This window comes from Eubalaena glacialis, chromosome 8 (genome assembly GCF_028564815.1).
Source record: "Eubalaena glacialis isolate mEubGla1 chromosome 8, mEubGla1.1.hap2.+ XY, whole genome shotgun sequence".
Lineage (NCBI taxonomy): Eukaryota > Metazoa > Chordata > Mammalia > Artiodactyla > Balaenidae > Eubalaena > Eubalaena glacialis.
The window spans coordinates 5,113,543-5,185,631 of record NC_083723.1 but is presented as its reverse complement, the minus strand read 5'-3'; the positions used below and the strand labels follow the sequence as shown (position 1 = coordinate 5,185,631).

The window sequence follows — 72,089 nt, the reverse complement described above, 5'->3', positions numbered from 1 at the left end:
GTTGAGTCTGTTTTGTGGAAATAACAACATGGATGCATTGAAGATCTTTGTATTTTTTTCTAGGCATATTTCTGATAATGTTTCTGTAAGATTAATTTCCAGAAATACATTGCTATGCAATGGATATAGATGCTATTTCCATTCCAACAAGCAAAAAACAAAGATCCTTTCCTTGGTATGTGCATTCAAAGTGTAGAACAATTTAAATTTCTTGGTGCACCATTTTGTGTCTCTCTTTGAAAAATTATTGTCAAAAATACACTACAGTCTACTTTATTTTTTCTATGTTGGAAAAGTTGAGACAAACAAAATTGGTGAAAACATGCTAGTTGGCACTGTAATTTGAAATTCTATGCTTAAATTATGTTTTTGCCTTAGTTACCTCAAGAGCTAAAGAGAAGAGCAGTTGCATACAAATAGTAGAACCTCCTACTCTATCCCATGACTGCACTTAGATCCATGAGGAAGTGTATCATCTAGAAAGAGCAGAGAAGAGAGGTAGGTATTGCTGCATCTTGCAATATAAAAATGCATGCAACCACATGCTTTGATGTGTTATCACCATATTTATACTGCTGGGAACAGGACATTTTTGTGTATTTTTATTCTAATTGTCATCCTTGCTGTTAAAAGATAAGATTTTCATAAACATATATGGAATTTTTTTTTGTCCCTTCAGAAATAAGATTTTCTTGTTTTGGACTTGGGATCATATGAGATGAAACTTACCTAAACATCATGCAGTTCATAATATTATGTGCATATAAATCCTTACAGTAAAAGAAAGTAGAACCAAGTGGAATGATTTTTCAATTATTTGAACCATAAATATGCATAAAATAATCAGTATTTTGTATAATAAAGTGGTTTTGATATAACAGATTCTCAAATATTTGATAAAATGGGCATATATATTAATTTTATAAGCATATATATATATAGCATTGCATGTGAAAGTAAATTACAGACTTTAAAAGTGCAACTCAACTGAATCTTGATCAAAATGAGAGTCTACAGTAAAATTTATTTTTCTAAGATTTAGCACAATTTTATTATGATGAAAAAGGTGATTATAAAATTAATTTTGAAATTCATCCACCTTGACATTTGTAATATTCTCACACTTGCTGTTGAAACCTATTGATTGTTCTAGAATTTAGATAAAAATATTTCAGAAAGTTTGAAGAGAATAATTTTAGCCAATTTTGAGTTGTTCAACATGAAGAAATGGCATTTCATTGACATTTAAAAAAGATTCTCCTTATGAATTCAAGTGTTTGAAAATACTTTATTCTAAAACAGTAAAGTAGGAATAGACTATAAAGGGCTGGTTTTAAGTAATATGATACAATTTTCTGAAAGCATAGGCTTATAATAATAGCAGCTCTTACAGAATATCCAGCCAGGTTCCACTGAATTGCAGTGTCTTGATTTCGTAGGTGTTTAATCATTGATGTTGAATTAAAATTTTAACCTTTTCTAGACATAGGGACTTATTGAAGAATTATATAGAAACTTTGCAAGTATTGAGAATCTGCAGTGATAAAAATTATGCTGATTTCACATAATATATTTTATATTAAAGATAAAGGAATTTTCTATATACAGTTTGAAATAAATAGCTGAAGTTATTAATTCAACGTTAAGGTTTGGAAAATAAATTGTTTGAAATACTCTAATATTTTTTGAAAACACTTGTGTGTGTGTGTGTGCGCACAGTTGTTATTTGTTTTGCTGGTTTTCAATGTGATGGTAACTGCTTAGGAAACTAAAGGAAACATGAAGACATTGTTTTCCTAATTGTATAAGGAAAAGAATGTCATTAACTTGGGGGACAGGTAGATATGGGCTTGAATTTAGCTCTTCATTTTCTAACTATGTTGTTATAATTTTTATACTACAAATATTATATATATATAATACATATACATATATCTTTCTTCTTTATTCATTCATCCACTGATGGACTTTTAGGATGTATTCTATAACTTGACCATTGTGAATAATACTGTAATGAACACAAGAGTGCAGATACCTCTTTGAGATAGTGATTTCATTTTCTTTGGATATATACCCAGAAGTGAGATTGTTGGATCATACAGTAGTCTGTTTCTAATTTGGGGGGGAACTGCCACACTGTTTTCCATAATAGCTGCACCAGTTTCCATTCCCACTATTAGTGTCCAGGATTCCTTTTTCTCCAGACCCTCACCAACATTGCTTATCTCTAGTCCTTTTATAATAAACATCCTAATGGGAGTGAGGTGCTATGACATAGTTTTGACTTGCATTTCCCTGATGAATAGTGATATTGAGCACCTTTTCATATTCCCATTGCTGTTGTATGTCTTTTTGGAAAAATGTGTATTCAGGTCATTTGCCTATTTTTTAATCAGTTTATTTGCTTTTTGTTATGTTTTGTTTTGTTACTTGTTGAGTTCCTTATATATAAAGTTTTTTATTTTTACTGTTGTTGACTGACAATATTATTCTAGTTTCAGGTGTACAGCATAGTGATTCAAAATTTTCATAAATTATATTCCATTTAAATTTATAAAATGTTGGCTATATTCCCTGTGCTGTGCAACATATCCTTTAGCTTATTTATTTGGACCTCTTAATTCCATAACCCTATCTTGCCTCTCCCCCTTCTCTCTCCCCGCTGGTAACCACTAGTTTCCTTTCAATACTGTGAGTCTGTTTCTGTTTTCTTATATTCATTTGATTGTTTCATTTTTTAGATTCCACATGTAAGTGATAACATAGAGCATTTGTCTTTCTCTGTGTGACTTATTTTACTAAGCATAATACCCTCTAGGTCCATCCATGTTGTTGCAAATGGAAGAATTTCTTTTCTTTTTTTTTTTTTTTCTTCTGTTTTTTGTTTTTTTAATGGCTGAGTAGTATTCATTATGTTTATATACCACATCTTTATCCATCCATCTGTTGATGGACACTTAAGTTGCTTCCATATCTAGGCAATTGTAAATAATGTTCCTATGAACATTGGGGTGCATACATTTTCAAATTAGTGCTTTTGTTTTTTTCAGATATATAACCAGGAGTGGATTTGTTGAGTCATATGATAGTTCTATTTTTTTTTTTTTTTTTTTTTGAGAACTCTCCATACTGTTTTCCACAGTGGCTGTACAAATTTACATTCCCACCAACAGTGTAGGAGAGTTCCCTTTTCTTCACATCCTCACCAACATTTGTCTGTTAGCCATCTGTATGTTTTCTTTGGAAAAATATCTGTTCAGATCCTCTACCCATTTTCTAATCAGATTGCTTAGTTTTTTGCTGTTGGTTGTATGAGCTCTTGATATATTTTGGATATTAACCACTTATTAGACATATCATTTGCAAATATTTTATCCTATTTCATAGGTTGCCTTTTCACTTTATTGATGGTTCCCTTTGCTGTGCTGTTTAATATAGTTCCATTTGTTTATCATTGCCTTTGTGCCTTTGCTTTTTGGTGGCATATCCAAAAAAATCATTGCCAAGTCTGGTGTTGTACTACCTACATTTTCTCTTAGTAGTTTTATGGCTTCAGGTATTATGTTCAAGTCTCTAATCCATTTTGCACTGACAATGTAAGATAGGGGTCCAATTTCTTTCTTTTGCTTGAGGGTGTCCTTTTTTCCCAACACCATTTATTGAAGAGACTGCTCTTTCCACTTTGTATATCCTTGCCTCCTTTGTTGCAAACTAATTGATCATATATGTGTGGGTTTATTTCTGGGAAGACTAATTTTTATGCTCTCCACTAGAGTTTCATTCAATCTATAGACAATCATTAGTTACAAAATTTTTAAAAAATAAATAAAACATGCAATTATTTATCATAAAAAAGATAGAGGGACATACCAGTATAAGAGAAATTAAACTTCCAAAAAATATATGTAAACAAAGTAGACAGGTGATTAAAACAGTTAATTCATCAATAAGACAGGTAGTTTTTCAATAATATATAACACATCTTTAATGCATATATACCAAATAATAGATTTTCTAAATATATTAACAGAAAATGAGATAAATGTTCAAAAAGAAAAAAAAGAAATACCAATTATTGCTGGAGATTTGAACACTGTACTCAGTGATAGAGTAAATATATAATATAAAATTACAGAAAATTTGAACAGTGTAATCATCCAAATTAGTCTATAGAACATTTATAAAGCACAATAGCAAAAACTATAAAATTCAAAGCTTTTCAAGCACACAGAAAACACTTACCATTTAGGTCGTATTCTGGGCTCTAAAACAAATCCTAATAAATGTAAATGGTCATTAAAAAACTGCCAGCAAATTTCCCAAATATTTGGGAATTAATTAACATTTTGTAAATAGTCTAAGGATACAAGAAGTAAGAAAGGACATTGAAAAATATTTGGGAGTAAATAGTAATGGGACCACAATATTTCAATATTTTTCATGATGATATTAAAACAGTACTTCAGGAAAACATGTAGAACATTACATATATTTATTAGACGTAAAAAGTTTAGTGTTATTATCTAAGCTTTCACCTTCAGAAACTGGAAAATGAAGAAAATAATCAAACCCAAATTAAGTAGAAGGAAGAAAATACAGTAGCCTCCCCTTTATCTGTGGTTTTACTTTCTGTGGTTTTAGTTACCTGTGGTCAACTGTGGGCTAAAAATATTAAATGGAAAATTCCAGAAATAAATAAATCATAAGTTTTAAACTGCATGCCATTTATGAGTTTTATGAGTAGCATAATGAAATCTCTCCATGTCCCATTCCCTCCTGCCTAGGATGTGACTCATCCCTTGGTCCAGCATCCTATGCCCTTTAGTCCCTTAGCTGTTTTGGTTATAAGCTAGGCAGTTGTGGCAACAGGGTGCTTGTGTTCAAGTAACCCTTGTTTTACTTAATAATGGCCCCAAGGCACAAGAGTAGTGATGCTGGCAATTCAGACATTTTCTTACTGTGCCTAATTTATAGATTAAACTTGATCATAGGTATGTATGCATAGGAAAAAAATATTGATAAATTCAAGAACTTTACACATGTGGTGTGTGATTATTGCTGTGATGGACTAACTGGTAACAGGTTTGAGATTTCTTTATAAAGAACTAGAAAATGGTAAAAAATATGAGACACATATTTTAGGAAATTGAAGGGTAAGTGGTGCAAGACGGTGATGACTGAGAGGAAATAAGTAAGGTGAGCCCTAAGGTCACCCGGAATTGCTTCCTGCAGCACATTTCAGACTGCGTGAAGAGTGGGGAGGGGTAACACAAGCAGACACACACTGATTCTAAAATGGAAATTCAAAGGACCTAACAGAGCCAAAATGATTTTAACATAGAAGAACAGGAATGCTTACATGATCTGAATTCAACATTTACTCCAAAGTTATTCAAATCAGTATGGAGAGTTTAGAGAAACAGACTAATGAAATTGACTACAGAGTCCACATAAATCATCAGTCCACACATATACCACCAACTAGTGTCCAAAACCAACAACCACAATTCAATTAGGAGAGAAAAGATTTCAAGAATTAGAGGAAAATAGCTTTATTTCTTACTATACAGAAAAAACAAATTTAAGTTTATGATAGATCATTGAAAAATGTAAACCTAAAATGATAAAACTTTAAGACCAAAATATACACATGCAATCTGAGGATAGACAAAACGACATGAGACACATCTCAGAAGTAATTAAGAAAAAATGCTAAATTGTATTTGTACAAATGAAAAATTTGAATCTTCAGATGATAATGTTAAGAAAATGAATGAGACAGACACAGAATAGAATAAAATATGGCAAAACATATATCTGATAAATGACTCATGTCCAGAATATATAAAGAACACTTTCAAGTCAAAAAATTAAAAACTATAAACAACACAAACATAAATAGAAAACATTTTGAATAAACTCCTTACAAAGATGTACTAAGGGTCAATATTTCCAAGAAAAAATTTCTCAACATAACTGGTCATTGGAGAAATAAAAATTAAAAGCACACAAATATTACTACATAGACTAGAAGAGCTAAAACTAAAAAGACTGATCATAGCAAAGGTTGGTGAGATACAAAATAAGTGAGGAGGAACAACTTAAGATCTATGAGAAGAAAAGCATGAACCAAAAACTGTGCGTTCACCTACCTTATACATGGAGATGCACCATGTGATTCTCTTTCAAGGAAAAACTTTCTGCACAGGTGAAGAGCATAGTCAGCAGGCGCTTCCTGTTGTCACCTTCTTCAGCTAATGCAGTCACCAAGTGCAAGGTCATACCTTTCCTGGTGCCACCTACACCCAGAGACTGACAAGGTAGGTTAAAAGAATCTGGCATTAGGACAACCCTGATGAGTCATGCACACGATAGGATCATGCTCTGTTTTCTGAGGACTTGTGGGTTTATATCTCATTCCTTCCTCTTCCTCTTCTTAATCCTGCTTCCCTATTTCTTTTCACAGGTATTGATCCCAGATAAACATCTTGTATCTTGAACTGTGTTTGAACACAACCTGCAGGGCAAGCTACATTTCAAGCACTAGGGCTAAAAAATGTAGTTTTAAACATGCAAGTATTTGAAGCATTCTCTACTCATTTGATTTTCCTAAAAGGTCTATTAGAAGTTCCTCAAGCAACATGTGAGTAGGGAAATTTTGGCAAAGTAATGGATTGTAGTACTGAATATATTTAACAGCGGATCTAAGATTAACTGGTGAACTGAGGGTGGGAAGAGTATGTAATGTTACATGGGTGGCAAAGGGAATGTAGCACCTCAAGTCCTGCTTGCTTTGTTACCCTCCTCTGCCTGCAGTCATTTTATTTACTCTGTTCAGGTTTTATAGTTGGTTTCATCAAGAGGGTTGGCCTAATATATGTAATTTTATGACTGCCAGAATGGAAGGGCTTTATTATTGCTTAATGTCTAACACATAGTTTTACAACACTTTTGTTTTCTGGGAGAGTTATTCTAATATATGCTACTCCATCATGGAAGGACTGAAAGTCATTATCGTTAATGTGTATAGCCGCTTGTGGTTGCTCTCTGTTTCTATTCCAGATAATGGATATGTAGTCTCTTTATTTTTCTTCATCAGTCTCCCTACAGGTTTGTTTTATTATTCTTCTCAAAGAACCAATTTTTGGATTTTTAAATATATTTGTCTCTAATTTCTGCCCTATTCTAGATTATTTCCTTCATTCTTTGCGTTTATTTTACCAGTTTTCTCTCTCTTGCTCTCATTAATTCATTTTATATTTTAGCTTCATTAAACAATTGTTTGTTTCATTTTTCATATATTAATTATTCACCTTAAAATATAATATTTATTATCAAAATTGTAATATTTATTATCAAACCTTTTGACCCATATTATTTAGACTTGTGCTTTCTAGCTTTCCTTTTTATTATTGATTTCTGGCTGATTGCTATTTGTTCAGGAAACATACTCTGTATTACTTTGTTTCTTTGAAAATTATTGTGATTTACCATATGATCTAGAAAAATAATCATTTTTGTAAGTATTCCTTATGAACATGAGAATAACATGAATCACACCATACCATTCATGTTCTCTATATGATACTTAATTAATTTTGTTAATTAAATAGCTTCTTTTAGTACTTGCTGTCTTAATTTTTTCTTCTATTACTGAAAGAAGCATGTTTGAAACTTCTACAATTATTTGAAGGCTTATCCCTTTCCCATTGCAGTTCTGAAACTTTCCTTCATATATATAAGTCAGACTAATGCACATCTTCCTAATAAACTTTTCTCATACAGAGTAGACTTCCTTCTTTCAATAAATGTTTTCAACTTTAAGTCTGTTTTATTATTGCTATAAGAAAATCAGCTTTTTACAAAATTGTATTTCTATAGTATGTCTTCTATCGCATGAACGTCAAGCTTTCTGTATTCCTGTATTTTAATTGTGTCACTTGTGACCATCATAGAGACAGATTAAAAACACACACACACATACTCTCTTCTGCCAATCTTTGTATTTTAATGAAAACTAATTGCCTATAGTTAAAATAATCTTTGATAGTAAATGTTTATACTTAAATTTTTTTTCATTTTTCTATTTCTTGCATCTATTATGTCTTATTTTATCTCATTTCTACATATTATTTCCTCTCTTCTTGTTTTTAAATTATTACTTTTATTTTTTTCCTACCTTTTTCATGGATACAGTAGAAAAATATACAATGTGTAACTTACCAAAGTTCCAAAGTCCTACATAATGTTATCTTCTCCTCAGATAATGAAGGGATCTTTAAACATTTTACCTCTATTAATTCTCCTCCAAACTTACATAGTGTAGTGCTTATCTATTTTAAATGTTTTAGTTTTAACACCAAAATAATTTTTATTAAGATTTATCCATATATTATAACATATTTTGATCTTTATTCATTCTTTTATTTCAGAACTTCCACCTCTTTGAAGTGTATTTTTTTCAGTTTCTTTGAAATTTCTTTAGTGAGCTTCTGCTGGAGCCATTTGGTTTGTCTATAAATGTTTTTATTTGGTCCTAGGTTGATGTATATTTTGCTTAGTTGAGAATTCTAGAATGGCATTTGTGTCTTTTACCTTCCATTCTTTCAGTTAGAAAGTCAAGTTTCAATATATTAAAGGTAATTTGATTTTTTACTAGCCCTAATAAAAATATCTTCTTTCTTCCTGGTCACTTTCAGTTTCACTATGAAATATTTAGATGTAGGTTTATCTTCATATATCTTGCTTGCAGTTGAATGGATTTTTGAATATGTGAATTAGTGTTTTTCAAAAGTCTGGAGAACTTTCAGTCAGAATATCTGACTGTCCTTTCACATTTTTTTCCGGTCCTATTAGAACATCCATTAAATGCATGCTATATTTTTCACTTCATCCGCTATATCTCTTATGATTTTATCCACATTTTGCATCTTTGAAAATTGTCTGTAATGCGTTCTGAAATATTTATATTGGTTTTCATTGCAATTTATTAATTCTCACCTTGGCTATGCCTAATCTGCTAAACCATCATTGACTTTTTAACTTAAAATACTATCTTTTATACAAGTTATTTTTCAAATTTGCTAGGTCATTTTTTAGTCTCCTAAAGATATATTTATGTTTTTCTTTTCCTTTTTAAAGCAGACTTACTTTACAATCTAATAATGCTATTTTTAGTAACTGAAGTCTTTGTGGATCTTTTTATGCTTTTTTATTTGCTCTTTTTCTTAATGGTGGAACATTATTTCCTTGTGTATTTAGATACTTTTGAATGGCAAATGCTCATTTTCCTTAGAAAAATTTTTGTGTGCATTTTGAGGATTAGTGTGAAGACAATTGACCAAAAAAGATTTGAATTTGCTTATGAGAGTCTCCTAAAGAAACTAGCAGTCTGGGACCACATTGTATTAATTCTTGGCCTGTGAGTGTTTTGGACTTCCCAGTGGTATAGATTTGGGCTAAGCATTTAAACAATGCTAAATTGCTGCTGTTAATTCTTAATGATTGGTTTTTCTTTTAATCTGATCAGTCTCAAATCAACTTATTCACAATTTCTGGCTGTGTGGGATAGAGTAGATTTACTCTGATTCGTCATTACCCTGAGGGTATCAGCTTTATGGGGCAAGATATCTTATATAACCCCTATCTTGGGAAAGGCCTGGTGTTTGTTTACTATCCTATGTGCTGAGGCACTAAATAAACCCAAGACTGTACATTTCAGTATATTTAGTTCTTACAGCAAAACCAGTTACAGTGTAAGACATTTTTCTCTGCATCCTTGCATTTGCATAGTTTTGGTCTAAAATTCTTGGGAGAATATCAGTGTTTTTTAAAAATGTGTGTGTGTGTGTGTGTGTGTGTGTGTGTTTTCAGCTATAGGGTCAACTATATTATCAGAATTAGAAAGATAGAGACATTTTGATAAAACACAAAATCCCATATTTCCTTACCCTAATTGGCTTTTAGATATAAAATTTCTTTGCGTTTTTTGGCTACTTCTGCCCCTCTGTTTTTGTTAGTTTATTCTTCTCCACAGATATACACTTAAGGAGTTTTGTACACACTTATGTTTCAAGCTTTGATGTTAACACAATTTATTCTGTGAACTTCCAGGTATAGAACTCAAATTTAAAAATCTGTCCCCTCACTTTTGCTATATTCCTAGTCTCAACCAACATTATCATTGCCTGTGCAGAAGCACAAAGCATTACTTTAATTATTCACAAGCTTCTCACCCATCAGAACGAATATTCAATTTTCTAGATCTACTTAAATACTCTAATTTCTCACTGCTTTTATTTTCCAAGCTAACTCAGTTCCAAATTTTTCTATGATACTAGTATATTGCAAAAGTTTCCTAATTTTGCTTCTTTGTCCCAGTTTAATTTCTTTGTAGTCTCTTTCTCACCCTGCTAAGCATAAATATTAGATATGCTGTGTAAATAAGACATAGTTTATGTGTTAATAGATCATGTGATTATTGTTTTTGGTTGACATAGCTAATATTTTTGTTCATTTTCTATGTTCTAATTTCCCTTTATTTAGCATATACTATATCTGTCATAAAAAATAAACCTTTATAAACTAAAGCAAAAAAATCACCTAAGAATAAAATACACAAATAAAATGTGTACAACATACTTATCCAATTTTTTTAGACCTCTAGTTTTAGTACGTTTTCAATTAAAAACTATGCACTATCCATTATTCCTTCTTAGTGATCTATTTCTTTTTCATAATTTTTTTACATCCAAAAGTCTTCATGTCATTGTAAACTATCTTGGCAGGAGTTGAACTCTGGAGAATTATTCCTGTCCCAAACTGTGTCAATCAGAATATTTCACCATACCATAATTATTTTGATCCCTCTCAGAGGAATAATAAATTTCAAAATTGTTTAACGTACTCATTTTTAGTTCGAGCACAATTTGATAGATGTAAAAACTGTAACAGATTATAAAAACATTTTAATTGACTCAAAAGTATATGGATTTTTAAAAAATCTGCATATATCTTGTCAACTTTTACATGTGTCCCTTGTGAAATAATTATTTTTTATTCTTTAAATAGAACAGTCGGCTTAAACTTCAATCCTTCAGTTTTCTGTTATAAATAAAACAGTGTTATATAAAGAGATGCTTATAAAATGAGTCCATGATGAGTTTTTCAATTCAGGGATATATGTGTAAAAATCTTCAAATATGCAGTATTTTCTCTGGAAACTGTATTAATAATTTATTCTGTATGTTACAATTTTTCCTAGAGGCAAAGCTTTATTTGAAATAATCATGGGTGTTCAAGAACTCATGTTAACTTAAAGGAAAACAATGACTGGCTTTGTTTTGAAAAACTTTAAATTTGAATATACATTTTTTAATTTATCTTAATTAATTTGACATCATGGATTCACCGCCTTCGTACATTACAACATCCAAGGTAGGTATGGTAGAAGATTATGGTTTTCAAGTGTCGTATATTTGTACGGGGAGTTCAAAAAAAGAAATGAACGCGTTTGTTTGGAATGTGATCTCAAAAGCAGAGAGAGCATCGTGAAAGTAGCACAAGGAAGAGAGAAAAAACAAAACAGGGAAGGTACAAAAGCTAATAACGCATATGTTAGTGAGTAAGTTCTTGTAGTAGAGACCTGGACTCAATCCAGTTGGAACTGTCCCACCAAAGGGCAGGGGGCTGGGCTAGTTACCCCTCCTTAGTTGTGAGGTGCCCTTCAGATGTCAGCTCACCCATTCTCCCCTCCCCGTGCCCAGCAGCAAGCTCTGCCTCCGCTGCAGAGAGTTACTGGGTAGAACTGGAAGTGCAAATGCTGGAGGTGATGCTACCAGGGTGTCGGGAATCCTTTTCTCCCCAGCAGCTGCAGGTGAGCAGATCCAGGGCAGGCCATTGGAACATCTGCTACAAATACATCTGTACCCTTATCCTCTTTGTGGTGATTCACATTGCATTTTAGAATTCAGAAGACCTAGAAATGCTGCAGAAAATAAACAAACAAAAAAACCATTTGGTTTCTTTTTATTTATTCCATCAATTTGAGGAAACTGTTTTGGGAGTTGCTGGCATAGAGAATGTAGCAAAGACGTGTTTTAAGCAGGGGTGATTTCACCAGGGGAGGGCAGAACCTGGAAAAAGCAGAAGTAGCTGCTGGGAATGATGTCAGTGGTTTCCCCATCTTTTCCTGTACGTGACTCTGCCATCAGGCTGGAGATTTGTTTTAAAGGACTACCTCCCCTTCCTCCTATAAATTAAAAGAACACAAATTGAGAAATTGAGTTTAGGAGAGAGGAGTAAATTACACTGCTCTCAGGTGTCACCTCAGTTTCGGAAAGCACTCTTTCAAATTAACTGATCCCATATCATCTGCAGAGAAGTGTGATGCTTAATGTTTGCTTTTGTCAGCATGGGTGAGGCTGTGTGGTAGGGAGCACCAAATAGTCTCTCACAGCCTAGTTTTTGGAATTAACTAAATCTAATAGATTTTTAATTTTATCTTTGACTTAGGTCATTGAAATTTTACAAACAATGCTGGATTAAAATAGATTCTACATTTCTGCCCCCATCTTTTTTATTATTATTATTGTTATTATTATTATTATATTGCTGTATAAAATAACAAAACTGCAGAACCAAGAATATCTGGGCTCTAGGAATTGAATTTCATATTAGGTTTGTTTTTTTTTTTAAACACTTCCTCAAACAAGGGACATAGTTTTCCTCATTAAAAAGAAGAATCAGAATTTAATTAAACTAAATTTTACTGAAATTGATACACACCGCTCCAGCACAATAATAATTAAAATTAATGAGTAATCAAAGTTACTGAGTAGAGACACTTGAGATGTCACCTATATTAACAAATATATAGCAAGTCTATAAACAGTAATGATTAAATACTAGTATTATATAAATATTTTATAGCACTTTGAAATAAATTGGAGTACCTGGGGAACTCTTAAATAGTGCAGATATTCAATTAAAGACTTACACAAATAGCTATTTTTTGTCTCATTTTGGATATAATTTAAAAGTAATCTTCAGTTAAATGTGCCCTTGTTATATAAAACATTACAAATTAGTGAATATTCAATGATATTTTTATGTGCCTGTAAAATCTTCAAAAGATTTGCATTTTATTAGCAATCAATGTATGTTTTGTCAACAACAACAAATACCATATGCATCATTTAAATTGAAAATAAAGAAATAATGTACTTATTAATTAATTTTATCTAAAATCATATCCAAAAGTGCAGATAGATTATGATATTTTGAACATGTAAAATATATATACTATGGGTACTTCATATATTGGCCTATATAATGAAAGAATATAATTAAGCATTCTAAAACCTATTACTATAAATCATAAATTAGTTAACTTTTTGTAGTCATTTGTGAAGATACTGTATATTTTAATTTGGATGATTATTAATAAAATAAATATTAAAGAACAGGACAAGAAAACTATTTATAAAGTGTTTATGATTTTTATTTCTGTTTTATTATCTTATACCCACTATTTCACTTTAGGGTGACCTGACTTGATAAATTATTAACATGTTCATCTTAATAAAATTGTGGTATTTACATTTTTAAAAAAAATTAACACAAAATTTTAATCATTCACTCTCTATTTCACAGTAGGGTTATAAACTGGACCAACATCTAATGATTTAATCCTCGTTATCAAGGTAGATGGCCCTACTAGTTGTATAAATGTATTGTCTTTTCCCGTCTCTATCTTATTAAGGTCATTCAGTCATTTTTCTTATTGTCCCTACTGTTGGCATTAACTTGTCTGTGGAGTAATCAATCGTATATGTTATGGGGTGGGGAAAGTACAGTGATCCACTGGATCTTTCTCACAAAAAGAAAAGTTCCCTTTCAGGGATTAAAGTATTGGTGATGAGTGGTTTGATTAAATCAGAACCCAAAGCACCCTTGTGATTCAGAATGTATGTGGTATTTAATTTTTTTTAAAGTCAATAATTGTTGGATAACATTAATAAATGTCAATATCTTCAGAAAACGTTCCAGTCAAAATGCTCACAACATGTAAGAGTTTCAGAATCCCGGTTAAAGGTTAGGGATTGAGAAAAATGTTTTTTTATCTAGACGTTTACTTTGTATGTAGGCACCATTGCAGGTTTTGCAAGAAACATTTAAAGTTAGAGAAAGCAAAGATATGTGCAAAAAGTGAGTTTAATAATGCCTGGATATTTTCTACTATTGTATATTTATTAGATAAACGCTTTATATACACATCATCTGAAGATATTAAATGAAATACTACAGTACTGTAGGCAAGGGCAGATGTTAAGAGGCACACAATCACATTTTACATATACATACACATGCACACACACTCACAGATATATACGTATGTTTGTGTATGTATAGATATAAATTTACTAATTGATTTTAACTGATATTACAATATGAGTCAGCAGGTTGATGACATGTGCTGGTGAACAAGTAAAATATATATTATGTACCTATCTAAAATATAAAAAGAAATACATTGTTATTGAACTGAGCATTAGAAATGCTACTAATATCCACTTTACGTTTGAATTTTTTATTATTATTTATAAATTCTGACACTGCATGATATTCATTTTTAAAATATTTGGATGGTTATAAACAAAATCAATAATATGTGTGTGCTTGTGTGTTTTTATTGTTTACTGTTTTATTTTTGTTATATACTAAAATAATCTAAGTATTAAAGCCTTCCCTCAGATTGTCTTGCTGCGAAATATAAATCCCTTATGCACGGCCTGCTCATATTTGCAAACCCAGAGATTCATGGTAAGGAGGACGTGCTGGCTTCTGTGGGCTGATTTTATCACTCTCCACCAGAAAAACCCGTTAACCTCCCAAATACCACTTGCCCAGTGTTAAAATATGGGTCTGTTTGCTGGGAATGTACCAAATGGAAGTAGGGAGTGGTTTTCAAAAGATATCTTTGTTAGATTTTAGTTACTACTCATAGGGTCCTCTGAATAGCAAGCTAGACAGCAGTCCTGTCTGACAGTGGTTGGTGAAGTTGCTGAGGTTTAGTGGAAGCAAGATGAGTGAGATGGCCAGCAAGAGCCTACATGGGCCACTTGTCGCACATTCACATGTTGCAGTCAGCTGGCTAAGTCTCCCAATTTTGACTCCTGGGGGAAGAACATGGTAACTGGGGGGAAGGCTTCAAAGATTTAATGAAACCAGATGTACCAGAGCTAGCCAAATGGGGAAGTTAAGAGTACAGTGCTCCAGACTAGGCAAGTCTGCCCAAGACTTCTGACCCAAATGGCAGAGTTAGAATCCAATGGCAAAGTTCAAGTGGCAAGACCATCTACAACCAATCCCTCTTCTGAAATCAACTGCAAGTTTGAGGGTTTCCCAAGCCAATCTCAGTTTCAATAATTCACTATCAAGATTCACAGAACTCACTGAAAGTTGTTACAGCCACAGATAGAGTTTATTACAGGTCCAGGACCCAAATTATAACCGTGTAAAGGAGGAGACTCATAGAGTCAAGTCTAGGTGGATTCCAGGTATTAGGCTTCCTTTGTCTTCAGGGAGCATTACCCTCTTGACCCTGATGTGTGGCAATATACATGGATTATTATTACTAATCTAGGAAGCTCACTGGAGCTTCAGAGATTTTGTGGGGGATTAAATACATAGGCATGGTTGACTGACACATTGCCTTGTGGTTGAACTCAATCTCCACCCCCATCCCTTAAAGGTCAGCCTGATGCCATGAATCACCATGTTAGAGTAAAACATCAGATGTGGTCCAAGGGCTCCACTATGAATAACAGACATACTGTTTTAGCTTGAAAAGTGCCAAGGGTTTAGAAATTAAATTCCAGAATCTGGAGATGAAGGCCAGACCTCTCTTTGGGCAAGGCCAAATTCTTTATTACACAAGCTATTTCTACAAATCAAGAAAATATTTAAAGATGGGGCAAGTATCCCTCACAGTTTCAGCAGGGAAGAGCAGAGAGCTGGTGCTTCACACCACCCTACGTCCCAAGGAATCAAGCTACAGTGCTCCAATTTTCTTGCCAGTGTCACCCAATTGGAAAGGAAGGTGTTTTCCTTCTGAGCTTTGCTAGGGAGCAAATGTCTCATAATATATTATCTGAATATCTATTATCCAGTAAAACATCACTTACCATACCAAGAATGAGGGAAATTAAAAAATGAATAAGCAAAGCAAATAAAATATGTGAATACTTTATTAAAGAGATGAATCAGATGTTAGAATTATCTGACAAGAATTTTCAAAATCCATCATAAAAATGTTTCAAAGAGAAATGAAGAATATGATTAAAACAAATAAAAAATAGCAAGAAAACAACAATGAAATAGAAATGAAGAGGGAGTTATGAGAAAGAACCAAAAAGATATTGTAGAACTTAAAATTATAATCAGAATAAAAAATTGCTTGATAGGTTGATCAGTAGTGTGAAGAAGATAGATGAAAGTGTTAGTGAATTTGAGGATAAATAAATTTAATCAAACTGAAAACAGACAAAATAGAGCAAAAAAAACCTCAAATGAATGGAGTTCAGGGACTTATGGGGCAATAAAAACATCTAATATTTGTAAATTGGAATCCCAGAAGACAGCAGAAAGGCAGTGGAACTAAAAAAAGGTATTCAAAGAAATAATAGTGAAAATGTACCAAATGTGATAAAAGACATAAACTTACAGAATCCAGAATGTGAGCAGACCCCAAAAATAATAAACCCCAATAAATCCATGCCAGGTATATGTTTCTGAAAACAAAAGACAAACCAAAACTTTGAAAGAAGTTAGTGAGAAATGACACATTACTATATGAAGAGACACGAATTCAAATGACACCAGGTTTCTCACCTGAAAGCATGAAAGACCGAGGAATTAGCACAGCATTGCTTCAAGTACTAGAAAAATAAAAAACAAAAGACAACAAAAAAGAAAACCATTGTTAACTGAAAATTTTATATCCTTCAGAAATAAGGGGAATAAAGATTTGCACAGACAAAGGAAAACTCAGAAAGTTTGTCAGCAACAAACCTACTTTTAAATAATAACTAATGGAAATTTTTTAAACAAAATGGAAATGAGAATAGAAAGCTTAAAACTTCAGGAGGAAAAAAAAGAACATCAGAAAGGGCAAGAATAGGGACAAAATATTAAACTCTATTCTCATGAGTTTCTTAAAATGTAATTTATAGTTGAAACAAAAATTATAACATCTAATGTAGTGCTCAATGTGTGTATAAAAATAAATATATTTAAAAAGTAGTCAGGGTAAAAAGACTAAAATGGAAATAAGTTTCTACACATTACTTGAAAGGGTAAAATAGTGACACAATTACACTGTGAATGGATATATATGTATCATTTTGTCTCTTTGTCTTTCATATATCTACATCCATCTATCTATCTAATCTATCTATCTAGTGGAAGAGAGCAACCACAAAGAAAATATTCAAACTGATATACTGAATAACACTAAGTAATAAAAATAAATCAAGATGAAATATTTAAAAAAATGTTTAGGTAACCCACAGGAAGGCCAGAAAATATGTTCAATCAAGATACAGAGGAAGCAAACAGAAAAAATAAAATTAAAGACTTAAGAAAGACCTGATGTACCCATAATTACCTCAAATTACATAAATAGTTTAACATACCCCAATTGAAAGACAGAGACTGACAGCATTGAAAAAAATATAGCATGACTCATCAATGTGCTATCTTAAGGAAACACTTCAAGTTACAACAATATAGGTAAGTTTAAGTAAGAAAAATACATAACACAACATTGTAAACCAACTATACTTCAATTAAAAAGTCATCATGGCAAGGATAATATTGGGAATCACTCTGCTGTATAATTGTAACTTCTGTAACTTCTATAATAATGTACAGCAGCAATACTTAAAAAAAGGAGGGAAAAGAAAAAAATACATATCGTTTAACTTTATTTTTTTTAAGATCTAGATATGTGATCAAATTGCATAAAGCTAAACAAATACCCATAAAAATGACTGCATTTATAATGGATGAGTTGAAGAAATGGATCGATTGCATCAATATCTATTTCCAACTCATGATATATTACAGTTATGCAAGTATTACTGTTGTGGGAAACTAGGCATAGAATATATGGCATCTATCTGTGTCTTTTTTACAACTCCGAGTGAGTCTACAATTAACTTTGTAATTTAAAAGTAAAGAAACTGAGGCATTTGCATAATAAATTGGAAGACACTCCATAGCCATTGGATGAGATTTCAGTTATCATTCACAGAGTTTCAGAAACATCATGATGTCTGAATTTTTCTAATATGTGAACAATGGAAACAAGTATAAATCGATAAGAAAAAAAAAGTCATTTGAGAAATTTACAAATTATACCACACTCCCCAAAACAATAGACCAAAGAAGAAATAAAACTGAAAATCAGAAAATACCTTTAGATTATTGAAAAAGAAGATACAACATACCAAAACAGGGATGCAGATAAGGAAGTGCTTAGAGGGAAACTTATTGTTCTAAGTGTCTATATTAAGAAAAAAACTACATTTTTGCTCTGCAAAAAGCACTGTTAAGGGAATGAAAAGAGAAGCCGCAGACTGTGAGATAATGACCTTTGCCATTAAGACACTGGAAAAACAGAAACAAACTAAACCTAAAACAAGCAGAAGGAAGAAAATAATAAATATTACAGCAGAAATTAATGAAATTAAATTATACATCTAATATAATACGGAATATCATAGACAACAAAAGATAGTTTTCTTGAAAAGAGCAACAAAACTGACAAAACTTTATGCTAGATTGATCAGAGAGAGAGAGAACTCAAATTACCATAATCAGCATTTAAAAGAGGAAAATTGCTACTGACCTTACAGAAATAAAAATAATTATAAAGAAAATCTATGGACAATTGTATGCCAATAAATTAGATAACTGAGATGAAAGGGTTAAATTCTAGAAAGGCAAAAGCTACCAAAGCTGATTCAACAATATAGACAATATGAAAAACCCTATACCAAGTTAAAATATCAAATTATCAATTAAAAAAACTTTCCACAAAGAAAATTCCAGGCCCAGGTCTTCATGACTTCAGATTTGTCAATAAATTCTTATGTATGACACCAAAAACATGAAAAACAAAATGAAAATTAGATATCTCAGGTTTCTTAAAGACATCTGTGCTTCAAAAGGAAACCATCAAGCAAATGAAAAGATGTCTCACAAAATGGGAGAAAAAATATATTGTATATTTATTGTACACATTGTACATCTGTATATATATATCCTAAATATAAAAAGGACTCATAACTCAATAACAAAAAGACAAATCCCAGTTAAAATTCAGCAAAGGATCGAAAAGACATTTGGCTCAGGAAGATATAACAGTATTCAATAAGCCCATGAAGAGATACTCAACATTATTAGTCATCAGGGAACTGCAACTCAAAACCACAATACCCACTGGGATGGCTAAAATCAGAAACTGTGGAAAAGAGTTTAGTGATTCCTTAATATGTTAAATATAGAATTGCTATATGATCCAGTAATCCACTTGTAGGTATACGCCTAAAAGTATTGAAAACATGCATTCATAAAAAGAGTTGTACGCAAATGTTCATAGCAGTAATATTCACAATAGCAAGTAGATGGATACAACCCTAATGTCAATCAAGAGATAAATGGATAAACAAATGTGTTATATACACACAATGGAATATTATTGAACCATAAAAGGAATGAAGTACTGATACCAGGTACAACCTTGAAACATTTGTTTGAATGAGAACATATGGATTCATTCATTATGGATGAACCTTGAAAACATTAGGTTAACTGAAAGAAACCACACACGAGATACCACATATTACATGATTTCATATGTGTGGAAATGTCCAGAATAAGGAAATCTATAGAGCTAGAAAGTGGATTGTGATTGTGAGGTATGGGTGGAGGATGGGTACATAAATTGTTGATAGCCAATGTATTGGGGTTTCTTGTAGAGGTAATGAAAATGTTCTGAAATTGACTAGTGATGGTTGCACTTATCTGTGACTACGCTAAAAACCATTGACTTGTACACTTCAAATGTATGAACTGTGTGATATGTGTCTGTATCTCAGCAAAGCTGTTAAAATAGAAAGGAAACGCAGAGCAGGGTAAGAGCCGCTCGAGTGTTGAATAAGAGAGGTAGTTTGCAATGTTGAATAGGGTGTACAGAATAGGTTCCACTGGGAATGTGAGACTTGAGTACAGACTTGAGGAACGTGAGGGAGCTGGTCAATAGGATGTCATTCCAGGGCGAGAAATTGAGTTCTCTGTCTTAATTTACTTTGCCTTGCAGAGGCTCAATTTCCTCCAATTTAAGACAGGGATGCTAATGAGGGTATCGTATAGGTGTATTATAAGTATAAAATTCTATATTTGAGATAACTCTATAAAGCTTAGTAAGAGCCAGAAAATACACAGATGTAATAGTGATAAACAGCTTATTACATCTGCACACTACATACTGAGTAGAGAAAGCAAGACATACAGTCACTGTGTTTGATCAGCATTATACTCTCATTTTGAATATAGATATAAAAATATAAAAACTACAAGGCTATGCATAATTCATTAAAATGAGTTTTCTATGAGTGCTTCTTTCATGGAAATTTCTCTTAGGGATTTTGATTTTGTAAGAAGTGTCATTTTTAACCTTCTGTTTCTAAAGTGTGTTTTTCAGACAGAAGGAAACAATCCCAGATGGAATCTCAGTGGTGCAGGAAGGAATGAGAATTGGAAGCACAACGAGTGTGAAAATTTAAATAAATACTGACTGTATAAGACCATAAGAATGATGATTTCTAACTCTATCTATCCATTTATTTATCCATCCATCATCCATAATAGAAATATGTTACATTTAGATCACAGAAAAAAGAATAGGAGTGAATGAATTTAAAGGTTTAATATTCTCCAATAGTCTATCATCATTATATAAAAGGAAATTTATAGGCCAATATAGAGATAGATAAACATAGATAAAATAATTCTACAGAAATTATTCAAGTATATAGACTTGTAGAATGAATAATATATCCCAATCAAGTTGGGTTTATTTTATTCCAGGCATGCAAAAATGCACATTTAATTTAATAATAGAAATTAATACATGTGAAGATTATATATATGTATAATCTTGTATAAATATTATATAAATTCTATATATAATTTAGAAATGAATTTGTCCAGGCCAAATATTTATAATGAAATAAAATTGAAAATAATATCATTAGATAATACTTTCCTAATAATTGTGTTAAATAAGAAATCAAAATTTCAGGTAAATTAATAAAATCTCTAAGAAATTTTAAATGTTATTTAGTTCTGTATACTTAAGTTCAATCATATTATTTCTTATGTTTTCATTCTATTTCTTCAGGGTTTCTCTCCTGAAATACATACAAGTCTAATATTTGCACACCTTTATCTCATACTTTTAATTTAGTTATACTTCCTTTCTGTATTCTTATTGGAATTTTCAAGTTGGTACTCTACCACTTTTGAGGTTCCACATTATTAGTTCATCTTTTTACCTTTTTATTATTGGAAGATTGTTTTCCTTATCACTATTTTTGCCCACCCAGTTTTGTTTTTTTTTCCTTTTTTAATTTTTATCTTGGGTGTTTGCATTTCATCTGGTTTCCTTTCATGTACCACACTTCTTCTCATCTTTAGCTATATTCCTTTTACATTTTGATACTGTTTTGAAAAGACTTTGCTTCCTTGCATTTTACAGAAGCAATCAAAGAGTTTGCTGAAATTTTTTGACAATCCATTTTTAAGTTGTTTTCATAGATGCACTCTTAAGTACTGAGGTAACTGTCTTCTTTTCTATGCTGTGCACTATTGTTGTTCATACCACCTAAGCCAGTTTTTATCTCTTTATATTAATATGTTATCAATAAGAAGATATTTGTCCAGATCCTTGCTTTAGCCAAGTCACTTTGGTGATTTCCCATGGCCATGTTCAGATAACATCTGTAGGGTGGTCAAATTTCCTAAATGATAGAGGTGGAGGTTAAGATATTAGCTTGGCTCTGGGTGCTGCCCCACCCCACCTCCGCCCCCAGCTCCTCTATTTGACAGCCTGAACCTATGCAGTAGATGAGAGGGAGTGATCTTGAGTTGACACTGGGTTAGGATACATTCTCTCTGCTCACCAACCAGACCATGAAATGCAATTGTTGGGATATCCCACTCAGCCAAAATGTATCCTACCGAGGATATCGGTCTCCCTTAGTTTATGTTTTTTGATTTTCTGCAAATCATCTCCTCAGAATGACTGTGAAAAGAGCGCTTGGCAATCCAGTGCTATGAAATTCTTAAAATATAGCACCCATGCCATTGGGAGATTTACAGATTACGGGACTCAATTCAGGTGCCCAACTATATAAGGTGGAAATAAATGGTTGGGGGTCACTCAGTTCTCTGTTGAGTATATTTGCTTTTTCCATGACTTTGAAAAAATTTTATAAATGTAAGCTTTTTTCCAGTGTGGTATAAGATGATAAGCACTAATTTTCATCTAAGATTTGTACAACATATTTTCTCTGACAGGCCATGGCCAGCAACTCTACAGCAATTTATAGCATTTCTACAGTAAGTTGAATTATTTTTAATTAGATTGTCTTTGCCTTAATAAAAATGCAAAAAAGCAATAGCTTTTTGCTAATTAGGTTCAAAAGTTGACATACTGTCTCCTGGAAGGCATAATAATATGAAACTTTCAATAGCTTGGTATGCTTTTATAAACACACACACACACATACTCACACACACCCCATAATATCCAAAGTTCATTGTAATGTATGACTTCATTTGTCTTGCACAGAATAAAATGATCACAATATATATATTCAGTCCCCAATTTTCTGTATGGCTAATTATAGATACTTTATTTCTAAGACATTGGAGTGCTTTAGGAGCTCTTTCTATATTGCTCTGGAAATTAACTGAACATTGGAAAATAAGTACGATTTTGCCCATAATAATATTATTACTGTCAAAATAGAATGCTGGTGGTATATATAAAAATTAGGAGCTTGGAATCTGTAACCAAAGTTCTAGTTCTGGCATGTCGTACTTTGTGATCTCAGAAAATCATTTTACATATTATCAGCTCTATGTGCAATTCCGTCATTTTTCAATAAAAGTTTGTTATATGCCAGGGAAATACTAGTAATTATATAATTATTTTGGGCTCCATATAAATCAAGAACATACAGACTCCATTTGTAAAACATTGAAAACATAATTAGAGATTGGGGGCATGAAAATAATACCCAAGGAATATGCAAAGCAGTCGGTAAGAAACGTAGAATGTTCATCTTTTTAGCAAAAGGGGTGTAATTAAGAAAAGAGAATATTTAATAAAGAATTTGAATGATGTCTGGTAGAGAAGTGTCATCCACAGATGCAGCAAGAAAAATGGTGTTTGCATCCTTTAAAGAGAAAATTATTGAAAAGAACCACCAAGGAAACTTGTCAATCTAATGTGAAAGCAACATAGCCAGAAACAGTGCCACAAATCATGTGACCAAATTGTCCCACAGAAAACACTCCTAGAAGCGCTGCCATGGGTGAGGTCAAGTCTTCCCCCACCTTGTATTCATCCCTCCATTCTTCCTCCATCATTGTTGTAATGGAAAAGTGATCTTCTCTCAAGCACCTCCATCCATCAGCAGGGAAGAGATTCTCTCCTCTGCTCCCAGCACCAATTCAAAGACAAGGTGAATGCCTTTAACGGACAATATTTGGTTCCCATATTCATGAAACAGATGCAAAGGAAGCATAGAGAGTGAGTACCTGCTTCTCAGTGGACTCATGTGGGGGATATTCTTTCTGAGTAGGAAGGAATTTTGATGATAAATGTCCAAAGTACCAAAAAAAAAAAAAAAAAAATTCCCTGTAATTCACACCTTGTCCACATGATGAAAAATAGTAAGGATTACCCAGCAAATAAACATGGAAACTCATCCAGGAGTGGATGATAAGAAGTTGGCTGGGATTGGGAATCTGCCTTCACTCCAGAATGAGAGGCTGTGCTTCTCAAAGACTCTCTCTCCATACCAGTGTCCCCACCCCAGGCTTTACCCTGAAGGTTTCCAGGTGCCCAGATTTCCCAGATAACAATACACCAAATAACAGATGGCCTTGAATCCCACTCTCTAATGCCACAAGGCTATACTCTGCTCACCATGTAAAACAGGAGTGCAGGAATAAGAGCATTTAGTGCCACCCTGGCTCAAACTTGAATTTCCAGATGATGCCAAGACACTGGGTACTAGTGCACCCACTACTTTCTGTTCCTGGGTTCTAGACTGAGGAAGAGGATGCCAATTTCATTTCCTCAGAGCTTCTTTAACTCCACTGCCATCTACATACACACTTCTTGACATATTTATGCTTGAAAACTTAATTCTGTCTATCATCTCTCTATCTATCTATCTATCTATCTATCTATCTATCTATCCATTAAAAAAGGACTGCCTTCATACTCACAGGTAAGTGTTTTGGGGCACATTTAGAACAATCTTCTCGATATTCTCTTTTGTGAAAAAAAAATCAAAGAACTACTGTTATTCTAGATTTTACATTAATTGTATTTATCTTAATTGGCAATTTAAAGTTAATAGCAGAAGAGCTGTAATCTCTTGCGATATGATTACTCATTTCAAACATATATCAGTGACATGCAGAAGTATACAAAGCTACTGGAAATATTTTCAATAATCTATAGGGATATATGTATGTATTTGAACTATCAAAGGTAAGGTTACTTTCCTTACAACTAGACATCCACTCAGGCAACTAAAATCTATTTCTAACATCAAGAATATTTCTTAATTAGCTATCAAAAAGGGAATTTTGAGTTGTTTACTTATACTGTGTTGTTTCAAGTTTGATCCCATTGTGTTCAGAGATCATATTCTGAACCAAGTACTTGTGTAAATACCTATATTTATCTATATCTACACTGATAGATTTGTCAATTTTGTTAATCTAGTTATTCAATCATGCTATTTAATCATGCTAATATTCCACATTCTTATTGATTGTTTCTGTTTGTTCTATTAGTCACTCAGAAAGTTATATTCAGATTTTCTTGTAGAATTATTGTCTATTTCTCCTTGCAGTTTTATTTATTTTTGCTTTGTATAATTTAAGATATTTTATTTACATATATCAAACATATAGAAAAGTACACTGATCAAATATGTACAACTTAATTAATGAGCCCATTAATTTTCCCACAAACCACAGATGGAAATAGAACTGTACTAAAACAATAATATTACTTCTCTGGACCTTCCTGATCACTAATCTTCTTTCCCAATAGTAGCTGACCTCTTTTCTCATAAGGCAAAATTTTTGTCTTCAAATTTTTATTGTATGAATCAGAATATATTCTCTTTCAGGCCATGTCTTCTGTTCATTTATTTACATGACTGTTATTTTTACATATATTATTTATCTGTTCTATTGATAATGGTCATGATAAAGATGACTCCATATATTTTTTTTTAATTAATAAACTCTTTGAGAAGTTTTAGATTTAGGAAAAATTAAAGCAGAAAGTACAGAGAATTCCCATATACCTGTTACCTTGTTCTCAGCTTCTCTTATTATTAATAATTCATATTAGTGTGATACATTTATTACAATTAATGAACCAATAAAAATGCAGTATTATTAATTCAATTGCATGGTTTCCATTAGAGTTCACTCTTTGTGTTGGACAGTCTATGGGTCTTGACAAAGGCATACACAATGTCATATATCCACCATTACAGAATCATATTGAATAAATGCACTGCCTTAAAATATCCCCACACTCCACATATTTATCCCTCCCTCCCCCTCCACAAATTCTAATCATTATTCTGTCTATATAGTTTTGCTTCTAGAGAATGTCATATAGTTGGAATAACAAAGTATGTATCAGTTTTTAGATTGGTTTCTTACCCTTAGTAATATACATTTAAATTTCTCTATGTCTTCTCACTGTTTGATACTTTATTTCTTTTTAATCACTGAATAGTATTCCATTTTTCCTATGTATCAGTTTATTTATCCGTTCACCAATTGAAGGATATCTTGGTTGTTTCTCAGTTTTGTCCAATTTGAACGAGCATTTGTGTGCAGGTTTTTTGTGGATATTAAGTTTTCAACTCATTTAAATAAATACCTAGAAGCATGATTGCTGAATGATCGGGTAAGTCTATTTCTATCTTTGTAAGAAACTGCCAATCTGTTTTCAAAAGGGACTTTATCATTTTGCATTCTCCCCAGGAATGAGTGTGAGGTCCTGTGCTCCATATCCTCATCAGTTATTTAATAGACATATAGTGATATCCCATTGTTCTTTAATTTGCTCTTTCCTCATAACATGGGATGAAATCTCCATTAGTATATCTTCTTTGGTGAGCTTTCTGATAAGATCTTTTACCAATTCTTTAGTTGGGTTGTTTGTTTTCTTATTTTGAGTTTTAAGAGTTCTGGGTATATTTTGGATACCAGTCTTCTATCAGATACGTGTTCTGCAAATATTTAGTTCCTCCTAGTCTGTGGCTTGCTTGTCTTTTCATTCTCTTAATAGTGTCTTTTGTAGAACAGAAGTATGCATACTTTTGACACTCCTCTTAGGGAGAAGTAGAATCAGTTTTCCTTCTCTTTGAATCTTGTGGTCTCTGTGGCTTTTTGACTAATAGAATATGAGAGTGTAAACCTGGGCCAATTTTTGGTCTCAGATGTTAAGAGACATTGATTTCCTGTCCTTTGGGGTGCTCTCTCTGAGTGCCCTGAGTTACAATGAAAGATACCTGACTACACTGTGATGTGACCACTATGACATAGAGGTCATGTGCAAGCACACAGGTCAGCAGTCCCAGCTGACCCAGCCTCTCAGACATGCCCACTAACTACCATGGGGATGAAGCCATCTCAAACTTTTTAGAATGGCCCTGCAACCAGCTGAATATTTCACAGTTCTCAGTGGACAGCACATAGAGCACAAAAAGTGCCCATTTGATCCCATACTAGACTCCCCACCCACAAAATTTTGAGATTAAAATAAAGTGGTTGTTGTTTAAGTAATTCAGTTTTGCAGTATTTTTGTTGTTGTTGTTATTGCTGTTGCTGTTTTTTATTGCAGCAATAGAGAATTCGAAAAATGAATATCTGGATCATTTCCAATGAGAGGTAACTTGTATCTAGGGTGTGTGTGTATCACACACTGTCATTCTATTTGGGTACATAATGCCAAACATTTGTAGAAAGTGCTTTTTTACCATTTTCTTTTCCACCAACAATATACAAAAGATACAGTTGATCTACAACCTTGCCAACACTTAGTATTAATATCACACTTTTTAAATATTAGCCTTTATAATGCATAAGAAGCAATATCTCAGAGTGATGTTAATTTCATTTTCCCTTACGGCTAATCAGGTTGAACGTTTTTCACTGGGCATTTGGATACGTACTTTTGTGAAGTACTTGTGAACACTTTTCATTAAAAAAATATTCGTTAAGTGTTTTGTCTAAAACGGGACATTAGACAATTTGGAATAATCATCTTGCTCAGAAAAAAATGAAAATATGGATACTTTTTAAAAAGATGTATTTGAAGATATCGGAGAGCTACCATTAGCAGAGAAGAATTCCATGTCCCAGAGCAGAAAGACTCCTGGAGAGAGGAGATCAGAACTGAGGGCTAAGTTTTGTCCTGAATTACTTGACTTGTTTGGTCTGAGATGCCAGGCAACCTGAGAAGAATTTTAAATATAATTATAAGTAAGGAAGGGGGTGGACAGGGGAGGACTGGATTACAAGGCCTGTGGTGGAAGAGGGGCACAAGTAATTGCTTCAAACTTTACACTGTACCAAATTAACTAGGTTATAAATAAGGGTAAACAGTAAATAGGCCAGCTTTTGCAGGGGCATAAAAATTAGGTTTGAAATATCTCACTCCTTGATTGATTGGAGAGGAACGCTGATTGCCAGACTTAGCCTCCTGTACAAAGCAAATATAAATCCATTTTGTAGGAAAATAGCATCAATTTGGTCTCAAGTTTTATTTAAAATAATTCATAATAAATATATGGCATGCCGTGGAAAAATATTCAGGCAAAGGGGGAGAAAACATAACATGATAAGAAACAAATACAAAGGACAGCCACCCAGAAATGAACACACATAAGATCGATAGACCAAATTTAGTAAAAATTACTTTTAAATAATAATTTTTATTATAGTCAAGTAAATAAAGACAAGATTGAGAACTTTAGCTAACACTTGAATATTATATACTAAAAAAGAAATTAAATTTCTAGAACTGAAAAATACTATGATGAAGCAGCTTTTAAGCAACAGTGGATGGCAGCATATTAGAAAAACAAGTGTAAAATGTAAAATCAGCCAGAAGAAAAGCATTCAGATTAATGCACATAAAGATAAAAGAAAGGAAAATTAAGAAAATATCATGATAGAGAAAAAGTAAAGATGGAGGAAAGAGCATGAAAAACATAAGGGATGTAGTTAACAGTTTACCACATTAGAATCCTAAGAAAGGAAATAGCACTGAGCAGAGTAAATTCTTAAGTGGGATGGCACAGATTTTATCAAAACTGACCAACAATATCAAGGCACAAATTTAGGAAGCTCTGCAAATCAAACAAAAATAAACACAGAGGAAAAAAAAAAACAAAACATCTAGAAATGTCATTGTGAAACTTCTGAGAAGTTGAATAAAATATGTAAAGAATAGGTGGAAAAAAAACTTGGACCAACTATAAGGGAGAAAGAGACTGAGAACTAAAACTTTCTCAGACGAAACAATGAAAGCCAACAAGTGATGTATTGATATCTTTAAAGTTCTGAAATGAAATAGATGCCAATCTAGAGCTCTACATATGGTGAAAATGTCCATCAAAAGCAAAGACAAAATAAAAAATTTGTCAGCAGCAGACCCACAGCAAAGAAAACACTAAAGATTATTCTTCAGTCAGAAGAGCAATGATCACTGATGAAAGTTTGCAGGTATAAGGAATGATTTTATGGCAGAAATTTAATTGAATAATGATTATATAACAAACTGTCATCTCAAGAAGTTTAAATATATCTAACATGCAACAGCAACAATGTATAGCATATTGGATAAATTGATTTAAAAATATTTAAAACTTAAAAATTAAAAAATTAAAAATTAAAATATTGTGAAGTATTTGGGTTTTTTAGCAAATAGACTAAAGTACCAATTTATATTAGGCCCTGAAGAGTCAACAATGCACATGGTAACTCTATTAACCATTTAAAGCGTTCAGAGACTGTATTTCTTTGAAGGGACACATTAAACATTTTATAATTTACAGTTAAATTATATATATATATATATATATATTTACTAAATCATGGAAAAGCATGAAACTCAAACATTAACTAAAATATAGCTCTTCTTGTAGCTTTATAAACATCAGAAAGTTGGTTAAAGTTAAGTCTCACTAATTCCCACACATGGAGGCAATTGCATAACTAGCATTACACTATGTTCTTTAGCTGATTATCTAATGGAAAAGCAGGAGATCACATGAAATATTGGCAGAATGAGGAAACAAGGAATGAAAACTTTTGTTACAGGATGAGATGAAGTAAGTGGGAGTGGATTTACTCTTTCACAGTAAAAAAAATAGAAAACTAGACAAAATATATGAAACAATTATTCTGAGATATTGGACATCAAGCAGCATAGGACTGTCATCCCTGGAGAAGGAAAGATGAGTCCCATTTCCCCCCCAGGTTTTTGTATGGGAGCAATGTTGGACCAACACTTATAGAGAGGAGTCCCAGAGAGGGCAGGGTAGGGTCACTGAGCTGAGAAAACAGATCAAAGTTCAAAGCTTAAGTAGCTGGGATTTGTAGGAAATTTCATATAGAGAAAAGGAACCAGAGATCATCATAAGGCTTCCTCTAAGACACTTGCTAAATTCTAAGCCAAACATACATAGGATGAAATTCCATGAGACTCAGTAAAGAAGAGCCACCAGGAGGCTATAACCTGAACAATTTCCAGATATCACATGGCAGGATACCATGGTAACTTTGACCAGGTAAGGTGGAGAATCCTCCTTGACCATCCAGGATACTCAGCAGATACAACTGAAGGGTCACACCCTAGCATAGTGTTAAGACAGCTCTCAGTTAAAATCTCTCTAGACTGATCTAACAGATTACACAGAATAGCCTCCAAAAAATAGAAATAAAAACTGATTCTCAAGTGCATAATCTGCTTGTTGAAACAAAGCCAAACACTGTTCAAAGGAAGGCAATAAAACCCAGGTATTCAATAATGTAATGTCACAGTATCCAGTATCCAATAAAAAAACACAAAAATGCCAAGAAACATGAAAATGCAAGCCATAAACAGAAGAAAATAATTATCACTCACAAATGACAGGGGAGAAAGAATTTGCAAGATGTTAAAAGCATATATATATATATATATATATATATATATATATATATGAAAACAGTGAACTTAATAAGGAGAAAAATATATAAAATAAAAATGCAGCATTTAATGTTGAATAATAAATATTTGAAATAAAAATTTCACTAGATGGAGTTAGCAATGGATGACACACTAAGAAAACATCAAAGAGTTTGAAGACATAGAAACATACAAACTGAAACACAAAGCTTGAATGGGGGAGGAACCCAGAAACTCACTGACATTCAGACAGTATCCAGCAGTATAATGTGTGTAATTGGTATTCCAAAAAGGATGAGAGAAAAAATACAGTTGAAGAAATAATGGCAAAATAATTCCAAATTTAATAAAAAAGCATAACACAAAGACCCAATGAGCTCAAAAACAAAAAAACCCAAACAAACAAACAAAAAAGAAAAAACAAGGAGGCAAACCTCTAGGAAAAACATACCAAGAAAGTCAGAAAAAAAATATCCTTCACAGAATAACCCTAGGCTTCTAATCAGAAACTATGCAGCCAGAAGATAATTTAATAGCATTTTTAAATACTGGGAAGGTAGTGGTGTGAACACCTGCTAATATGATATCCAGTGAAAATGTCTTTCAAAAATGAAGTCAAATAAGAGAATGAAAAGACAAGGGCTGGGAGAAAATATTTGCAAAACACAAAGAGGGCAAATATCTAAACAGACATCTAACCAAAGATATACAAATTGCAGATAAGGATAGGAAAGGATGCTCAACATCATATGTCATTAGGGATTTGAAAATTAAAAAAAAAAAAAAAAGGAAGATACAAGTAACATCTATTAAAATGGCTAAATTCCAAAACATTGCCAACACCAAATTCTGACAAGGCTGTGGAACAAGAGTAGTTCTCAATCATTCCTGGTGGGATGCAAAATGCACAGCCATTTTGGAAGACAGATTGGAAGTAATCAATACTTACAAAAGCTAAACAAAGTCTTGCCATACAATCCGGGAATCATGCTCCAAATGTTTGCCCAAATGAGATGAAAACCTATGCCCATAAAAAACCAGCACACAAGGGTTATAGCAGTTTTATCAATAATTGCCAAATGATATGATGTTCTGAAAAGGTAAAACTTTGCAGACAGTGAAAAGATCAGTGGTTTCCATCAAGTTGGAGGGGAAAGAGAAAGGGAGCACAAGGGATTTTTAGGACAGTGAAACTAGTTTGTATGATCTGTAATGATGGATCCAGGATTTGATGCATTTGTCAAAACTCACAAAAATGTACAACCCAAAGATTGATCCTTAATGTAAGTTATGGGCTTTAGTTAACAGTAATGTATCAGTAGCCCATCATCTGTAACAAATGCACCACACTAATGTGAGATGTTAATAACAGGGAGAGTGGAGAGAGAGGGAGAATCTGGGGAACTGTCCTTCTCCTCAGGTTTTCTGTAAACCTAAAACTACTCTAAAAATAAGACCTATTAATTAAAAAAATACAGGTAAAATAACGACTTTTTAATTGACTAACCTCAACAACTAAAAGCTAGAGAGATCCTCCCAACTTGTATAAGAGGAAATGTTAAACAAGTTCTACAGTGAGAAGGGGAATGGTATCATATGGAATTAAGTCAACAAATGATAAATATGAGGGGATCTAGAAAATATTTTTAATCCTTTTCTAACTTTAATTAGGATAATTGACCATTTAAAGAAAAAATAATATATTGAGCAGTTTATAATGTATTTAGAAGAAAAAAATGTGTGGCAACAATAGCGCAAAAAGGAAGAGTAATTGAAATATACTTCTGTTCAAGTTTTAGATTATGTGTGAAGCAGTATAATATTTGAAGGTAGACGGAGAAATTTAACATGAATATTGTAAACCTTAGAACAGCCACTAAAAATAAAACAAAGATGAAGAGCCAAACCAAAATTAAAAATTGAAGGGCATACTAAATTTTCATTCAACTAATTCAAAAAGAGTCTGAAGAATGGGAGAACAAAACAGGAAAAATATCAAGATGGCAGTTGTAATTCTGATCCTATCAATAATTACAATAAATTTAAGTTGTTCAAGCACTCCTATCAAAAGCCAGAGATTATCAGTACGGATAGAGCAGAATGCACTACAGCCTGTCTATAAACAACCACTTAAACATAAAAATGAATAGGTTAAATATTAGAGTGGAAACAGGTGGATGCTCTTATCACACACACACAAAACTTGTTGTTACATTAATACTAAAAAAGTAGATTTCAGAGCAAGAAATAATACGAAGGATAAAATAAAAAAATAAAATACCAATAATACCAAGGATAAAGAGAGACATATATTAATGGTAAAGGGATAAATTTTCAAGTAGACCTAACCATTCTAAGTTACCAGGTGGAACAAGAATTAAATGACCTTTAAGGAAAAACAAAGTAACAACTATATTTGGAGATTTCAACATTCCTCTCCCAGCCACCGTTAGAAAAAGTAGACATACAACCAGTAAGAATATAGAAGATTTGAACAACACTATTCACCAAACTGGCATTTATTGAACACTCCAGTGAAAAATGGCAGAATACACATTCTTTACAAGAACTCTTGAAATTCCTACCAAGATAGGCCATATACCTGGTCCTAAGACAAATCTCAATAAAAGTAAAAGAACCAACAAAAATTAATTAAATATAAATACAATAGCAGAAAGACACTTAGGAAATCCCTACTCGGCAATTAAAGAACAGATATCTTATTAACAGTGAGTTAAAAAAGACATCACAAGAAAAATTAGAAATATTTTGAATTGACTAAAAATGAAAATACAACAGTTCAATATTAGTGGGATGTACCTAAAACAAAACTTATGGGAAAATTGGAATATTTTATGCTTATATTACTTAGATATATTCTACAATTTATGATCATTAAATCATTCTGTTACTGACCAGGGTTCTTGGCCTCCTTAATCAATAGAAATTGATGAGACCAGACAAGAAATTCAGTCAAGGCTTTATTGGGGCCCCTGCTGCAGCAGGAAGGAAAAAAAACAAGTAACAGTTTCCCTTGCTCACTTCCTGAGGGGGCGAGAGCTGGTTCCTTATGTGGGGTGAGGGTAGGGGTGGGTCCAGGGTTCTGGCCGGAGGGGTGGCTTTGGTTGTGTTGAGTGCAGGAGACATGTACAGTACCCTGCTTTGTTCTTGATGTCCTGCTTTTGCTCCCGGCTCTTCAGAAGTAGAAGTTGGGTTTTTTAGGTCTTTCTGCATCTTTTTGTCCATAACTTGCTCCAACTGCATATGTGCACAGTTATTTTTAGTCCCTTATAGTTTCTTTGTATTTTTGTCCAGGTGCAAGCACTGCAGCAAAGGGTCCCAGGTGCCTGGTCTGGCCTGTCTCAATTCTTCTGTCTTTTTGACACTTCCAGTGTATTTCAAATCTTGAGTTTAAACAATTCACTTAAAATTCAAGAGGCAAGAATAAATGCAGTATCATATCTAAGATGTGTAAAACAAAACAAGACAAACACTAAACAATAAAAATTAAATCAGAGATATTTTTGTCTACCAAAATCTTTGACTTGAATCTTGACTTAATTTGTAACTTCATATCTGATCTTAAAATAGCTTATTGATAACATTTTACTTAGCTGTGAGCTGTATGGAAAATTATTTGGAGATTTTATATAGATATGTGTCTGTATATATAGATTATATATATACAATAATGGGATCTATAATTATATGTGAAATGCATAATCTATACTATATGATACCTACCTATATATTATGTTGATAATATTTATATTATATTAATAATTTAAAATATATTATATACATATAATATATTAACTATAATCACACATAGACAGTATTATTAATATAAATAATAATGTAAATTAGTATATAAATATAATACTATGTAAAAATAAATATAATGTTAAATAAAATAAGTACATATTATATATATGAATAGATTTTATATATCTGTATAATATAGATTAAATATCATATATATTACCTACTCAAATATTTATTAAGAATATATGTAATTTATATTTATTTTAAAATCAGTATTTCTGTTTCTGTGTACTTTTTTGATCTCAATGAATTCAGACACAACATCTACTAATTTCTTTTAAATTCTGGGATTTTGATGATACTTTATCATCCTCTACCCTGCACAAATTGCAACATTATACTAATTTAGAAAGTTCCTAATACCAACAGAGCGATGGTCTGTTTTAATATGTACTGTCTTCCACCAATGTGGGTCATGACTTTTGCTGACCTTATGAGGCTTTAATATTTTTGAAATCTCTTTATATGGGGATTGGCAAATTTAATAACAATGTATAACTAAATATATATATACCTATAGTATATAATACTGTATATATAGTATTTTATCACATAATTTCTTAGGTCAGTTGCATACTTACTGATATACCAGGTATTTGTTTTTAATATAACTTTTATATGGGTTAAAGTTTTCGGCTCAGTTTGGACAAGTTCAGGATTCCAAATCTAGACATCCAGTATGGTAAGTAGTGGAAGAAGTGTAGTGCCTGCCTCTTAGGAATACCTTAGTGAATACTCATTGAAACTCCTAATTCGTCATGAAAGTGTCTAGACAGAATACAGTGAACATAAAAAATTCTGCAGTTTCTCTAGCTTTGGTTTCTGAGTGTTGGTTAGATTTTTGCCAAAGATACAGTGATTAGCAATATTCCTTGGAAGCAGCATAAAAGTGGGCTCCCTCTGTTTCCTCCTTTGTGAGAAATAATATTTTTAAACATACAGCGCATCATGGCAGCTGAGTAAACAGGAAAATAGGATTCATTTATTATTAATTAATTCACAGATTCAGAATAATTAGTGAGTTTCTGTATGTTAGCCACTAGATGTAATGTGATGAGCTCCTCACTCTCTTAGAGTTTAGAATATTGTGGGAAAGAAAGATAAGTTAATAAGAAATACCTATGCTTAAAAAAGCAAACAAATATTTAAAGAAAAATCTAAAATGCAATGAGGGAATTAAAAGGGAATTAACATAGAGAATAATATGATGTGATGGATTTAAAGAGTGGACAGAGAGTGTCCTGTTGATGGGAAGTTGTTCTGGAACCTATTGAATGTGAACATTACATTATTTATATTTTGAGCATTTAAAAGTTTCAGTCAGCAACTATTTATTGTGTATACTATGTATCTCTGTTCTAGGTGCTGGAAATGCAGAGGTAGGGAAGACTCAAAGTCCCTGCTCTCCAGTGGCTTACATTTTAGTGAGGAGACAAAGGATGAGCATAAAAATGCAATGAAATCTATAAAGAAAGTAATATATTTTCTCAAAAGCCAGTGTTCTTAATCACACAGAACTAATCCTTATGCAGAAGGACTATATGGCTTCCTAATGAAATATCTCTGATAGCATCAAGGATAGTAGTTAAAATTCCATTAAAAAAAAATCACTAAAATGAATCAGTTTCCCCATAGATAAAACCAGATACTACAACCGATTTTTAATGAGCATACTCATAGTTAAACCAAAGACCCTTGTCTCTGGGAGGTAGATCTAGTTAGGGGTATAGAATTATAGCCAAAATAAAGAGGAATAATGGATAGAACAGGTGGGTAGCAGAAACACCAACACATTGTATTTTCAAATCTAAACTTTCCAGGAGAATTACAAATTTCTTCAACGAACTTACTTCCATCAGGTTGAAGACTTTTTGAGTTTTTTTTTTTTTTCTTAAAACATAAAAATGATCCAGATTATCTGTGATCTGCAAGGACAGACTCAGAAACACAGCATTCTCTGGGGAGAAAGCAGTGTAGATACAAAATCACTCTCTTCACCTTTTCTGTGTCTCAAAGACACACTGGTTTACACTCTGAATCACATGAGGTACAGAGAATAGCCCACCACCTGACTCTCTTATTTGGAATTCCAGAAAAAAAGACCAACCAACCGACTAATCCACTGAGTATGCCAAACATTTACCACTAACAGAGAGCTAGACAGATATTTTTTTATTTCACAACATCCATGAAGTTGGAGGATTTTATCACTATTGCTCTCATATTTAAATGTGAAGTCTCCTCAATCCAGTAAGATGGATATGAAAGAGCATTTCCTCAGAAATGAAACTATTAACACACCTGCGGGGTATATAGAGGAAAAATAAAAATAAAAGAATAATAAGCTTGAGTTCTTGCTCTTGACAAAGTAACTCACTAAAAAATATACAGAGAAAAATAAAGGTTTAAAATAATTAAACGCAAGACAACTGTAGATATTTTAAAATGCTGATAAGATTTTAATTTGCTTCAAGTTGAAAATAACTATATTTCTGGTGTTTGAAGGCACATAATGAGCAATTATATCACACATGATAGATTCAGCAGTGAAATATTATCAGTTAGCAGCTGGAACTCATAAAAGCATAGCACAGTGTGAACATGAAATTTGCTAGAATAAACCATCTGCTGAAAAATACTATTCTGCAAAATTAAAAATGAAGTTAAACTATTATTTGCCTTGTTTAATAGATTTGTGAAAAAAATGATGAGGTATTGAAAAAGTTAGATGCCACCTTAATTAATTCTCCATTGGTTTCAACAATGCACAGTAGGTACTGTATATAAATGTTGCTAAACTAACTACACATAGCATAAATAGTCTGAAGATAAATTTTGTGGATAAAGTAGTCAACATATTTTCAAAGCTTTTGACACAAATTGCAAATATAGCTTTTTAAAAGTTTCAACAATTTACATTCTAAACAATAGTATTAGTCATCCATATCACCTTCTTTTCATCATACCTGCAATACCTGCTACTGTGACATTTAATCTTCATTATTTTATAGAAGAAAAGACATGGGTTCAATTTTTATTTGCATGATTTCTAGTGTAGCTGAGTATCTTCCCATGTTTATTTGACTGTGTTGCACTGTTTTTGTCTCTGTGTGTAAACTTGCTGCAGATGTTCTATACTTAATACCACATTTTCTCACTTAATTACTAAAATAAGAATATTAACTACAGATATTGCAAAATAAACATTTTGCTCTATTCATCCATGTTATTATATGCTTGTTAATTACTTTAATTATGCAACTATAATGCATCTATTTTAAATTTTATTTATTTATATCTCTCAGTCTCTTTATTTTGTTGTCTGTATTTGAACCCATGCTGTAAAGGTCTATAACTGCAAAAATTATATACACCTTCACATTTTCAGGTAGTTTTCTGAATTCATTTTTCATTGTTATTAAAGCCAGTTTTAATTTGGGTTTATGTTATTATCTGAGTTAAGAATCTAAATTTTTATTCTCTTATAAGTTATCATATTATCCCAGCACCATATAGTGCTTTTTATATGATACGCATTATAAGAACTTAGGACTGATTAATTTACAAAGATGAAAATAGTAGAAGTGCATGTATAACCATAACATTTAATAAACTATTTAATAATCTAGAATTGAAAAAAATTCTTTGGGTTGAAAAATCCCTATAGTAAAATACATATATATATATTCAATACATAAGGATGATACAATTATCAGAAAAATGAATAAGTAAAATAAAAATATTGCAAGTGAAACAGGCAGAGTCACTTTATTAGACTACAATTTTGAATTACTAATAAAAATCTTACAATAACTGAAACATAAATATGAATAATGGAAGGTGGAAAGTGTCAAGAAATTTTTTTAAGAAATGCAAGACAAAAGTCACAAAGGCAATAAATGTTAGGATAAAAAGTATCAGAATTTTGTAGCTAATCATGTTGTCTAATTAGATAAATACACATTTAAATCCCCTGAAATTTGAGAATACACCGTTATAAGCCCATGTAAAATCTATAAAATTATCCATGTATTAGGTCCTAAGAAGATATTAATCAATTCTTGAAAAATCTACTGAAGCAGAAAATACCCTCTCTGTGCTTGATGCAATAAACTTAGGAATGGAAGTACAAAATAAAAACTTAGATATTTTAAAAATAAAGAAAACATTTGTTTTGGGTAACCTAAGAAAATCTACAATTGCCAAATATCAAGAACTGTGGTTCTCATCTGGTGAAGATTTTATCCCAGGGACATTGTACAATGTCTAGAGATATTTGGGGTTGTCAAGACTGGGGTGGGGGGGACTGAAATCCAGAGGGTAGAGGTCAGGCTAAGCACCCAACATTGCAATGGCAGTCCCCCACAACAAGAACTATCTGGCCCTAAATGTCAGTAGTGCTAAGGTTGAGAAACTGTAATCTAGAAAATAAAAGCAGTTTTAGTTGTTTGAAAAACTCGGGAAAAAAACATCAGTGCCCAGAGGGGGAAAAAGTGTAAACATTATAATTTCCATATAAAGGTACACAAATCCATGCCACTACATGAGACAGAATAGACATAAAGTAGTATTTTCTAGGATTAAGTAAGTGGAGTTAAAAAAAAAAAATCCAAGTTGAATAGAATTCATAGAAGAAAAATTTATGTCATAAAAGTATACATTTTAAAAATATGGATTCCAATAATTTTATGAAAAAATTCTTTTAAACTATCAAGAATCAAGTAAATTTTTTGTATGGTAACAGAAAATGGAGAAATAATGAATTTTTTATCAATTCCTCTACCAATCTGACACAGCAGTAATTATGAAATGCAACAGATACTGCAGAAAAAAATAAATATGTAGAGTACAAATCACTTATAATCGTTGATACAAAAATGTCAAATAAAATATTAGTAATCTCCAATAATATTTGAAACATTAATGGAAAAGAATACTATGATTAAACAAATTTCCACCTTAGGAATAAAAGTGTGATTCCAACTCAGATAATCAAATGATATAAATAATCTTATTATTAGTCCAAATTAAAAATAAATATGAGATTATCAATGCATGCTGAAAACATACTTGTTAAAAAGTTATATTCATGTCTTTAAAGATTCTAAAATCTATAAAGCACCTGATATTTTATACACACAAGTGCGTATATGAGAGAGAGAAAGAAACATCTAGCTAGAGACAGAGAAGTGAATATAAGACATTAATTTGCAAATACAGAGAAAGAACATCAAATAGAATTTATTATCATATTTAATGGAAATTAAAATCAATTAAAATATTCAATGGTAAATAAAATAAAAGGTATATGCACTGGTATAAAAGTTGGTATAAATTTTTGAGTTTATACTGTTATATTTTTATAAGAGGAAAATTCAAGCTTAACCTAAACATTTACAGAAAGCAAGAGAAATAATTTAACGGAGTTTTTTTAATAACAAAGATATGCTATTCAATATATATATATATATACACACACACACATATATATACATATGTATGTATGTATATGTTGCATATATATACAGAGAGAGAGCTTTAACTTGTTTTATTTATACCTGTATCTATCTATGTAACTATCTCTATATCTATTAATCAGGAATATAAATGTAGACCTGAATAAATAGAAAGGCACAAATGATCCTCAGGAAAGAAAGAAGGATCAAAGACAAATTCTTCCCAAATTATTCTATTAATTTATTGGAAGTTCAAAGAAAATTCCATCTGTATAATTTAGCAAATTTTAAAAACTCTAAGGTTCATTTAAAGTAATAAATATGTGTACTAGCAATAAAGAGAAATAAACGTGTGCACTAAACTCAATATCTGTTCAAATAAATTATTAAGCTCCAGTAACCATTTAGGGATAGGTATATCAGAACCCACAATAGAATAAAAGCTAAAAATAGACTCATGGACGCTTATGAGTTTAGGATGTGTTTTAGATGACATTGTCAAAACAATGGACAAAAGTTGTGTTATTCTTACAGTTTTACTGGCTTGAAGAACCAGAGAAAAGGGTCAGGACAACCATATGACAGCAATAGAACAAAGGGATAGGAGAGGGTATAAAGAAACTTATACATTTCACATACAATTTTGTAAAAGTCATTTTAGCTAAACTGAGAAGTTGAGGATATATATTGTAATCTGTAGAACAGTCACTAAATAAACAAGTAGAAAAGTATTGCTAAAATGGCAATAGAAAATTAAAAGCAATTTCTAAAAACATTAATAGCACCTATGATTTCTTAAATGTATTTGGGAACAAAAAGCTCTTTTGTTTTAGATTCACTTGCATTTGTATGGTAAAAAAAAAAATGATAATAATAACAATGTCTTCTATCCTTTTCTCTTATGCATCTTTTTTACGGTCCAGAAATTTTTATAAATATAAATGCCTAAGTTAAAATATATAATAAGCTGCTGTTTTTAAAATGTGTGATTGAATATCCTTCAGATCTTTTCACTGTTTACATAAGTACTACATCTCTCATATTTACCTGGAGAGCATAATAATTTGTATTTATCCTACCACTTGATTGATCCAGTACAGATATTTTACTTTTCTTCACTGTGTATCTTCTCCAGTTGTTGATATGCCTTTGATGAAACTCCATGTCTGGTTTTCTCTGTGGCCTGGTCTCTACCCCAAGGATGTAGTATGGCTCTCTCTGGGTTTTGTTCTGGGACTACTTACTGCCTGGCAGTTTGTGGTCATGTCCTGACCCGTCTGTAGGGAAGCCCCTTGGGGGAGAACACGGCCCATTTTGGAGTGAAACTGCCAAGTCTAGATTTCCAAGAACAGCCTCACTGTAGAAATGTTTTATTTAATTTTCAAATATGCTCCATCTTGTACAATAAATGTTATGCTCCTCTAAGTAAGAGATATGGTCAGGAAGAAGAATTACCGCACACCGATTTTCAATTTGGTGATTCACATATATCTTCCTCACTCGCCATAGTCACCTCAAAATCCTTCCATCCCAACACAACAAACAGCACTGAGAATGTATATTCACCACTGGATTTGTTTTTGCACCATTAACCGTAATGCTTACTGAGGTTTCTGTTACAATTTTCACTATTTAATTTCCCATAAAATTTTAGCTTTTCTTAGTATGGGATCATGGGTGATTTTCTTCAAACTGGTTCCATTTATACCGTAACAGTTTAAAATTACATGATTATAGAACTTGAAATGTACCTTTTCTAATTTCAGTAATGATGCGTTTCCGTCAATTTTTAGCATGTGACTTGTGAGAGTCATCACTTATATTTAATTAATGGGGGAAAGAGAGAATGCATACTTTGTATTATCTCATACTTTTATATTTCCCAAAATGAAAAGAATAGTTTTAGTTAAAATATTTGAGCTTAACAGAAGTTTTAAGATATGATGTGATAGAGTATTGCAATACCACACTCTTCATTTCATCTCTAGTTTTGCACATGATTTTATCATTGGTCCATCCTTACTCCTACCAAAGTGATTTTTCCAAAATATGTATCTTGTCATCTACCTGTTGTTATCAGTAAGTGAGTAAGTGGAATGAAAAACCAGAGTATATATCTTCATCTGGAACAAAAAATATGATCAAATTCAGTAATAAAACCAACCAGTCAATTACACAGCTAATCACTGTGTATTTTGAAGACAACATGAACCCACTGTCATAAAAATTATCATTTCTATCTATATGAACATCACCTATGCAAATCTATGCAGAAGTCAGTGGGAATTGATTTTTCCAAATACTGAATTGTATAGATGACAGTACAGAAATATTAGAAGGCACCAGCCTTCATGGTAAAGGACATGGGAAAGGCATGAGAAGATAAAATTGGGGAGGAGAGAAAATTTAGCAAAAATCCATGAGTTAGAGCTGTTGATTCATACTTGTTGATATTCCAATGCAAATTGCATTTAACAAATGTTCTCTGGGCTGACACTATGTAGGTTCCCATGATATCCCTGTTCCAGAGGTATAAGAGGGAAAATTTTCACTGAGGAAACTATTCTAAGATTGAAATTAAACCGTACCTGGTTTGTAAACGGAAAGCCCAAAAATTACTGAATATTTTAGATGTCAGATAGAAGAATGCCAGGTATGCTATGATAATCAGCAATGATTGTTAACACAATATATCAGATCAGTATTTGAATTAGCTTTTGAATTACAAGGACAAATGGATCAAGTCTTAAGTCTTTAATAGATTAGTCTTCTTATTATGCTGAGATGTCTTTTTCCCTGTTTTTCTACAAGGAGATTACAAATCTGCAAACCTCAGCTGCTCTCATTTTATGTTCCTGCTAAGCCAGAAGCTCTGCAGTTCATCAATCAATGTCCTAAGTGCTCACAAGTTATATAGTTTTGTAGCTTAAGCTGCCTTTCCAACTCCCTAAATTATCACCTTCATTTATTCTTGTTCTTTTTCACGACAGCATCCTTATTGACCCTATAACGTAAATAAAAAATGTAAGCTCCTATGCCCTTATTCTTCGTTTCATTCTAATATCTCCAAAGTTAATCATCTTTTAATTGTATTTGCTTTTAAAAGATTAAATTAAACCTAAGTATAAATGAACGTGTGCCTTCCATTTGCAATATTTTAGTGTGAATTTGCTACACTCTCCCCTACACACATGAATAGAGATCATATCTATGCCCACGATATCAAATATCCAACCAAGAAGACAAGAGAGCTGAAGTTTTAGGACCAGTGATAAATTATAGTCACCTCTCTTGTGATAAGATTAGGGTATTAACTTCATGTTGCCACTTTAACAAATTACCACAAACTTAATGGCTTAAAACAAAGCAGTTTTATTATCTTACAGTTCTGGAGGTCAGAGTCTGAAATAGGACTTGGGGTCTAAAACCAAGTTTAGCAGCAGGACTGCTTTCCTTCTTTACAGGAATGCAGCCTCTTTATGAGGCTTTATGGGAGAAAGTGTTCCTTAATTTTTCCAGCACAAGGAGGTTGCCCACATTTCTTGGCTCATGGCCTCATTCTTCCATGAAAAACTCATCAGTGTTGGGCCAAGTATTTCTCGTCTGTCTCCCTCTCTCACTCCTAGGGAACCTTGTGATTACATTGTGCCCACTCATGCAGGATAATCTCTCCAACTCAAAGTCCGTTGATTAGCAACTTTAACTCCATGGGCAATCATTTTGGGTTGCCATTATTTTATCTATCAAAAATAGACACAAGTCTATTTACCTAAAGTCTAAAACGATCTTTATTATTCTGTCTCCCATCACTCCCCAAAGAATCTTCAAAAATAACATAGATGGTGGTAAAAAAAAAAAAAAAAAAATACTAATAAGGAAGTTAGGTATGAGGAAAGTAAATGTTAGAAACTCCAGAATTAGTTTTTAAAGATATTTCTATGGTTTGTTGACTTCTTGCCTCTAATAAGCAAAATGCACAAAGATCATTTATCTTATCCTCACACAGAAACATACACAGGCACACACATGGTTAAAGAGGTAAGAGAAAGTCCTAAAGGTTTTCTCAGATCTTCTCTAAGCCTCGACGATGTCTTCGGAATAACTTATTCGCTAATCACTACATAAAATGTAAACAACATTCTGGGAATTTTTGGGGTTTTTTTTTGTAGAGTCTTTGAGATGTTTTATGTTGCCAGTCAGGTTTTTATGTGAACAGATAATTTATCATTCCTTTTTGATCTGTAAGAATTAGTTTTATTTTTTTTTATTTTTTGAAATTTACTTCTTACTGCTTATTTGAATTTATTTTGTTCTTGTTTTTCTAGCCTCTTAGGAAAGATGTTTGAGTTACTGATTTGAGAAATTCCTTTGCTAATATAGCAGTTAATGCTGTAAATATGCCTCAAAGCATCACCTTAGCTGTGTCCTAAATTTGGACATGCTTTGTTTTTATTTTCATCTAGTTCAAAATATATATTTTTTAAATTTCCCATAAAGCTATATCTTTAACTCATGTGTTAGTAGTGTTTTATACGATTTTCAAATATTTGGAGATACTTTTGATATCTTTCTGTTATTGATCTTTAGTTCTCTTATGGTCTGAGAGCATACTTTATATGATTACTATTCTTTTAAATTTGTTAAGATGTGTTTATAGCCCAGAATATGATCTTAGTGAATGTTCTATTTATACTTGAAAATAAATTGTATTTGTTATTAATGTTTGGATATCTTGTTGGTTGCTACTATTGTTCATGTGTTATGAATCCTTACTGAATTTGTGTCTATTTGTGTCAATTATCGAGAGAAAAATGTTGAAGTCTCCAAATATTGTGGAATTTTCTATTTCACTTTTCACTTCTGTCATGTTTTGCTTCGTGTATTTTGAAGGTCTGTTCTTAGCTGAAGGCACAATTAGAATTTTTACGTGTTCTTGAAAACTGACCCTTTCATCATTTGTAATATCTCTTTTTATCTCTGATAGTATTCCTCGTTCCAAATTCTACTGTACTTAACATTAATATTAATAAAGAAACATTCATAGTTTCTTATTGTTAGTGTTTGTATAATATCTCTTTCTCCATTTCTTGATTTCACTCTATCTATATCTTTATATGCTGGCATTAAGATAATTTCATGGGTATGAAATACTAGGTTAATAATTAAAAAAACATTTTAAAGATGAAAGTCTTCATATTTGTCCTATTTGATATTCTCTGAGTTTCTTATATCTGGGGTTTGATGTCTAATTATAGGCCATTATTTTTTAAAATATTCATTCTATCCCATTCTCTTTCTCTCTTCCTTTTCTAGGATTTCAATCATAAGTATGTTAGAATGCTTGTTATTGTCACATAGCTCTGGAGTATTTGGTTCTGATAATGATAGGGTTGATGATGATGATGATAATTATAACTTTTTATCTTTTAGTTTGCATAATTTCTCCTACCTTATATTCAGATTGCTGGATCTTTCTTTACCTGTGTTTTGTCTACTGGTGAACAACTTATCTAAATTACTCTTCTTTGTAACTATGATTTTATTTATTAACATTTTATTTTATACTTGTTATAGTTCCCACGTCTCTGCTGAAATTACTCCCTGATTTTGTATGTTGTTCACCTTTTTCTTTGGAACCGTTAACATTTTGGTCATAGTTATGGTAAATTCTTTGCCAGGTAGTTTCAATATTAGTGTTGTATCTAAATCTGTTTCTGAGGTTTTTTTGTTTGTTTGTCTTATGGGTATATTAGAGTTCTCAGGGATATAGAACCAATAAGATGTCTATATATAAAGAGAGAGATTTATTTTAAGAATTGTCTCGCTTATGGAGACTAGCAAGTATAAAATTCACAGTTTAAAGGCTGTTGGGCTGGAGAACTAGGAAGAGCCAAAGGTTGAAGTTCAAGTTTGAAGGCATCTGCAGGCAGAATTCCCTCTTGATCAGGGGATCTCAGTCTTTTTCTTCTAATTAGGCCTTCAGCTGATTCACTGAGGCCTACCCACATTATGGAGGGCAATCTGCTTTACTCACATTCCTTCAATTGAAATGTCAATATCATCAAAAACACCCTCGCAGAAACATGCAGGATGAGTTTAACCACATATCTGGGCATAGTGGCTCAGCTAAATTGACACATAAATTAACCATCACAATGGGTGTGTGTTTTCTCTTGCTTACCTATATGACTCATTCTAGCTATTGTTATTGTTGACATTTGGGCATCTTGTGTAGGACAATGAAGACTGCAGTAAATAATTTTTATGCCTGAAACTGGGCACATATTTTCTTCTGCTAGGCTTCTATTTTGGGGGTTTGAATTAATCTAGTTAGGACTTGGGCTGGCTTTGAGGATTATTGTTGCTATGGTTACCCCTGGTGTATCAGAATTTTCAAGTGCCATCAATACTGCTCTGTCTTTAGGGTGAGGGTTGGTTTCCCAAAGTGTTACCTCAACCCTGACCTGTAGGTCTTTCTTTTTGCACTGTGCCTAAAGGAGGATCTCTTTGCTTATTACTGTCCCTCTACTGCCTTTTTCCCAAAAGAATTCTACTGTCACGTGTTATTCAAACTTGTTAGTATAGTGGAGGGGGCATGCATTCAAGTGGGCCTTTTCAGTTCTGATTTCACCTTGTTTTTGTACAGGCATCTTATTCTTTGCTCTCGGGCTGTGGACTGCTGTTCTTCTGGTCCTCCACTGGCTGTATTGGTGGGCTCAGTGCTCTTCCTACTTTACCCTCAAAGGTAGTTTTTCCCTGTTTCCGTCCCTCCTAGCTTCAGGAGTTTTCAGGAGTTCCCTAAGGTGGGGATATTTGCTGTCTCCCTCCCAGATTAAGGCTTTCTGCCCCATGGTGGAGGTTTAAAGAATGGTCATAGAGGAGATTTGCGTACCTCTCATCTGATTTCTGTTCCACTTTCCTATCACAATGAACATATTCTTCGAGTTCTTACCAGTCATTTGTGAGCACCCAGTGGGGTTTGTGGAGAAAAACATTTCAAGATGTTGGATATTTCCCAATTTCTGCAGCTTTCAGTGGTTTCATACTGTCCAGGCAGTGTACACTCAGCCTTTGGGAATTTATCAATTATTCAGGCTAAATTCCTCATACAAATGTCCATTTGCGCCTATCCTCTGTAAGTACGACCTTCTGTCTTATTTCTCCTTGCAGGTACAATACTTAACTCCCCTTATATTTTGACCCAGTTTTCAGCTCTCTGGAAGGTATGAAGATACAGTCATGAATCTGAAGTTAGTCTGGTTTTTTTGTTGTATGATTAGGGATGAAACTCCTTCCCCATTCTCTACAACCCACAAAAAAATAATGTTGTCAGCTTTTTGAATTTTAACCTTTCTGTTTGAACTGTAGTGTTATCTTATTTCAGTTACAACCCACATTTTCATAATGATTAGTAATATTGAGCCATCTTCATGATTTGATTGGACATTTGAATTTCTTCTTTCCCAAGTTGCTGTTCACATCATATTTTCTTTTGGGCTTTGTAAATTGTATTGTATATATTGTGGCTTGTTTTAAAACTTAATGCTGTGCTTAACGGAGAGGAAAATATCTTTGATTTATCTATGTTATCCTTTTTCACTACTGATTTTTTTTTTCTGTGTAAGAAATATTTCCTTATCCTAAAGTTTTAATCATATTCTTCTTGATTGTTTTTTAGATATTAATCATTCTGTTTTTCACATATAGATCTGTAACACACCTTGAATTTACCTAGTGAGCTTGGGATCATTGCTCTTTTCTTTTCATTTCTTTTTTCTTGAGATAAATTTCACAAACATGGAATACACAATTTTAACTGTTTAAAAGTGTACTATTCAGTGGCTTTTAGTGTAGTCACAATGTTTTTCAACCATCACTACTATCTAATTCCAGTACAATTTCATCACCCCTAACAGAAACCCCACACTCATTAAGCAGTCAACCCCTATCCCCCTTTCCCTGGCAGACACCAATCTGCTTTCTGTTTCTATTAATTTGCCTACTCTTGGCATTTCATATAAATATAATCAAGCAACAAGTGCCTTTCTGTACCTGATGTTTTTCACTTAGCTTAATATTTTTAAGATTCACTCATATTATATCATGAATACGTACTTCATTTATTTTTATGGCTGAACAATATTCCACTGTGTAGCTATTACCCATATTTTGTTTATCCATTCAAGTTGATGGGCATTTGGGTCGTTTCCACCCTTTGGCTATATGAATAATGCTACTAAAAATATTCAGGTGCACGTTTTTGTTTGAACACCTGTACTCAATTTTTTGGGTGACATACCAAGATATGGAATTGCTGGATCACATGGTATTCTTTGTTTAACTTTTTGAGGAAACAGAAACTGGTTTTCACAGCTGCTGTCCCCATTTTATATTTCCAATAGCAATGGGTAAGTTTCCAAATTCTCCATATCCTGGCCAACACTTGTTTATTTTCTGTTTGTTTGTTTGTTTTTAGAAACAACCTGGTGTAAGTGAAGTGGTAATTCATGGTAGTTTTGATTTCCATTTTCCTAATAACTGGTAATGTTGATCATCTTTCATGCATGGACACTTGTATACACTCTTTGAAGAATTATTTTTTGAAGTCTTGTGCCCATTTCTTATTTGGGTTGTCTTTGTGTTGTTGAGTTGTGGAACTAGAACTAATAAATTGTGGAAACTAGATACTTATCATTATATGATTTGCAAGTATTTTCTCCCACCTATAGGTTGTATTTTTCACTTTCTTAGTAGTATGCACTAAAACATGGAAGACTTCTAATTTTATATATATATATATATATATATATATATATATATATATATAGCTTTTTGTGATTTTGTCATCATATTTAAGAAACTATTACATGAGATTTATTTACAACATGATAGCATGAAGAACTCTGCTGATCCACTCTCCAGATAATTTGGTAAGAAATATATTAAACACACACACACAACTTTTAAAGCCTCTAGAAATGACCTGAAGGACAAACAGCAAATTGAGAAACATATATTTAAGAACATCTATGAAAATACAGTAAAAAGGCAAGAATCTGTGGTATATGAGCCAAGATAACTCCTTCCTCATCCCTTTTTAGCTCAGTGAGCTGGAGACTCCACTCCAGACAGCTGCTTCCAGGAACACAGGGCTCTCTCCCCTCAGCAGCTGGATAGAGCACTTCCTTTCCAGGAGTAGGGCATCATTGTTTCTCATCTTGCCCCCAGACACAAGCTCCCCCCCTTTGTGATAGAGTTGGGTGCTCCCTTCTTCCTCCTATTGTGGGTCAGTGGGAAAGAGACCCTACCTTGGACATCATACACTGGACTCCTGGGTCCCTGATCACTTTGCCTTAGCTCTTGAGCCAATGGTTCCACATTAGGAGAGGAAGTTAGAGAGGACCCTAGGCTGGCAAAACTGCACAAAGCATTCAACTTCTAGAGTGAGGATGTTAATCAGAGAAAAGCTTACCATCATCTCCACCCGCAGTTCTAGAGCCCTGGCTCAAAGATTTTTCGTGGGTGGAGAATCAGGTTACAAAAGAGATAGCTTCCAATTTCCTTCCAAAAGAACTTTCTCTAATTCTGAGAAAGAGTTAGAACTTTGAATTCAAAGTCATCCATTCTCAAGAACAATGTAGTGAATACAATTGGGAGGAGATTCAAGATACAGATTAAAGTATAGGCCAATTTCTTTGCAGTTTAGAACTGGCAAATGTGACAGATGGGGAGTGCCTTTTTGGGATTGGAACAAAAACAATCATTGAACTTAGCCAAAAGACTCCATCATCATTTCCAACAGTTGTGTGTGCATCTAATTTTGCTGATTAAATACGTCTATGCTTAAACTAGTCAAAACAGTTTCTGTATCTTGAACAGTGTATTTTAGTTGCAACAATTATGCCAAAAGGGACTGCAGCTAACAGACCATAAAGAATGAAAATCTAGACTTATCTGACCTAGTTAGTTTTGAAGACAGAGAGGATCTGGGTATAATTGAATAAGAAATAGGTCACCTGGAATAAAGTGCTTATAGAAAACACAGCTTTGACCAACCCAGTTTTCTACCAAGGCACCACACATTTGGCTTGAATGCAAAAACTGTGGGAACTTTGGCTGCTTCTAACTGCAGTGAAGATGAAGAAAAGAGAATAAAGGAATAAATGACCATCTCAGGTCTTTGTATTCTCTGCTCAAAGCAAGATCATAACTTGATTTTTCTCTTCCATTCTCAAAAGCACACCAACTATCTTAATAACTGGGCAAAGTAAACTATGTAGAGGAGAGAGAATATGATCTTGAAGACAGCTAAATTACAACAGTAATTCCCAAACTCGCCACGTCTCTGAGTCAAAAATTAGGTCTTTGTCTGGGAATGAATGATACTCTAAAATTTTGAAATAGAAAGATTTGAGGGGACTCTTTAAATACCTTAACCCCTAAGTACCATTGAGTTCTTTGTCTGCAAAAGCAGACATTTGAGAAAAAGCTAGTCTTTCTGCTTTGAGACTATATATCTGCCATGCAAAGATACATATATTATCTTCATGCACCAAACGCTCTTAACCTTAAGTAGCTCCCGGATTTCTATGTAGTGCCAGACAGCAGCATATGCCACTGCATATTCAAAAGAGGCTGATTACAGGGTCAGCTTGGAATAAGAAATCTTACCAAGATAAGTACAGACATTTTTTACCAGTTTTATATATATATATATATATATACATATATATATATATGTATATATATATATGTATGTATGTATATATGTATGTGTGTGTATATATATACATATATATGTGTATATATATGTGTGTGTGTATATATATATATAAATATATATATATATATATATATATATATATATAACCTATGGATGTGTCAGAGGATGTATTGTGAGGATGCTCATCCTGGCAGGGAGAAACATAATTTTAAATCAAGGGCTGGAACATCCTTTTCCTAACAAAGAAAGAAATAAAAAATAGAAAATAAAACATGATATCACATCACAGCAGGGAGTTCATAAATTAGTGTCAATATCAAAACCTTAAATATGAAGGATAATGTTTCCTAGCAGATACACATTTAACTCCTACTTATTTTGTCTAGAGAAGGTGTGGTTCTGGGAGAATGACAGTGAATTAACCCAAGTTGGTTCAGTTGTTGCTTTCAATTACTACTTCAGATGTACTAATGTTGTGAAACAAATTAACAAGGTTCCTAGCATGTGGCATGCAGTTATTGTTAAGGTTATTGATTTTGTTCTCTAAACTCGCATCGTTCAATATGGTAGATTCTAGCCAAATATGGTTATGTAAATTTAAATTAATTACAATTAAATCAAGTTAAATGTTCATTTTCTCAGTCACTGCTTGGCTCATTAAAAAAAATGCCTTCAATGATAGCCTGCATAACCAGAGCTTCCTCATCTCGAGACCACCAGAGATTGCTTCGTAGGCTCTCTCGCATATATTGAGGCTGTTAACTCCTGACATATCACCTTGCTCATAGAATAGTTATGATTCTCTTCCTGAAATCGACACCCGAGGGATTATTTCATAACTTGGTTCGTGTTGAAAATCTATACTTTTTAACTTTTTGAAATATTAGTTTCCCAAGAGTGAAAATCAAATTCATAAGATATCTTAGGACAATGCAACTGAATGTGTTCAAAACTGAAATGATCTATTCTGCAAGGTGGTAAAACCACCTTCACAATCACGTATGTGATTAAAGTCCTGCCTTTCCCTCATCCCCTCAACTAATCAATTTTCAGTTATTTTTCATTTTACTTCCAAATGCTTTTCCCCCGCCGACCTGGTTTTGCGTTCCTAGACTAGCTAACTTTCTAAGTTGTTACCTGTGTTTCCTGATTTACTTCTCTGCGAACATCTGCCAAGTGTGAGTTCAAGAACACTGCCACGTCTTAGCTGGCATATAAGCTAAGCTTACCTGCATCATTTTCATCTTCTGCTAATCCCTTTTTATCACATTATACTCTAGGGATGCTGGGCTGTGTGGGGCTTCTGTTCTATTTTCACTATGTTGTCTGCTCAGGACTCAACCTTGCAACACACCTTATGCTCCTACTCCCCCAGCTGACTCTTAACCATTGTTCATGATCCAACTGTAACATGTGGTTGAGATCTTATCTTCCCAAAGCCCTTTCTGCAGACTTACCCCTAATCTTTCCAGTGTCCAAAGCAAGGCTACACAGAAAACCACATGTCATATTATTAAAATATTTAAAACTATCAACCAAACTAATAAAGTCTCAGTTAAAAAAGTATCCCACCCTACTAGAATAACCACAAATCCCCACATATAAAAAAAATTGAAAAATATGTGCAGATCTATACTTATGTCACCAAAAGTTGGAAAAAATCTAGGGCTGTTACACTTATTTATTTATTATTTGTTTACTTATTTATTTCATATGTCTGGGTATTTTTTTTTGAACAGGAGATATTGGAATGAATAGTAAAATAAATACCTACATAATTCATAAATGTATGTATGCTTATTTCATATAATTTATTCCTACTACCTCCACTGTAGCCAATTTACAAATTATGCTATTTTTATCAAAATGTTCATGTAATGTGTATTCTATTAAAGCTAATTGCAAAAATAATTAAAAATGCAGATATATTCCAAGTGTACAAAATCCAGATATATCTTCAAAAATACAGCTGTTATAGACTTAAAATATTTTATATAGGTTCCCAAAGTCATTTTTTTCTAATATTCTAAATTATTTATTGTATAGAAAGGCAAATACATGTCTTAACTAACAAATATTTAAAATTAGAATTGAATGTAAATAAAGCTAACATTTTTTATACTTTAATTAGATCTTATTAAGTATTTTATAAAAATAAAAATATTCACATTCAATGTCAATGTGAAGTCTTGTAAACAATTGGTATGACCCTTCAAGCATGTTAAACGTGGAACTACATTTATGCAAATTTAATAATATACATATTATTATATTAAATATATGTATTTATATTATTAAACAATAATCTTCAGGGGTATTTTTCACAAATACCATAAATGTACTAGGTTCTTAATAATGGATCATTTCAGAGGAAGGCACAGAACCCATTTTCATGCTTCTCTACCCTTTCCTATTTCTGAGCTTCTAGGAACTCAGGAGTTGGTGTGGTCATCACAACAGTTGCGGTGAAACGGGATTTAACAAGTTAAATAATTTATCTTTCCTCTTAAACACACCTGCCATTCAAAGCTTCTCAATGTTCTCACACTGCCCACTTTATAAGACTGACATATATAGGTTTATAAAATTAATTGTAGGTTGACTAGACCTTCATGTTATCATCTATCTGTGTTGGTACAGGCACAATGCCTAAACTTTTATGGCATTCTCTTTTCTTTAGGGGACGTAGGGCACAAGATGTGGAGAAGCAATTGCCTGGGGACTGAATGGTATTTCTCACTGAGCTAGCAGTGAGCATGAGATGCTGAGTAATGGTGCTGCCTGTGAGTTCTATGTTATCTTATTATTTATTTACTGACTTATCCATTCATTCATTTATTATTCATTTATTTATTTGCATGAGGAGTAATTGGTGGTGATTGGTGGATAAAGTCCTATCAAACAGCATTGTTTGAGAAATTATTCATGAAAGGAAGAGTCAACTGATGTGCCAAACTTCCTTGCTGTCTTATTTTAAGAAATTGCTACAGACACCCCAGCCTTCAGCTGGGGTGAGCCCTGATCAGTTATCAGCCACCAGCATCAAGGCAAAACCCTCCACCTGTAAAAAGATTACAACTCACTGAAAGCTCAGGTGAGGGTTAGCATTTTTTAGAAATGGTTAGTATCTTTTAATTAAGGTATATGTATTTGTTTCTTAGACATAATGCTATCGCACCCTTAATAGACTACAGTAGAGTGTAATCATAAATTTCATATGGACTGGGAAACCAAAAAAATTCATGTGACTCCCTTTATTACAATATCTGCCTTATTGGTATAGTCTGGAAATGAGCCCACAATATCTTCAAGGTATGCCTATATTACCACAGTCCAAAAATAAAAAAAATAAATGTGTGTCCTGCTGATGCTAGATAAAATCTGAAAAATATTATAACACCAGGAAAAGTAATTTATATACATACAACACACTGTCTTTATCCCACAGTTATCTAGAAGCTCTCAGCCTTTCAAAGAACACATGCATTTTTAGGCTTTTGTTTATTGGTTTGAGAAATGATATCAACCATGATATATAAGTTCCAACCAATCAAACTTATAGATGTTTCCTGAGCACAATATATGGACTTTTTGTTTCATTGTTTATTAACTTTTTGTCTCAAGTGGTCTCTTACTTTTTCTTACATGCCCTTCTGTGTCCTACTAATCTTTAGGGATTATTTCAATAAACTTTCACAAAATCATGAATTTTTGCCTTTACATTGAGCTATCCAATCTCAGAAAGCCTATATTAATCTGATTTAACTTTAAAATGTTATATGTTTATATCATATATATGTGTATATATACATATATAGGACTATGTATATATAAACACAATTCTATTATGTATATGTGTATATGTGATATTATATATATACATTCAGGCAGCCAATAAGCAGATTTAACAAATGTTAAATTTATGTCAATTTTTTATTCAGATAAATTGATTTTAAGGAAATAAAAAATTACAGAGACATTAATGCTTTTTTGTACCCCTTCCTCATTTTACTCCTAATCTCAGTTCCCTGTGCAAACTTTAGGTTTAGATAACTGATTAACATAAATATTGTTATATTTTCTACATAATGTGATACACAACCAAATACTTATGTCACTATGCTATTAGATTATTAAACTTTTGTAAATAGAGTCATAGTTGACATGTCATTGGGAAATAATTGTTGAATGATAATGATATTTTCAAGATTTAAAGTTGACACAGACATAGTTTGTTATATTATACTACTCTATTGTAATACAATATTTTAATATTAACATTTAGAATTTTGCTAAATTTGCAATTGCTAGAATGGGAAGTTTGGGGTAATAGTTACTATCATCTTAAAAACATTTATTAACTCTTTCCACACGGGTCTTCAAAATAGCCCTCCCAAATTATAGTCCTCTCCACAGAGTATATGAATTTCTACATGTCTGCATCTCTTCTAAACTTATGCATGTGGAATGGAACTGCTTTCATTTTCAGAAAATGTTTTCATTTTCTGACTACTATTAAGTTTAAGCATAATTTCATAGGTTTATTGGCCATATGGTTCTCCTTTCCTATAAATTATATGTGTAATAATAATAATCTCATTTTTCTAGAGATGGTATTTTTTCTTATTAGTGTAAATTTTTTCTTTATACATTCTGACTTCTTCATTACATAGATCATAATGATATTCTCATATTTTTTTCTAATATTTAAAAAGTTCACCAGATATTTATGGCATTAATTAGCCTATAACTCATTTTTTAAATTGTGTGAGGTAGGAATTATACTTCTTTTTTCCAAAGGATAAAATTTTCACAGAAAAAATGTATTTTACTCTCCATTTTTACCAGCAGTGCGCATCTCAATATCTGGTAAAAAACAGCTTTCCATTGTTTCACTTATTTCTATGACAATTCCATGCTATTTTAATAATTAAAGCTACAAAATAAGTTTTATAATATTGTAGAACAATTTGTAATGATGGTACTTTTAGACTAAACTTAATATGTGTGTGTGTGTAGATTTTAAATCTTTAATAGGTTTACTAATTATAAGTCTGCTTGATCTATAAATTACTAGGAAAGCAGATTTAAATTTCTGCTACATTTATTTATACAGTTTTTGTCATTATTTTGAACATTATCTATTGCTTCTTTACATATGTGATTTGAGGAGGGTCTGGAAGCTTAGTCTGACCTGTTGCCTGATGTCTCACTCTTATCTTTTATACTAGATGTCTTGGCTCCAAATATGATATTATTGCTTTCCATATGTCTATAACTCTTTTCCCTAAATAGACATTTAATTTCTACAAATCTGGGGTATATTATCACACTCATATTGCCCCAAAGTTTTGCATATACAAATTACAATTATATACTTATTATATGGTTAGATTACTTGAAATGTAGAACACAGAAATAAAACATTGGTCCAATTCCTGTTCTGTAAATATAGTATTGAATCTTCATTATTTTGTTTGGTATTCTACACAGTTAAGTTCCATTGGGATATAATATAGCTATATGCATATCTGAATGTAAGCTTCATTATTAATTGCAAAATGAAGTGAACTGGTTTTGTGTACATCACACACATACTGGATATAAACTGTGATAAAGAAAAAAAGTAAGGTGGGCAAATATTTCATTTAAGACAAATTAACACTCAGCACAATATTAAAGAATCAAAATTTCAAAATAAAGAAGTTGTTTTCCCAGGAATTGGTAAAAAGTGTTCTTATATTAATCTATTCTATTTAACTTGTGAATTGGTAGGAATAGGGGAAAATTATGTTTTGCTTCCTCAGAGATGAAACCCCTCTTTACAAAATTACCTTTACAAAACATTTCACTTTTCTTTTTTATCTTCTTTCATTCATCTAGCTGTGTTTCGCAAAGCTGATACAGTCATTGTGATTAATACAAGCAAAGAAACAAAAAGCTGTTTCAACCACATGCTTCAAATCTGTTAAAGACAGCGAGTTAGAGAACAGATCCCTTGGCCTGGTATTTTGGGATCTGCAAACTTCATCTTCTAACACCATTGCTGCAGATAATTTAGATTCCAACCCCACACTATCCTGACACATTACAGGACACACTCCTAGGCCAGGGTGCACTTGGTGGTGATGAGCTTGCCAGGGTGAATTTTGTTCATCCTGTCACCCCAGAATGCACTCTAATAAGTAATAAGGCATAGATTAACATCAAAGATTCCCATGAAAGGGGACACATGCCCACTGGAATGGCCAAAGGTGTGTCAGATGAAGAGAAATTCATCTTTTGCCAATTTTAAGCTCAGTGTTACTTCTCTGGAGCCTTTTAATTGCTGTTGTCAGCCATGGACATGCCCATCACAGGCCCAGAGTACATGGGGTCCAGAGGGCTTGGCTGCCTCCACCTAGGTTTCAAGGGACAGGACAGCATGGGAGAGCAATGGGGTCCTAGCAATGAACCTTGAGGTGGGCAGGGCCCAGGCAGAGAGCATTCTCACTGAAATATGAGGGTGAGGTACCACCTTGGTAGGTCCAGAACATCAATGCAAAGAGGAATATTCTCAGGCCTTAATATTGTTTGCCCTGTTAGGTTTTGAACTTACGTGGGAACTGTTACCTCTTTCTTCCTTCTTATTTCCCACTTTTGGAATAGAAAGGTCTATCTCATATCTATTGCACCATTGTAATTTGGAAGCACATAACCTGTTTGGTTCACAGTGTCACAGTTGAAGAGGAATTTGCCTCAGGATAAATCACACCTCCAGTCTCACCCATACCTGATTTAGATGAGACTTTTGACTTAGACTTTAGAGTTGATGCTGGTACAAGGTAAGAATTTTGGGAATGTTGGGATAGAATGAATGCATTTTTCATGTGAGAATAACATGAATTTGAGGGGCTGGGGTGAAATGTTATAGACTGTGCCCACTCCCCTGAATTCATAATTCCCAGCATGGTGGTATTAAAAGGTAAGTACTTTGGAAGGTGTTCAGGTTCTGATGTTAGTCCCTCATGAAGGGGATTAGTGCCCTTACAAAAGAGACCCCAGAAAGCTCTCTTGCCCTTTTTCTTCTGTGTGAGGATACAAGGGAAGCCCTTTCATAATTTATTTATCCATCTATTCTGCAAAAGGGAGGGCATACTCTTATTGGACCCTTGAAAATAATTACATTGCCATGATGAGTAAGGAGACTTAGTAAAAGCCTTTGAATTCTGGGACAGGAGTGAGAATCAGGTCTCATTTTAAAATCTGTTATTTTAGTTTACAAAAGTAGACCTTACTAAATTACTGTGGGTTACCACTAGCTTAAGAAGAAAAAGGGGTCTTTCTCTTATACCCAGAAAATAGAATCTTAAAACAACATCAACTGTATTCCAAACAAATAAACATATTAAATTTATTTTACTCCTCAGTTCATTCAGACTTCCATAATTAATTCTTGTCCCACTGGATCTTGGATTAGTAGTCTTCTACAAAAGCCCTGGAAAATCTGACTCAAAACCCACTGTTACAATGTGAAAGCTGTGTAAGCATACTGACTCCAGTCTACTCTTTGAAGGGCCAGTAGCTTGAAGTAGCTGGGACTGTCACGTTCCATGGGGCTCTGAGCTAGTACCTCGCTGAAGACAAAAAAATCTAACCTACACTTTATAGCAGAGTGTGCAGGAAGCATCAGAGAAAATTAAAAAAAAAAAAATTAAGTCCCATTCTCCCAGCTTATTAATGGAGGTAGTTTATTTATTACCGTAACTTCTAATAGTAAAACAAAGGAAAGTAAACTATCCTTTTGGGAATCAGAACATAACTATTCATACAAGCTTTGATCTATGTTTCACCTTGGGGCATAAACATGTTATAGATGGTGAGGATACTGAGAAATCTCTAGAGACTTCCCGTGAAGCAGACAATCTCTGAAATATTCACGTTAGTAAAATTTTGCGTGTAGAAAATTAGGGAGGGCTGACTAGCTCTTCAAATTTAAAACTTCCCACGTATCTCTTATACTAGTAACATATAAAACAAAAAAGCCTAATTTTTGTAGCATCTCTTTGTATGAGGTGAAAGAACAAATCTTTGTTACATTTAGATGCCATCAGGGAAATCTCAAAGTTAACTTTAAAAAAGAAATCCAGAAGGTTATTATTGTTATTAATAATATTATTATTAGAATACGACTACATGATCATTAAGATATTAACTGTCAAAGAACATGTGGGCAGTGGACTAAGAAAGGTTCACAGGTGCTAGAGAAAAAAATACTCTCACAAGTATTGAATCAATGTGACAATAAACAATTAAAATTAACATAGACTCAGATAAGACAGATTATGTTTTGCATTCCATAGGACAAATAGGTTTTTTGTCTGGTTGTTTGTTTGTTTCTATTTCAAAACCTTTCAAAATAAAAACAGAACTGAAGAATTTAGAGTAAAGGTGAAAAGAAACTATGTGTTGGAAAATAAAATCTCTCTCTATAATATAATCTATATATAATCTTTCGAATATATTAATGTTCAACAATATTAAACATCCATGTTAATAGTATTTCTTAAATATGTGTATTTCTTTTCTTATTAGCCCAGTAAATAATAAAATAAAATAAAATATGACCAATGGAAATAAAATATGAGCCACATATGCAATTTAAAATTTTCTCAAAAGAATGTTTTAACAAGTAAAAGGAAATGGAAAATGATTTTTATGATATCTTTTTAAAGTTTATCCCAGTATATGCAAAAATATTACAATTTCAACAGTAGTTATAAAAATATAATAATAAAATATTTAACATATTTTACACATCTCAATATTTGGTCTGTATATAGATTTCATTGATTTTATAGTCGAAAAAGCAGATTAGCATACCCAATTTGTTCCAAACATACTTCAAAGTTTTCCAGTAATTGAACTATTTGTTCTTAAATTTAAATTAACTAAAATGAGAAATTCAGTTATTCAGTCACAATAGTGCATTTCAAATGTCCAGTAGCCACATGTGCTGGTAGCTTCCTTTCTGGATGACCCTGAGCTGCGCTGACTTCCGTTCTCTGTGTCTCCTTTATCCCTCTCCAGCTGAGTGCAGGGGCCAGGCTTCATCAATCTAAGAAAAACGTTGTGAATGAAGCAGAGAGCATGGGAGAGATGAAGGGAAAAAAACAAATCTGTCTAATCCACTTTAAATAGAATAAAACCCAGCTTTTTGCAAAGTCAGAAGATGGTGAGGGATTTTCAAATGTGGGTGTGAGTGGGCACGTGTGCTGTCCATGCTTACACTCTGGGAACTGTTTCAACAAGGGCAACAACTCTACACGTGAGTCCATGCACGTGGGTTTGAAGCCCAGCCTGCCCCACTCTAGCTCTCTGACCTTGGGGAAATTAATTGCGTTTGTCTGAGCCTTAGGGTTCCTGTCTGTAAACCGAGGACAATGATATCTACCTCTCTAGTTTGTTTTGACAATTAAATGTGATGATAATGACCTGGCTTTGTAAACTGTAAATGCCTCTACAATTTTGTTAATGCCTTTATAATCTCCTACTCCTTAGTCACTCTTTTTTGTGAATATACAAAGCCCTTGGGACAAAGTGACACCTCAGGTCCCCCAAACTTCCCAATAATTTCTCATCTCTTTCAGCAGGACTTTTGATTCTAAAAAATCCACATACCCCTTCAGTACAAGTGCATAATTTCAAGTTCTTCAAAGGAAAGGGAGACTGGGAAAATTACACCATTTGTGGATTTAACTGTTCTTTTAGTCACCAGCTAATAGCGCTTCCTAAATATCTCTCAAGGCGTTAGGAGACACTTAGAAAACAGACTCTTGTCTCCCCTCATTGAGGCCACTCATGCAGTGGAAAGAACTTGCATGTGTAAGGCACTGGGAGATTCTGGTCGGTCCTCAAGCCCTTTGTTCATGATTGACTTTGTGATTTAGTTCAAATCACTTAACCTCCTTGTGAAAACAAGCAGGACTCTGTGGGGCTCCTGGGCATGCAAGTCTTTCAAACAGCTGCTAATCAAGGAAGGGAGGGGATGCAGAGAAAAAGGAGGAGCAGTCAGGAAACAATAGTGCAGCCTTGGGGCAGGGGCCTGGTTCCCCCCAAAAGGATACGCATCACCATATCTTTGAGCTATTCTGCAGAACTAAAACTCCCACCAAATGGAAGATGTTCCAGAGAGAAGGTCACAGTTTGCTAACCTTGACCACCAGCATCCAGGTTAAAGGAGTGCAGGCCCTGCACACACCCTGATTCTTATCAGCAACCCCACCCTTGAACCATTGCTATAAAACTCCTCACCAAATCCACCCCCACCACAGGTTGGGACACACGGTTTTCCAGGGCAGGAACCCTCTGTGTTCCCCTTTACCTGGCAAAGCAATAAATCTATTCTTCTCTACTTCACCCAATACTCTGTCTCTGAGATTTGATTCAGCGCTGGTGCACAGAGGCTGAGTTTTCAGCATCACCTGGGCTGCAGCATTTGTTGTTCATATGTGGTGGTGGTGGTGGTATTTGCATATTAAGAGAAGTAACAACTATCCTCTTTAACTCTTAGAAATAACATGAAAATCTGATAAGACGGTGGATAACAAAGTGTGTTGCCTGTTTGTAAAGCCCTCTTCGGGAGGAAACTTTTTAAAACATTTCTTTTTGGTTGTATCAGAGGCTCCATGAGGGCACCCACTATGTCCCCAAACCAGACATCCTCTTCTAGGACACAGTACAGAAATGAACAGAAGGTGGATTATAGTTCTACAGAATAAATCAACACAGGGCCTCTGTCCAAAGGAATTTCACAGCCTGCTCTAGGCTCTAGATCCTTATCCATATGCTTTTTTCGATGTAGTGATGAAATGAAAACTGCTGTCAAAAGCACTTCAATTGCAAATGGACTTCTACTTGAATTGTAATGCTTGATTATAATTTTTTTCAGAGCAAAACTTTATCTATTCACATGTGTCTTTTATAAAAGTTCATCAGTGAAGATCATTATAGTCTCCTTAATTGAACTTTTAATTAGTCCGCAGAGATTATTTTAAATGTTTCCTTTGATTATGTGTTGAGTACTGTGACTTGTTGCCCTATAGAAATAGCAGAATTGACATTTCCTTCCTTATCTCCTTTAGAGCATTCAGATAAGGATAATTTCATTAGTTCCTGTCTAAATGATGTTTCGGATCTAGGCCCTAGAGCTAAGAAAATGATTTTTAATGGGCTGCACCATTTAATCTATTCATGTAGACAAATTGGATTAACCACAGTCTTTTTGAAAAGCCTCTAAAAATCCGTAACTATGAACAATAAAAATATTTTTTAGGCTTTCTTCACAAAAGACTATCACATTAAGAAAAACAATTACAACTGATATTCAAAAGAAAAGTTTGAGTTCTTATCAATCTATAAAGAGTGTGCCAAGGGGAAATGTCAATTGCATGCTGTTTTTTTTATCTTTAGATAGTTGCTTCATTATCCACATAATCAATTATTTATTCTGTAGCTCAAACTAATTAGCCTTTTCATAAGAAAAGTATCTTGAAGTTGTAATATTCTTCTAATATTCATGTGATTATATCAAACATATCAAGCCTGCATGTGATGATGAAACATGGGAGGTTTTGCGTTAAGTGATGAACAATTAAAAGTCTGTGAAATCCAGCTATCAAACTGCCTACGACACATTAAAGCAAATGTGTTCATTGAATTTTAATGAGTTGTAAAGCAAAAAGTAGAAAACGGTTTAATCTATTTTGCTTTATTTTGACTTAGGGGTGAATTGTTAATCATGAAATCAGGAGACATTCTGGGTTCAAGCTGCTACACAAAATATTTAAGTCAAGATATTTAACCACAAAACTTGTACTTAAAATTAGATGCCATGACTTAAAGACTTAAATATAAGACATGACACCATAAAACGCTTAGATGAGAACATAGGCAAAATATTAGCTGACATAAATCATACCAATGTTTTCTTAGGTCAGTCCCCCAAGGCAATAGAAATAAAAGCAAAAATGGAACCTAATTGAACTTATAAGTTTTTGTACAACAAAGGAAACCGTAAACAAAATAAAAAGAAAACCTATGAACTGGGAGAAAATATTTGCAAATGATGCCACCAGCAAGGGCTTAATTTCCGAAATATACAAACAGTTCATACAACTCAATAACAAAAAAACAAACAACCCAATCAAAACATGGGCAGAAGACCTAAATAGACATTTCTCCAAAGACATGCAGATGGCCAACAGGCACATGAAAAGATGCTCAACATTGCTAAATATTAGAGAAATGCAAATCAAAACCATGATGAGGTACCACCTCACACCAGTCAGAATGGCTATCATTAAAAAGTCCACAAAAAACAAATGCTGGAGAGAGTGTGGAGAAAAGGAAGCCTTCTTACACTGTTGGTGGGACTGTGAATTGGTGCAGCCACTATGGAAAACAGAAAAGACGTTTCTCAAAAAACTAAGAGTTGCCATATAATCCTGCAATCCTATTCCTGGGCACATATCTGGAGAAAACGATAATTAGAAAAGATACATGCACCTCAGTGTTCATTGCAACACTATCTACAATAGCCATGCCACAGATGAATGGATAAAGAAGAAGTGGTATATATATACAGTGGAATATTACTCAGCTATAAAAAAAAATGAAATAATGCCATCTGCAGCAACATGGATTGGTCTAGAGATTATTATACTAAGTGAAGTAACTCAGAAAGAGAAAGACAAATACCATATGATATCACTTATATGTGGAACCTAAAAAATGACACAAATGAACTTACCTATGAAATGGAAACAGACTCACAGACATAGAGAAAACAATTGTGGTTACCAAGGGGAGTGGTGGTGGAGGGATAGATTGGGAGTTTGGGATTAGCAGATGCAAACTATTATATAGAGAATGGATAAACAACAATGCCCTACTGTATAGCACAGGGAACTATATTCAATATCCTGTGATAAACCATAAAGGAAAAGAATATGAAAAAGAATATACATATAATGAATCACTTTGCCATACAGTAGAAGTTAAGACAGCATTGTAAATCAGCTATAATTCAATAAAATAAAATTAAAAAATCAAATGCCAGTGTATATATATACATATATACACATATATGTGTATTTATATATCATATAAGCATAGGTTATATATATTATATGTAATATATATACTTTATATATATTAAATATATAGCATATAATACATATAAATAATATAATATATAATTATATATATTATATAATAATTATGTGACCATATAATAATAATTATATATATAATTATTATTTTATAATTATTATATAAAATATAGTATAATATAATACATTATTATTATATTATAAATATATCATAATATAATATATAATATAATAATTGTATTTTATAATTATAATATAAATATATATAATTATTGTATGTTACAATATGTATACATTTTGAAATATGGGCATCTTTATAAGAAATAATTATAATAATATTTATACTAAAGTCATACAAGAGTAGGAAAGAAGGGCAGAACAAAATAAAACATATCAATTTTCATAAGAAATATTGTTTCAAAATACTAAAAAACAAAAGAGAGAGCGAGAGAGAGGGATAGAGAACAGAACCAGTTATGAACGAGGGAAGTTCTTCCAAGAGTGAATGGAAGTTTCAATATTAAGAAATCTGTTATTTTAATACAGTTAAAATCAAATATACCTAAAGATGCCCAAAGGTCTGTGACAAAATTAAACAAAGATCCCTGATTTAATTTAAAAAAACTGTAAATACAATAAATATATTGTGTGCATATTGTTAAGGACAAATGGATATGCCCATAACATGAAAGAATACACCTGTTAACCCAAAGCTAGTACTCTGCTTAATGGGGACACATTAGGTGAAGTCCCGTGAAAGTCAGAATGAAGAATGAAACACTGATGCTGACCACGGCTATTGAATGTTCACTGGAAATTTTAGACAATCAAACTAGAAAAATGAAAGGTATTGGAGTATGAAAATTGCTGAAGATATGAGATTTTTTTGCTTAAAAATAAATTCAATAAAATGCTAAGGGCTTCCCTGGTGGCGCAGTGGTTGAGAATCTGCCTGCCAATGCAGGGGATGCGGGTTGGAGCCCTGGTCTGGGAAGATCCCACATGCCGCGGAGCGACTGGGCCCGTGAGCCACAACTACTGAGCCTGCGCGTCTGGAGCCTGTGCTCCGCAACAAGAGAGGCCGCGACAGTGAGAGGCCCGCGCACCGCGATGAAGAGTGGCCCCCCACTTAACACAACTAGAGAAAGCCCTCCCACAGAAACGAAGACCCAACACAGCCAAAAATAAATAAATAAATAAATTTAAAAAAATAAATAAATAAAATAAAATGCTAAAAATTAGTGAAAAACAGGGTACAAAATTAATGTAATTAAACCTATAGCTTTACCAATAGTAAGGTATCAAACAAATACAAATTATAATTCAAGAAAATATTTTTTAAAAAACTACTGAAGGATGAAAGTGAAATAAATTTAAATATATCTTTTTGCATAAAAATTTCCTCTTTGTATATACTCCAATAAAGATGTTAAAAAAAATTTCCTCTTTATAAAGATTAATTTATAAATTCAATAAAATCCCAAAGTAGATAACAAAGGTATCTTAAAATTGGAACTAAAAAATCTGATCCTAAAATTTATATGGAAATATAAGTAGAAAAGAACAGTCAGAGAATTGTGAAAAAGAAGATCAATAACAAGGACTAACCCTATCATCTATGAAGACATATTAGTAAACAAACTATCAAAAGAGTGTTGTACCCATGTACAAAAAGAGGCAAAGACCAACCAGATATAGCAAAACTCCAGAATTATACACAATTACTGATAGGAATTTATGGTATGATAATTGTGCATACAAAATTATAATTCAGTACAAGATGTAAAGATAACCAGATAGTCATTTGGAAATTAAAACAAAGTTAGATTTATATATCATACCATGTAACAAAATAAGTTCTTGACTGCATGAGCAATTTAAATATATAATATGAAGCCATCATATTGAGGAGGAAAATTTGGGGAAACTTCTTTATGACATTGAAATGGGGAAAACTTTTCTACTATGACACACAAGTCCAGAAGCCATCAAAGAAAATGATGGCCCCATTAAAACAGAAAACATGAAAAAAAATAACAAAACAACAAAACCCACAAACTTTCTATGTGTTAAAAACACCATTGACAAGAGACCTTCAAGATGGCGGAAGAGTAAGACGTGGAGATCACCTTCCTCCCCACAGATACATCAGAAATACAACTACATGTGGAAAAGCTCCTACAGAACGCCTACTGAACGCTGGCAGAAAACCTCAGACTTCCCAAAAGGCAAGAAACTCCCCACATACCTGGGTAGGGCAAGAGAAAAAAGATAAAACAGAGACAAAAGAATAGGGACGGGACCTGCACCAGTGGGAGGGAGCCGTGAAGGAGGAAAGGTGTCCACACACTAGGAGCCCCTTCGTGGGCGGAGACTGCGGGTGGCAGAGGGGGGAAGCTTCGGAGCCGCGGAGGAGAGCGCAGCCACAGGGGTGCGGAGGGCAAAGCGGAGAGATTCCCGCACAGAGGATCAGCCCCGAGCAGCACTCACCAGCCCGAGAGGCTCGTCTGCTCAGCCGCCGGGGCGGGCGGGGCCTGGGAGCTGGGGCTCGGGCTTCGGTCGGATCGCAGGGAGAGGACTGGGGTTGGCGGCGTGAACACAGCCGGAAGGGGCTAGTCCGCCACGGCTAGTGGGAGGGAGTCCGGGAAAAGGTCTGCAGCTGCCGAAGGGGCAAGAGACTTTTTCTTGCCTCTTTGTTTCCTGGTGCGCGAGGAGAGGGGATTCAGAGCGCCGCCTAAACGAGCTCCAGAGACGGGCGCGAGCCGCGGCGATCAGCGCGGACCCCAGAGACGGGCATGAGACGCTAAGGCTGCTGCTGCCGCCACCAAGAAGCCTGTGTGCGAGCACAGGTCACATCCACACCGCCCCTCCCGGGAGCCGGTGCAGCCCGCCACGGCCAGGCTCCCGTGATCCAGGGACAACTTCCCCGGGAGAACGCACGGCGCGCCTCAGGCTGTGCAACGTCACGCAGGCCTCTGCCACCGCAGGCTCGCCCCGCATCCGTACCCCTCCCTCCCTGGGCCTGAGGTCCAGCCTTGCGGGTCTGCCGCCCCCCCCCCCCCAGCCGCAGGGACAGCGTCACCCCAGGGTGCAGATGCTCAGCTGGACTGCTGGGAGAAGATGCAGCCACCACCCCCCCCGCCCCCGGGCATCGGGCAGTCATCCAGAGCACGAGAGCGCATGCGCCCAAAGCATCTAATTTAGCCCGAGGGATGCCTAGCCTGCTGGCCCCTTTGGCTCCTAAGACTCAGGGCCCTGCTATCCACCTTCTGAGACGCAAGTCTACATATCTGTTCTCGTCTTGCAGACCCGTTGTTCTACCCCAACATGGGACTCTGACATTGCTGCAGCCCCCAGAACCCCAGTCCTTATTCCGCAGAGCCCACACTGAGGTGGTTGATATCAAAACCCTTGCCTCCCCCTGCCTGCCCACTCCTTCCTGCCTCCCTTTCCTTTTCAGGAAGGCATACTTCATTTCTATATACTGAAAACGAACAAGAGGAAAGGAAAATAAAAGATGCAATACCATTTACAATTGACCCAAAGAATACAAAGTGCTTAAGTACATATGTCATTGACATATATACACTACCAAATGTAAAATAGATAGCTAGTGGGAAGTAGCCGCATAGCACAGGGAGCTCAGCTCAGTGCTTTGTGACCACCTAGAAGGGTGGGATAGGGAGGGTGGGAGGGAGACACAAGAGGGAGGAGATATGGGGATATTTGTATACATATAGCTGATTCACTTTGTTATACAGCAGAAACACACCATTTTAAAGCAATTATGCTCCAATAAAGATGTTAAAAAAAAGAAAAAACACCATTGACAATATTAAGATAAAATGGTAAACTAAGGGGAAAATATGTTCAAATATATCACCAAGAGATGATTCCTGTTTAAAATATTAAGAGTTCTAGGGAATCATCAGGAAAACAAATGCTCCAAAAGAAGAACAAGAAAAATACATGAAAGCAGCTCACAAAGAGGTAGATAGCCATGATATTTAAATATGATATGATACTGATCTTACTACATAATAAGAGAGATGCACGTTATGCTCACTCAAGGATATAAAGTGAAGGGTAAAATTGAAATGTGTTGTTATGTGGTCAACAAATGTTCTCATGCTTTGTTGTGGATGTAAAGTTTGGCATAATACCTGTAGAGAATGAGGGGATCAAAATTATAGGTTTATTTAATCTTTAGCTTAACAATCTAACACTTAGGAATTGACTTGGCGGAAATACATTAACAAAAGGAAAATGACATTTTGTTTAAGATCATTCCTTCGAAACCTATTCTTATGGCAAAAGTTGGAAACAAAATATCTACCAAGAATTGACAGGTTAAAAATTTTTGGTTCAGCCTTACAGTAGAATAGGAGACTATGAAAGGTACAATAAGGTTATGGAAACTCTCCTTGTAATGTGTGTGCTTGTTCATGTGTGTGTGTGTGTGTGTGTGTACCATGTTATAAATAAAAGGGCGTGAGCTTGAGCGTATGAAAGGAGACCAGACCAGCTTATTCCTATAAATCAAGTCAGTGATGGCTTGAACTATTGTTCTGTAGTGTGAAATAAAAAATGAAACAAGTATGATTCCAAGGGCTTTTTTCCTGAGCAACGGCGCGGTGGGGGGGGGGGGGGGGGAAGAGGTATTATTTGCAGAGCTAAAAAAAATTGAGAGAGGAGAAATTAAGTTGAGATTTGAACGTTTTAAAGCTGGGTGTTCGAGAGTCATTCTCGGGGAGATATGAAATAGACAGGTTATATGAAGTCCAGACTTGGTGAAATCTGGTTTGGAAATATGCTTTGGGGAGTCCTTAGTGCATAGAGGGTATTTTAAACCTCTGAGACTGCATGAGTTCACTGAGAGAGTGAACTGCATAGAAAAATACAGAGTTCTGAGTTGTGAGTCACGGATTTCTACAAACCTTGAGTTTGGGGTGATGGGTAGGAAACCAGCAAAAATGAATAAGACATAGCTAGTGATAACAAAAAAAAGAGACCAGGCTATGTGGTACTGTGGGAGCTTTGTGAAGAACGCATTACAAGGAGGTGAGAGCAATCTGATTGGAACTCAGAATTGATTACTGGATTGAACAACACAGAAGTCATTTGGGAATATTACCAAAAGAGGTTTCACTTGGTTATTCCAAAGCTTTAAGTGTAATGGCTTCAAGAGAAATTAGGGAGAGGAATTACAGAAAACTGGTTAGACAGTCCTCGAGAGGCAACTGGCCAGAAAAAGAAGGAGAAAATGGGGCAGGGGCTGGAGAAGGACGTGTGGACAAGACAGAGATTTTTATTTCATAAAAGACGTTTACATGCTGAAAGAAATGAATCAGTAGACAGAAAAAAAGTGGTGATGCAAGAGAGAAAGCTATCTATGTTTGGAGCAATGCCCTTGAGTCGAGGAGCTAGAATGTTATCACTAGATATCATTCCACTGAGTGGAGTGGAGTGAAGAGGTTGGTCTTAGATTGGAACATTAGAAGCTCTTCTGAAGAAGCAGGAGGGAAGGCCAAGTTGATGAGCTCATATGCCTGTAGCGGATGATGGTGTGGTGGAAACTGTGGATCCCTCTTGTAATTGCTTCTGTTTTCTTGGTGTGATAAAAAGTACAGTTCACATCAAAGGAGGAAATGAAGCAGAGAGCTTGTCACTATTATTTTGTTTCTTTCTGTACTGATTTATGGAAAATACACTTGAATTTTAATAAAAAGAAGATTTTCAATGAGAGAAAATAAGTCTAAAGATTTTCAATGTGAGAATTACATTGTGAAAAAATCTGGCATGGTTAGGTAGTTGACATTTATTTTTAAACAAATTATCAGGATTTATCCTCACAAACTCTTCCAGTGGCCCTAATTGTTTACTTATTTTTAAATAAATGAAACCCACACATCAATATAATTCTATTTCAATTAATAGCCCACCATTCTTGTTTAGCTTTTACACTTAAAATAGTTAAAACATCTTTCAAGTTATCTTTACTGGGCCTATTAATAAAAGAAACTGTCAGTGTGCTGTGTTCCATTCTTCTTTCCATGTGGCAGATTCTCAACAGTAGACAGAGTTGTATAATATTTGAGAAGCTCTCTCTCTCCCTCTCCATTTCCGCAATGCTTTCCCTTCTCTCCCTCTGTGTCTATCTCCCCACTTTAATATCTCTTAATCTTTCAGCAAACAAGCTCTTCTCTAGCCAAGGTAGACCCTTAGTTAAGAGCCATGTCTCACATAGCATATTTCACAGAACACAAACGTGAATCCTCTGGGTCTTACTGAATACAATTCTCACAGTGGTGTGAGAACATCTTAGCAAACATTGTTTTTCCTTCAAGAATGCGTGTTCACGTGGACTCTGGAAAGGCACACAGAAGCATCATCAGTGTAAAACATCATTAATGTAAAGCATGATGGAGGGGAAACTGGATTTTGGTTAAAGTTTAACCAACTTAGCTAAAGAACTTAGGGAAAAATTAAATCTCAAAGTGGAAAATAATTTTATCTGAGCACTACCCTTATTAATTGATTGTATTGCATTTAATTTTACTTGATATTGAAATTAAATGTAAGAATTTCCTAGAAGACAATCTCTGACTGAGAATATTAGCTATTTTTACAATCCCTGTACTGTCAATTTGAGTTCAAAATTTAGAATATGGGATTTTGGTCTTTCTAAGTAATACAGGTAACGCCCACTTTTTGAAAGTTTGCTTTACACCACCTCACTTTTATGAGAGACCTACTTTTATTAAAGTACCTGTTCTTGTTAAGGAGACTAAATCCAAAGAGGATTTCACTTTTATGAAAAAAGGTGAAAAGTGAAAATAGCATTGTTCATCGTTTGATTTGACGCCCACACCTGGAGCAGCCAAGCTCCTTCCCTGGGAACTATACTCAGCGTCTCAATATCCAACCACATTGCTTTGAATGGTGGGAGCATCTCTGCTTTATCTTAACTTATTTTGTGCATCCATTAGCAAAATATGTCCTAAGGGAACTGCTTCTTCGCTTTACATCATTTGGGCTCATGAAATTTCTCCCAGGAACACCCTACTTTCTGATCGCAGGGGAAACCTGTATGTTTAGTATTCTAGTTTTTAAAATACCAAAGAATTTGAAACAGTATTTTAATTTAGAAATTAAAAACAATCCATGATTAAGATTTAAATAAATACAATCTGAATTTCATTTTTCTATTTTGTATATTTCAATTTAGTTTCTATACGAATGAATGCATTTCAAATGTGTCCATTTTTTTTTTTTTTTTTTTTTATTCTCAAATATCAGCGTGGTTCCTTTGAAAATATAAAATAGATTCTGGAACTTTTAGTCTATTAAGATAATGCTCAGTCTGACTCTCCATATTGTTTTTGACTGTGTCACATATTATTTGTGTCATTTAGCAATCAAGTTGTAAACATAAGGGCTGCCTCCACAAAGATAAGAATTGTTATGGGTTATTTTAGTTTTTTCTACATTTTCAGAGTGCCCAGAATCTTGCCTTACTTTCTTTGCCATCTTAACTACCTTTTACTTGCTTTATCATAGGTCCAATAACCATTTGGGATTGCTTCCTGTTTTACTCCACTAGTATACTAACAATTTTTTTTCAACTGAAAAGTGTTTTATTTTTAATTGAAATATAGTTAGTTTCCAATGTTGTGTTAGTTTCAGGTGTATGGCAAAGTTATTCAGATATATATATATGTATATATGTATGTATATATATGTGTGTGTGTGTACATATATATAGTATAATTATCTCTAGGTCCATCCATGTTGCTGCAAAGGGCATTATTTCACTCTTTTTTTATGGCTGAGTAATATTCCATTGTGTATATATACCACATCTTCTTTAACCATTCATCTGTAGATGGACATTTAGGTTGCTTCCATGTCATGACTATTGTAATTAGCACTGCAATGAAGTCAACTGAAAAGTTTTAAATAATGCCCTGAGAACATATTCTGGACTTGCCTGTCTGCTTATATGAAGAATATAACTCTTCATATAAAGAAAGGGGACCAGAACATAAGGCACAAGTAGCATATATTCTGCTCACATAACCTAGCAGAAATCTCCTAGATACTTCCTATCCGATACGATGAAAAACCTTTGACTTAAAAAAAAAACTAAGAGTTCATTTAATCCACCCAGAAGTAGCAATAGTTTGAATTTACATAAAGATGATCCCTTCTCCCCGCATCTTTTTCCAGGGACATATCCAAAATTTCCTCTCCTCAAGAGACTCACTTTTACCAAGAGGGAAGCAGAGAGATAGGTATACGAGGGTGCCACCTCACTGAATTCATCCCAATGGTCCCTGAGCGTTCACCGAGTTTAG

At 33.6% G+C, this 72,089-nt stretch overlaps 1 long non-coding RNA gene across 1 annotated transcript; it reads right to left on the bottom strand.

Annotated features, from left to right (window-relative positions):
• Nucleotides 1-12,027: 12,027 nt before the first annotated feature.
• Nucleotides 12,028-66,246, bottom strand: LOC133096082 (uncharacterized). The gene is made up of 3 exons (XR_009701737.1): nucleotides 66,223-66,246; nucleotides 16,894-16,940; nucleotides 12,028-12,250 (listed from the first exon to the last, which is right to left on the bottom strand). It is a non-coding gene; the product is annotated as an uncharacterized LOC133096082 (long non-coding RNA).
• Between the last annotated feature and the right edge of the window lie 5,843 nt (nucleotides 66,247-72,089).